Here is a 72,089-nt window from a genome sequence, read left to right on the forward strand (position 1 = left end):
TTCGTGTTAGGCTTGATTTAATGAAATTAGTGCAAGTTGTAAATCGGTAAATTGGCCGTTTAAAGGCAAATTGGATGGTTCCACCCACCCAATTGGACTCCCAGAGGGTATTAGTGACCATGGTAAACATTTTGGCAATTTTTATATCCGGGCAAAAAAAAGTTAAAAAATTCCAAAATTGAAGGCTAATATCCACACTTTTGAGAAATTTTTGAGGTTTCGGGGCCCAGTGTCGAAAATTCTTGAAATGTTAGGGGATATTTCTTGGGGTCATATAATGCCGTTTGGAACCATATATGATCATTATTTGTTATCATAAATGTTCCTGGTAGGCTTGAGTTAATGAAATCGGTGCAAGTTCTAAACCGTTAAATTGGTCGTTTAAAGGAAAATTGTATGGTTCCACCCATCCAATTGGACTCTCGGAGAGTATTAGGGACCATGGTAAACATTTCGTTAATTTTTATTTCCGGGCGAAAACAGTCAAAAAATTCCAAAATTAAAGTCTAATATCCATACATTTTTAGAAATTTTGGAGGTTTCAGGGCCCGTTGACAAAAGACTCGAGATTTTAGGGGATACATCTCGAGGTCATATAATGCCGTTTGGAACCATATATAAATCATTTTATGTTGTCATAAATGTTCATGGAAGGCTTGAATTAATGAAATCGGTGTAAGTTGTAAATCGATAAATTGGCCGTTTAAAGGCAAATTGATTGGTTCCACCCACCCAATTGGACTCCTGGAGAGTATTAGGGACCATGGTAAACATTTCGGAATTTTTTATTTTCGGGCGAAAAAAGTAAAAAAAATTCTAAAATTGAAGGCTAATATACACGCTTTTTGAGAAATTTTGAAGGTTTCAGGGCCCGGTGTCGAAAAGCCTTTAGATTATAGGGGTTACATCGCGGGGTCATATAATGCCGTTTGGAATCATATATGATCATTATATGTTGCCATAAATGTTTGTGGTATACTTGAGTTAATGAAATCGGCGCAAGTCGTTGTAAACCGGTAAATTGGCCGTTTAAAGGCAAAGTGGATGGTTCCAACCACCCAATTGGAATCACGGAGGGTATTAGAGACCATGGTAGAAATTTCGGCAATTTTTATTTCCGGGCTAAAAAAAGTCAAAAAATTCATAAATTAGTTAATTAGAACGATTAACAAAGATAAGACTTGACTAAGACATAGATCACGGTGTATAAAATGTTTCTTATTTTGGGTATACCTAAGTTATATTTGGGAGTACCTAAAACGAAGTGGTTCAATTCTTTTTTAAAAAAAATACAAAAGTTTAAGGTTATTTCAGATAATCACATTCGTTTTTAGTACTTTTGATGACTAGATTTATTGTCACTCTATCTAACCAAGGTCTTATTAACTAATCACAACTCTTATTAAAATTGAAAGACCAATTTTAGATGCTTAAAATAGTTACTCGTCCAAAACATTACCTATTACATAACGATATGATCCTGGTTTAGATTAAGAAACCCCCTTATGTTAAATTTATTTAGGGATCAAGAAAAAAAATACTTTAATATACGTAGTATGTACACAAAGAACACAACTAGGCGGTCCTACACGACTACTAGTTAGTCCCAAAATGTAACGCTACATATAAGTTTGGTTTTATTCGTAGGACAATTATCCAAATTCATACACACAAGAATCCTAACAATTTCGTCTATTAATCCTATTGTTTGCAACGGATTAACCTTGTGTAGAACAAAACTCATAACCCTTAGAGAATACGTAAATTTTGCTTTTAGGTATCCCCAATTTAATTGTTGGTGTACCCAAAATTCGAATATTATTAGTCAATTAGGATAATTGACAAAGATAAGACATGGTTAAAACATATTAGAGGTTATCAATAGGCGGGGCGAGCCAGGCCGAGAGCAAAAGAATAAGTCATTCCTGGGGCCAAGACGGAATATATGTGCCCAAACTACCCGGACCATACAGGCTTTTCGGGCGAATTTCGAGCCCGGTAAAAAAAATTAACTAAAACTGCATTGAATTGATTTCCCTAGTCCACCCAATTTTAAAAAAAATTCGGGTAGGGCCATTCCGGGCGGAAAAAAACATTCTAAAACCCGCCAAAATCGGGTTGTGCTCTACTTGATCAGGTCTAAAACATAAACTTAAATGTACATATTACGTAACACATGGTTAAAACATATACTTGAATGTACGTATCACGTAACAATAATTCTGGGTGAACTCAAAAGTTTATTTTTATTTGTTAATGTAAGACTTCTTGACTATGTTTTAGGTATGCCCAAATATAACTTAGGTATACCCAAATTGGAAATCATTTATACACCCTGATGTGTTTTTAGCACTCTTGACTAGATTTATTACAGCTATATCTAATCAAGGTCTCTTTAGCTTAATCACAGTTCTTATTAAAATAAAAAGACTTATTTTAAATGCTAAAAATAGTTGCTTGGCTAACATTATTACCTATTACATAACGATCCTTGTTTAGATTGAGATCCACTTATCTTAAATTTATTTAGGGATATGCGAAAATATATATCGTACTTATTATTGAATGTAAGTATGTAGTATGTAACAAAGAACAAAATTTGGCGGTCCCAAACAACAGCTAGTTAGTCGCAAAATAAATCGCTAAAGATTAGTTTGATTTTAATCGAATGATAGTTTTCAAAATTCATACACACAAGAATCCTATCAATTTCGATTATTAGTCTAATTATTCGCAACGGATTAATCTTGTATAGGAAAAAACTCACGACCCCTACAACAGAAATAAATTTTCTTTTAGATAACCCCAATTGGATTTTAGGCATACCCAAAATTCGAATGTAATAATTAGTAAGATAAGAATTGAATAACACATAGGGCATGTTCCGATTTATTGAATACATTTCCATTGAACTTAAAACTGAACTTAATGGAGCTGAACAAAACACGCCCATATATAGATTACGATATTAAATGTTTCCCGAATTTGGGTATACTTAAGTTATATTTGGATGTACCTAAAACGAAGTGGTTCAATTCTTTCCTTTTCTTTTTTTTTTTAATTTTTTTTTTACAAATTATAGAAATATATGAATAATTTGTATAATCACATCCATTTTAGTACTCTTGACTAGATTTAATGTCACTCTATCCCACCAAGATCTAATTTGTATAATCATGGTTCTTATTATTAAAGTAGAAACCCTAAATTAAATTTAAATACTGGAAATAGTTACTCGCTAAAAACATTACCTTACACAACGATCCTTGTATAGATTGAGATTTTAAATTGGAGTAAATATTAAAATAAAATAAAAAAATTATAGGTAAACTTAACTACTTAAAGGATAATTTGCATAGTTCAAAATTTAATTAGGCACCAATATTTTCACTATATCATATACGAAAGTGGTATAAAAAATGTTAAAAATATGAGAAAATTTACAATTGAACTGTCAAAATTAATAATTCATGTATTTATAATTCTATATATGACAAATTCAAAAATTCTATTATAAATGTCGCATACTGCTATGTACCACTAAAGCAGCATACTGCAGTATAGAGCTATCAAATCGGGTATTCAAGCCTGGTTCAGGTCGGGTCATGTCAGGTTTCAGGTCAAATTCAAGTCGGATCATGTTGATTATTTTTACTTACAAGTCGGGTTGGGTCAAGTTCAATTCGGATTATGAAAGAATTTATATTTTTTCGGTTGTAGTTTGTGTTTGATTCGAGTCAATTTTGGGTCGGGTAATGTTTTGGGTTCTGTTTGTGTCAAGTCGAGTTACAAACAAGTTTGCAGCAGGTAAATTTTGGTCAGATGAAATTCAGGTCGGGTCAGACTTGGGTCAAATTTTAGTCAGGTAGGGTAAAGTCAAGTCAGATTTAATTTCAAACTTGAGTCATGCTAAATTATTAGGTCCATACGAGTCAAAATATGAATAGGATATTTTTCGGGTCAATTTCAGATCGGGTCAATCGGGTTAGGTTTTGACGTCTCTAGGCTCGTGTGAAATATGAGTCAAGTTTGGTTGGCTAGAACACAATAACAAAACAAGAACACCTTAATCCAGATCGGGTCAAATTGAGGTTTGATAAACTAAATAACGAATGTGGATAAATTTTGATAGATTAAACCACAGTTAGATCATACTAAGTCAATTCTTGATTAATTAAATATATTATTTATTTTTTGTATTTTTTAAAACATTTTTAAACTTTAGCTAACAAATTCGCGTAAGATGTTGTATTATTTATTGAATTAATAAGACTATTCGATTGACCTTGGTTAAATATATATTAGCATAATCGGATACTATAAATGTATTCCTTTGTCATTGAAGACATATATGTAATTTTGCAACTTAACATTTGTTTACTATTAGAGCATGTTCATATTTATTAAATTTCAGGTCAGTTAAGTTCAGTTCAGCTCCAATCAGTTCAGTTCAGCTCTAATCAGTTCAGTTCAATTCAGCTCCTAATTTCCCTCTCTCATAAAATATTCATTTCAGCTCAATTCAGATCAGTTCAGTTCAGCTCCAATCAGTTCAGTTCAGCTCAGTTTAGTAAATGTGAATAAAGTGATTTCAATTTTCCCGTAAAAAAAAAGTGATTTCAATTAGTTGCCTTTTGAATTATTTCATTTATTTTTAAAATATTTCATCAATATTTTAAAATTGAAACTATAAGGCAAGCTATAACTTTATAAGCTCAAAATTACACTATTTATATACTGCAATAATTATGGAACCACTAATATATGATCAGTCATATTGAGAAAGTTGAGATACACATGGTACATTTTTAATTTACCAAATATGCAAATGTATTCAAGTGAATAAGCATATTATATTTTCGGGCTAGTAAAAATTATAAATAAGAAAATATCTTAAAAATAACTATCCAATTAGTAATTTTTGTAAGTGAAAAATTACCCAATTTTTTTTTTTTCAAACTACCCAACTTAAAAAAGGGATATTTTTTTTTGAAAGAATTAAAAAAAGGGATTCAAAATAAATGTAGAATTGGAAAAAAAAAACAACAACGGTTTTTTTTAAAAAAATAAGTGAAATAAAAAACTGATTAAAATAATATAAATAAATGATTCTATGAATATTCAAATACATTATTTATATTTGAAAAAAAAACATTTATACATGCTTGTAGGGAATAATTTCAAGCCTTAAAAATCCCACTAGCTTGAACCCCACTGTGATCATACACTAAAGTACGGTGGCGTCCAAAAGGGAAGAAGATAGAGCAAAAGAGTCGCCAACAAGTTTTTAAGGAACTTGTAAACCGTTCACGAGGTGAAGGTTACACCCCTTAACGATCCAAGAGATCGTCAACTCCATAAGGTCATGAACCAAATAAGGGTTCGGAGATGATGGTACAAATCCAACCTAAAAGAGATTGAACCTGCCCTAATAATAGGCCTCTACTTTATTCTGCTCGTATTCATGTGCGCTTTCTGATTAACATACAATCAATAGGTTTAACCCTAAACCTGTTTAATCTATGTTGGTTGAATTTAATGCACAAATAAACTATTATTGGCGATCACTTGAATTATAATCATATTAACCCTAAACACTTGGGAAATAAAATTTTCCGTCAATTTTGTGGAGGGTACCGACTTTCTCCCGAAAAAGAAATACGCGAAAAAGAAAATCAAAAGTTTGAAGATGCATGTTGAATGAGCTTAGTCAAATGTTGTTTGATACTATCTCTCAAGGTTCAAGGATTAATCCATCCTAGGCTATCTCAACTGTTGACTCCATGATGAAAGTATTTGGGTAACTTAGGCACGGAGGCTAAGCACTTCATACTTCTATGTAATGACAATTATGAGTGATGAGTAATGTGACAAGGCATGCTTCATCGTTATGTTAAGATTTCATGACAAAGGGTTCCTAAGGAAAATATATTTGGTCATGTATCTGTGCAGTGTGTGATAGTGACATTAAAGCTAGGCCGCAAGAGCTAAGTGTGTGAAAAATATATTGAAAAGAGTCAAATGGTGGTGACTCTTAGGCTAGGTAAGCTAATAATATAGGGATCAAGCCCCCAAGTCTAGCTCTAAATGAAAAGGGATGAGCATAGGGAATTCCTTGATATGATCATGGTGCAAGTGTGTGAATGTGAATATGAATGCATGTTTATTACGGCCGCACCTCGATGGGAGGTTGCCTACGTATCCGTAAGGAATCAGGCCAAACGTAGCTCTAGCCAAACCTCGCACAAGTGTGTATACCTCAAAAAGGTCTTTTTAAGGGTTGTAACGTGGTTAGGCTAAAGGTTTAAAGAAGAAGGGGATAAAGGCTCAAGACCCTAGATAAGCCCCCAAGGTATGCAACCTTGCTTTTATGCTTGAGTTTCTACTCTTTTAAGCTCTTTTTGCTTTAGCATTTATTTTATTTTTATAAGTGTGAGCAATCTCGATCATGCGGTCTATCACTCACTTGGCATTCATGTTTCTCAGGCACGGTACCGAGCACTCGATAAGAGACGCAATCTGAGACGTGTTCTTATCGAAGATATTTTCATATCAAAGACATTGGAACACTTGCCCTTTCGTACACTTTTATTTATTTTTTTTTTGCTTATTTTTGCTATTGCTTTCTTTTGAATTTTCTCAAGATTTCTTTAGAATGGCATAAGTTGCACACCATCCCATCCCTAGGTTAGATAGATGTAGGTTGAAAAAAGAAAGGTCTATCGTTAGACGAGGCTCAAAGGGTTGATGAAGAAAGGATTGCATATTCGAAAGGTGAAAGGAGATATGATGTGGCTACAAGGGGTGCCTCAAATCATTGGTATACCTTGTGCTTTATTCGACATGGATTTTTTTTTTTTTTTTTTGATGCAATGCAATGTGATGATCATATACAAGGAAATAAATGCTCATTTTTATTAAAAGAAAATAAATAAAGAATCTACAAAAATTAATCTAAGGGAAAAGAAAGGTGCCTATGCTAGACTAATTGGGGAAAGGAAAAAATGAAAAAGAAATAGAAAAAGAGGTCATGAAATCTTGTCATTGCAGCTCGCCTCTTGTCTTGTGTTGTTCGCTTCATCATCACCCAGTCTTCTTGCTAGCTAGAGGCAATGGGATCTTGTTTGCTTCACGGGGTCATCGACTTTAAGTGCGAGAAGTTTCAGTGTCTCAGTCACAGTAGCCAGTTGATTCTTAAGATTATTGACTTCTTCTTGAGTTGCCATTATCTTTTTAGCCTTCCTCTTTTGACGAATCGGTTTATCAAAAAAGCGAGACTTGAATAAAGAAGTTGTCCTTGATTAATCGCCATTCTCTCTTTGACCAAGTATTGTGGGAAAGGAATTTGGGGATACTTATCATTAATTATTTAACTCAAACTTTATTCAACATGAAATGGATGGAGGAATGAAGGAAAATTGGAATAAAATGTGAAGAAGATTTAGGTGGAGGGATGTGAAGAATTAAGAATAGAATGTACCCCCTCAACTCAAATGACGGAAAAAAACCGACTCATGCATGAACCTAAGACATGGCCATGGTGATGTGTACTCAAAGTGTGTGCTAATATTAGTGAGTGTAGATGACATGTTAAGGCTCGTGTCATGACCATGTGGCTAGACTATGTGACTAGACTCAAGCAAAGACTAAGTAAAGACTTCACGTATATGCATTAAACTGGACAGACTGTGGTATTTTAGTCATAACTTTTTATCTGCGACTCTTATTGGAATAAAACCAACGCCAAATTAAAGAAAAAACTCGGGGCTACAGATCCATAGGTTGTAAGACTCGTAATTCTTTCTAGAATTCCAGATATGACCAAAACAAGTTGACGTTTGTGCAGTATACGGGAATAAAAATCCGAGTTGACTTAAAGGAACTATGACTCGATTTTATGTTTATTAGCTCAAATTAATTAATTAATTAATTAAACAAAGTCTTTTAGTCATTAATCAGTTTATTTAGTCTTAACACAAGTCAAACAAACGGTTAGGAAAAATCACATAGAGTATGCACAACAAATAATGCACAATTAGTCAAGTAGGCACAATATGATGCAATGAGTTCGCAACCTAACCATGGCTCTAGTTCTCTAAAGTTCGGGATATGGTTTAGTCAAATAGGGTCCATGGTTAATTTTCCAGATGCACCGCGTAGAAGCCTAACCGTGAAGGGTTAACGCGTGTGGATAGAACACCGCGAGTTTTTTAGAAAAAACTCACTTCCATGGTTTGGTGAATTCAACCTCTCAGATGTACCCTTTGTTGCCAGGAGCGTTCAATCGGGTAGATAGAGCATGAATTCCCAGAGGGTTATGTCCATATGTAGAACACATATGGGTTTCAGAAAAATGAGAACAAATTCAATTAGGAAGTAGAATCGAGCAAACAATACGAAAAATCGGTCGAAATTAGAACGCATATTTTTGGCTCGGTATTGGGGGAAATTGGCGCCAGCAAACAGAGACTGGCGCCAACTTTTAACTGTAGCGCCTGGCGCCAATACTGGCGTCTGGCGCTACGACTAAAATGTTGGCGCCAAGCTCTGGCCCCTGACGCTACTTCCCACATGCCTCAGCAGCTTTCTGTGCTCAATAAAATCATTCAGTTTCGCGCGGTGTTATTTCAGTCCTAGTTGTGAAAGACATTTCTCAAATTTCCTACGTGTAAAATCCTATGTTTTTGACTCATTACGGATGGTCTTTCCAATGAGAACCTTTTTATGCATATGACAATAATGTTAATCAAAATTACGCACATGAAATACTTAGAACTTTTCGAGTCTCATCCACTCATTCTAAATCATTGCCGAAACAAATTCAGGAATTAAAATAGAAATCCTCCCCAGTGGAGTCGCCAAAAACTGTAGGGAATAATTTCAAGCCTTAAAAATCCCACTAGCTTGAACCCCACTGTGATCATACACTAAAGTACGGTGGCGTCCAAAAGGGAAGAAGATAGAGCAAAAGAGTCGCCAACAAGTTTTTAAGGAACTTGTAAACCGTTCACGAGGTGAAGGTTACACCCCTTAACGATCCAAGAGATCGTCAACTCCATAAGGTCATGAACCAAATAAGGGTTCGGAGATGATGGTACAAATCCAACCTAAAAGAGATTGAACCTGCCCTAATAATAGGCCTCTACTTTATTCTGCTCGTATTCATGTGCGCTTTCTGATTAACATACAATCAATAGGTTTAACCCTAAACCTGTTTAATCTATGTTGGTTGAATTTAATGCACAAATAAACTATTATTGGCGATCACTTGAATTATAATCATATTAACCCTAAACAAGATTATTAATTATCTTATTAAGCGTGATTGCAAGTACAAATTCCCTTTAAACATGCAATAAAGGTGATCAAGCAATAAATAATATAAAATATATATCAAGCAACATAATCAATAATCAATATCATGAATAATAATTATAATAATACTAATAACAATCATAATCATGTTAAAGCATAGCAAGATCCTAGGCATGATACTAACAAGATTAATAACAAACCCTAGCATGTCACTAAACAATAAAAATCAAGTCTTTAGCCCTAACATGATACTAACATGAATAAATATTAGGAATAGAATAAAAGGCATCATAGCAATCATATTTAATATTAAAGTTACCCTAGACATGATACTAGGAATATCATAACAACAATGTAAACATGATTTCTACATCATAAATCAATTAATCAATTAAAGTACTTACTTGGATGCCTCGTACCTCTTTCTTTCACGTCTAGGGCGAAGGCAACTTCGAATATGGCTAGGTGTTTCTAGATCTAATGAATGCGGAATTTTGTATGAAAACCAAAGTTTAGAAAAGAAAGAATGAATGAAGAGATGAATGAATTCAAAGAATTTGATGAATGATTGAGAGTTGATGAAGACTTAAGAATAGAGAGAATTGGTGAATGATAGATGTAGATGATGAAGATAGTTGATGAAGACTTAAGAATAAGGAGAATTCGTGAATGAAAACGGAGTTTTTGATACGATATTTATAGAGAAAATCATCCAAAAAAGATAATTTATCAAAACAGAGTATGAAGACCACAAATCCACCTTGGCGCCAGACCTGGCTAATTGGCGCCAGGAACTGTGGCTAGCGCCAGGCGCCAATTCTGGCGTCTGGCGCTAATCTTGATTCCAGGCGCCAAGGCCTGGGGTTGGACGCCAAACCGGATTTTAACGCGTTTTCGAAAATTTGATAATTTTACCGTACTGGAAGATAAAATAATATAATTTCGGTCGAAAATGCTATTTGATCTAATTAAAACTCTGAAGAATCCTAATTGAATTAAAAATGATAAAAACCTTCTAGAATGTTCTAGAAGACCAAAACCATTCCTAATTACATTAGGAATGATAAATCATATTAGGCCCTCCCCTAGATCATTGGGCCGTACTTAAAACTCAAACCGGGCCTAGTTTAGTAAATTGGCCATAAATTCCTCAATATTCATCGGAATTGGGCTTATAATATATCGTTGGAAAGGTCTTTGCAAGCCCCATCCAACTACACCACTATTGGACCCATATTATGGACCAACCAAACTGGATTGGCTGTTTTATTAAAAATAAAGTTTTCAAAAACAGGGAGAAGAGAAAAGAAAAGAAATAAAACTTTCCGCAACACTAGACCTTTCCACACTTTCGTTTCATTCGATTATGATTCAACGTGAAAGGTACTCATCACTGGGTTTGGTTTTGGGGAGACACAAATGGGTGTCTACAATGCTCAAAAAGTATGACATATAATTATTTATAACAGTACAAGTATATTTTTTGGTAAAAATATCCAGTTAACATAATTATAAGATTTTAACAAAATATTGTAGGTATTGATATTTTTTTGTGAAAATATCTTAAGTATAGATAAATGAAGATAAAATTTATCAAAAATAAAATAAAAAACCTAAATTATGCCTAACTTCCTTAAAAAAAATAAAATAAAATAAAAAAATCCCTTAATTCCTCAATTTACGCCTAACTAACTACAATTTTTTTTTTCCCTTTTCAACCTCATTTCCCCCTTTTTTTTTTTTTAATTTTTTTTTAATTTTTTATAGCTTTAAAGTCCTTCATCAATGGTGATTATGATTAAAAAAAACCCATCAAGTACAATTTTGGACTAATGATTATTGTAGATGAACATGATACATTGCCTAAAGAATCTTATTTAACATTAAATTTTATTTGCCTAAAATAGGTACTCGTAATCAAATGTTTCAAATTAAAAAAAAATTTTGTTTGACAAGATTCTTATTTAACAAAATAGTTGAATGTGAAATCCTATATTTAGGAATACAAAAGAATCAATATTAAAGCCTAGCTACTTGTCTACTTCACGTACAAAAAAAGAAATACGGAGTACAAAATAATCTTTTGATATCCTATTATATTTTCCTTAAATTAATTATACAAAGTCTAATAATTATCTAATAATTCAGCATTACATGTATAAGGAAATCGGGAATATCTATTTCCCTAAAAAATGCACCTAACAAAGGATTTTTGTAAAATAATAAAATATAACAATATTATTCATCTTCAACCTATAGTCATCTTAACTTCAACCTTTAGTCATAGTCATCTTCAACTTAACATTTAACAATGGCAGATTGCTATTAAAAAAAAAAAAAATCGAATGAATCATGAAATTATATCAAAATCAAGCACAATATAATTTTGACTAATTAATATTGAAATAATTAGGCCAATTGACCATATTGGTATAAAAGTTAACACCCTTATGACAGATTGGTATAAAAGTTATTGCTGGCGACATATTGGTATAAAAATTAACATGTGGTGACATATTGGTATATAAGTCAACAAATTGCGACATTTATCCCTATTTTCTCGTCGGAGGATGTACGTATGATACACGCGCTTAATTTTAGTGCTATTAACTTTTATTTGACATTTTTTTTTTTACTTTTCTCTACTTTTTATATTAATTTAAAAAAATTATGAAGTAAAAATTCAAAAAAAAAAAAAAAGTTGAAAGCCCAAAAGTGATGAGAAAGAAGCTAGGGAAAAACGAATAGGAAAGCTTGAGCAAAGGGATATAAGCTTAAATGTATTGAGGGCATTGGTCATTGAAGCATCACAAGGGTAGATTCTTCTTTTTTTTTATAAAAAAAAAAAAAAAAAAAACTCATATATATATATATTCTTATTATATTGTTGATTTACAAAATTGAGGGTATAATTAAACAAATGAAGTAATAATGAAAGTTAGCGTCTACTAGTAATTGGTTTTGAAATTAAATAACTAATATTGAGATTTTGTTTATTGTTTATTAGTTCTTTGGGGTTTTATCGTTTGATTGATTTATCAAAGTTATTGTATTGGAAGGGAAGAGGGAAAGATTATTATTTGGTGCTGAATAAGTATATTATGATAATAAATAAGATTGCAAAAGTAATTAAAACAAAATTTTGAAGTATACAACACGCTCTTTCATCCGAAGAAAAAATAGGGGTAAATGTCACAATTTGTTAATTTATATACCAATATATCGCCACAAGTTAATTTTTATACCAATATGTCGCTGGCAATAACTTATATACCAATATGTCATAAGGGTGTTAACTTATATACCAATATGGTCAATTGGCCGAAATAATTATTATTCGAATCTTTAAATAAATTACTTTAACTTGATTATTATTAGAACTTTGAAGTTTTTATTGACTAATTCATCTTACAAAATTAAGTGACGAAATCAAATTAAGTGATTTTTTGTACAATGATACAAATAATTAAATTGATTATAATCTATGAAATTATACTAAATATAAGAATTTAATTAATTTGAATCAGAATAATGAATGTGGTAGGTTGAACATGAAGGTTTTAGATGATACAGGTTGAAGATGAATATTTATTATTTGGAAGATATTATTCAATTTTATAAAAGAGAAAAAAAAAAAAAAACCAAGCGTTTGTACAAATTAATTCAACCAAACAAGACTTAATGACTTGATGATTAGACTTGATGACTGTTTTTTTGAGATGTCGAATTGAACGCCTAGGATTAGTCAATTAACAAATAAACGGTTGAGATTTAATCTCTTATTGTAGTCGACCATAGTCGTCCGTAGTCGACTACGCTAGAATTTTTATATATATTGTTACAAATTTTCTTTCATACAATTTATAACAATTCTTTATATACCATAACATAGCAACATAAAGTTACACAAAAAAAGAAAAAAAAAATGGCTTCATTTCTCCTCCAAACTGCTGCAATAACTCTTCTTCTTCACCCTGCCCTCTTTTTATAACCCAAGACTCCTCCAATAGCCGCGGCTCGCCTGTGAAGATCTCGACCCTTTTTCTAATTACGATCCTTCACACTTCATATATATCCCATTGAATTTTACTTTGATAATGTTAAATTTTGTGAATCTAAGGAGGAAGAAAAGTGAAGAAAGAGAGGGAAGCCATTAAAGTAGCTTGAGTTTTGGTCAGTAAAGAGAGATGAAGAAGAAAGAGTAAAAGAGAGGAGAGAGAAAAAGAAAGTAGTGTATTATTATTCCAAAATGAATTACAACTTAGCTTTTTATACTACTGTACTAATTATAAAGCTTAAGCTAAATGACTAATGTTCTAAAACATAACAATCTTACAACTAGTAAAGCTTAGAGCTAAACTCTATATTCCAACACCCCCCCTCAAACTGAAAATGGTTAACCATTTTTAGTTTGAAGAAGCTAACAGGAGGGGAATAAAATGCAAAGAAAGCAAGGAAGAAAGCAAAGCCATAATCAAAGATGCGATGTATACAATCCCATGTAACTGAAGCCAATCATCTTCATCAACTCATAAGCAACATTCCAAGAATATGTATTTTGCTGAAGAGATGCCAATATCGATGCCAACTGAAACTATAAATTTGCTGAAACCTCAACCTTCATATCACCACAATTGCACAAGTACCAACTCCCACAAAACACACTAATGTATTCCAAATCAGTCGTATCTGGAACTAACCAAACAACGCCATCACCACAATACACAAACACCACCATATATCACAATAGACCATCAAATTGATTTAATAGATGACCAAACCATATCAATCCTCCAAACCAGCCATAAACAACCAAACTTTCCAAATACACCAACTGTGTGACCACCAATCTCACGATACACCCATGTACCATCAACCAAACCTATCTCCACCAATATAACAACACATACACTATAGCTCCAATGTAAATGGAAAATAAGAGGAGAATGAATCTGGAAGAGAATGTGTTTGGAAACTGAAAAAGAGAAGAAAGTGATCACAAAGGATTTGAAAATTTGACCTCTTCGGGTCTTTGAAGAAATGAGCCTCAATGGGTCTCACCAAAACTGATCACAAAGGATCACAAAACTGACCTTTTGGCCACAACAAAACTGACCACTATGGGTCTTGAAAATGACCATCTATTGGGTCTGAAAAATTGATCTCAATGGATCATAAAAGAAGGCCTCTATGGGCACAACCAAATGACCAACTATGGGTCTCAAAATTCAAAGCCTATATGGGCAAATCAACAAGCCACTATGGGCAAAATCAAGCCACTGTGGGCAATCAACAATAATAGGGAATATGGAAAGGATAAAATATAGAAAATGAATGTGTTTAGAGGCTGAAAAATAGAAGGAAAATGATCATAAAGGATCTGAAAAATTATCAGAGAAAATATCAGAATAAAGAGAATCAAATCTCATAAGAGAAATAGAAATATCAGGAAGAAAAGAATTCAGGAACAAAGTTCTTAGAGAAACAAGTCAGGGAAACAATTCAGAGCAATTCAGGGAAACAATTTCAGGGAAATTTCAGGAAAACTTCAACACACCAACACCCAACAATCAACAATCAATCAAAATATCACCATCACACTACTTTGAAACAATCCCAATGTAATTAACCCATGCAACATTCAACAACCAAATATACACAAAAAACAGTAAATCACCAAGCTAGCAAGAATTGATGACATGAGAATTATACCAGATCAAGAATGTGGGAAGTGATATTGAACCAAAACACACTCAACTTCCTTCAATCACCATCGAAGAAAAGAAAGCATAGACCCCAACAACAATCGTGACAACAACTCGCAGCAAATCCATCAACGACAGCGATGAAACACCACCAACAAGATTATCGAAGAAACTAACAAAGAGAGAAAAGAACCCATAAACCGAACTTCATTGATGGCTTCAAAGAAATTCGGCGGCAAAACCCATAAACTTCAATCTGAGACAATCTTTAACTTCTAAACCCAGAACATGAAACCCAGAAATTTGAGCAAAAATTTGAGCGATCGAAATTCTTCAAACCAATCAAACTGAAGTTCGAATAACCTAAAATTGCAAACCCGTAATTCGATCGAAAAATTTCAAGAACGAAACATCCATAAAACCACCAAAAATTGATCAAATTTGCCAGAAATTGGTCGAAATTTCACAAAAACAAAAGGTCGAACAAGCATCCCTCATACAATTTGTGGCTAATTGTTCAAATTCGAACAATAAAAAGTGAAAAATTGGAAGAACCCTAGAAATTTGGGTAAAATTCAAGAAACTAACAATTGATTGAGTCTTGGTTAGAAAAACGAATTGTGAGTGAAATAGGAGAAAACCGGGCAAATTAAAAGCTCAAATTACCCAATTTCGAGCCCAATGTGAACAAAATTCGAGCGTAAAATTTTTGGAACAAAAAATGAATTGGGGATTTTTAATTGAACAAAATTTTGCGAAATATGGAGCTAGGATCGTTCCCGCTCTGATACCATGTTAAATTTTGTGAATCTAAGGAGGAAGAAAAGTGAAGAAAGAGAGGGAAGCCATTTAAGTAGCTTGAGTTTTGGTCAGTAAAGAGAGATGAAGAAGAAAGAGTAAAAGAGAGGAGAGAGAAAAAGAAAGTAGTGTATTATTATTCCAAAATGAATTACAACTTAGCTTTTTATACTACTGTACTAATTATAAAGCTTAAGCTAAATGACTAATGTTCTAAAACATAACAATCTTACAACTAGTAAAGCTTAGAGCTAAACTCTATATTCCAACAGATAAGGTCTTCACCACTTGCAACAAACCATTGAGGTGGTGGGTAGCCCCTAGCGATGCCAACGACAAATCGTACGTGATTGTCGGTACTAACGGGCCATTCAAGCCTACTTATTCATTCCATACTGAAGAAAATAAATATGCTAAGGGTATCTACTTTATTAAGTTTTGTCACACAATCGAGTCCGAAATCTTAAGGGTTTCGGCTATGGAGTGTAAGGATGTTACTCCTCTTGATGATGGAAAATTGGGAGTCACCGAGAATAGCCCTTTTCCTTTTGTGTTTAAGAAATATTCTCCAAAGAAGATTACCTCTTATGTTAATTATTAGGTTTGTCACTTTTGTATGTGTATGTGTACGTGTGGCTATAGTATATGCATGAATAAACTTCTCCTCTATTGATAAAATAAAAAAGTTAGATGTGTTTTGAGGGTATATCCCTCGGTTACTGCCTTTAAAAGTGAAATGCTTGCTAGCATATACGAGAGTAAGTTAATGAATACGAAAATCATTTGAAGATTAATACAAAACAGAAAATGAAATATAAAAAGAGGTACAATTAACATTATTCATTGAAGGATTGCACAAACTAAGGCTCTGTATGGTTTGACGTAAAGATGAGGAAATTAAGTAAAATGGGGTAAGGATCGAGGAAAAAATTAGATTTTATTTTCTACCATTGAAAACATTTTTTTTATACCTCTAATCAAACATAAGAAAACGAGAAAAAAATATTTTCCATAAAACATTGTACATCAAACCAAACATAACCTCAAGATAATTCAAGGTTGACAATAAAGAAGTGTGATAGGATGACTACCTCCATCTTCTTCATCATCAATTCCACCAGAGATAAAGTAATGATCTCAATAAATGAGATATGTGAACTAGACTAAATTAATCTAAGCTACTATGCCTAAAGACTAAAGGTAAAGTTAAGAGCTTTGAAATTAAAAAAGAGTAATTGTTATTTTATTTGGGTTAGATGTCCTTTCTTCTTGATCTTTGAGTGCTATTTATAGAAATTCTGGATGGGTATGATCTTCAATTCACATTTTCCGCGTTCTATAATGTGATTGTATGGTGGTGGACCTCTTAATTAAGGCTCCCACGAGTTAAACCCTTAAAAGCTTTATGAAAAAATATAGTATTGTACAAACAATAGGAAATTTTGTATTATACCCATCCCTCAAAACACCATATTTAGATTTAACCACTCATCTTTTTATTTGTTTTATTTAACCACCCACAAAAAAGGATTATGACATCTCTTAACAGTTTTGTTAACTTCTATTTTTCGAAAACAAAATCATCAAAATTTGCGAAAAATCTTGATTTATGAAGGTTTTGGTTAACCTGCAAGGTTTGATTTGAGGTAAAAGGAAAAAAAAAAATAAAAAATACTCCCTCCGTCACATATTACTCGCAACAAAGGAATATTTTATGTCTCACAAATAATACCCCTTTGTTGCGAGTAATTCGTAACGGAGGAAGTAAAAAAAAAATTGAGAAATTTTTAGTACGGCAAAACCAGACATTTTAATTTTAATTTGACCCTAAATCGTACCTTAGTTTGATCTGGAACTTTCTTAGGGTATGCAAGTGCCAAAGTTACAAGTGCAATGTAATAATCAAGCGACTGTTTTGGTGCTAACCAACTTTGATGTTTGTGATGGAGAATGTGTGGCAAGTGGAGATCAATCATGTGTATTGAGAAGGAAATTAAATCAAACAGCAAAATGGCTTATAAATCAAGGAATAGCCATAAACAATAAAATTGAGTTGATTTAATTCCCTCGGGCTCTTAGTTGTATTTTATATGTTGTTTTCTTTCCAGAGTTCTCCTTCACTCTTTTATAATAATAAGAATATTTCATATTCATTTGCATATAAAGTTGTTTTAATTATTAATAAATTATGAAATTTTTTTGGAAATAAATTACATGCAAATATATATTTTTATAATAAAAATCTAACACAACTTTTAGTTTTCTAAAACAATTTTTGTCTGGAATTCGGGAGTTATATCAATTTAACGTTCATAGGCCCTAAATATTTGCATTAGGGCATTGCCAATAATGCCACATCAAAGAAAATATATGACACCACAAAAATGTTTTTAGTTCTCTTTTGATCATATCCACTTCTTTACGTTTTTTCATATTTACATTTTGTAGTTGACGAGCTTAACCGAATATATTTTCCTAAGTTCTACAAAGTACTTATTTTCCATCTCATTAGTTTTCCCTAAATTTCATTTTTTTTTTTTTGAACTTTTTCAATCTATGTCAACTTTTAATTCATTTTTAATCATCTATAACGTATTATTAATAGTGGTGGATCGGGGATACATGTACCCCCATTCCATCCAATATATGTATATATATTCAAAGAGACCAATAGAGACCAATAGAGACCGCCTATTTCATCCAATTGGTCTCTTAGGTACCGCTAAACAAAACCAAGTCACCAGACCAGTTTTCCTTTTTATTTTCGTATTATAATCAACAGACTGATCATATAAACTTGGTCTCTTAGAAAATATTCAACTAATTTCAGTGTTTTCCTACACTTAAATCAGTTATTTTCGGCCAAATAGACCGGTTCTTAAAAAACAGGTCTCTTAGATAACTCCTCTTTTTTTTCTTACACAATTATATTTGGTTCATAATTTTACCTAGTCACCGAGTCCTAAGGGCTATGTATAAACATTAAAAACATTCTTGAAAATTATATAAAATTAGGATTTCATGACAAAAATACACGTAGATCCCTGTAATTAGTGTGTTTTTGTCATGATTCTTTAAATTATTTAAACAATATTCAAGAGTGTTTTTAACGTTAAGCCCTAAGGGTTATGTGTAGCGTTTTCCATAAAGGTTAAGGATATGTGGCTATTGTCCATTGAATTTCACAAAATGATTTAAAAATAAGGACATACAAAGTTTACAAACTTTGAAATAGATCGAGTATCTAATAATTATTGTACCTTAGTTGTAAAGTCAATCCAAAATGATAAAAAAAAATATATATATATTCTTGTTATAAAAAAAAAAAGTTACTAGTATTTAGATGATAAAGTTACTCTCTTTAAAGAAAAAATTGTTGATTAATTACTACCTAAAAAAGGCGGGCACCCTTTCAAAAAAAAAAAAAAAAAAAAAAGGCCGACACCTTGTCAATTACTACGCCAAAAAAAAAGTTATTAAAAACTACCCTAGCTAAAAAGTGATTAATTTGTACAATTATTATCTCCATTCTCCAGCCAATTTTCCAGTGAATGAGCCCAATTATGAATTTCTTATCACCTTTAATTTAATTTATATTATAGCAGGGAAACCAATTATAAGTGATCGATTAGGTTCAAAATGACAAAATTTACATTTTTCAGCTTATAAGTGACATCATTAATTACATTTATTGGGTAATAAGATGATTAATAGTTCACAAAGATGAAATCCGAATGAGATAAACAAAAGTTAACATAATAATTGAGGTCATAATTAAGCTAATTCGCTAGAAAAAGATTGGAGTAATAAACATACGCTTAATCAAATTTAAGGGTAATAATTAATAACACGTGTTATTTTAAGTAACATTTTTTAAAATGATAATAATCAAGTCACTTTTTTGTATAATAATTGCCAAATTTTACAACTCAAAAAAAAAAAAAAAAGAATGACTGAAAAATAATAAATCATGTCAACAAAGATAAATACTCCGTTTAATTAGTACTCCCTTCGTCCTCTTTTGATAGTTCCTTTTGGCATTTTCACGGGAATTAATAAACACAAATAAGAATAGTTAAAGTACATTGAAAAAGTAAATTGACATTGAGTATGTAAAAAAGTTGAGAGATAAAGTAATAAAAGTACACGGGAAAACTAAATGTATATGGGAAAGTTAAATTTGCACAAATATTGTTGCAAATTGGAGGGAATTTCGGTAAAAATTTAATACTTTGTATTAATGGTTGTTGGAAAAAGCAAATGAGGTGAACATTTTGGGACTAAAATTTGTCCATAAGGAACTATCAAAAGGGGGCGGAGGGAGGGGGCGGAGGGAGTAAATAGGAGTATCATTCTATCATACCTTACTTGTTTATTGATTGATAGTGATCAGAACTGTAGCCGACAAGTTTAAAGCAGAATATGCTATATGCACCTCCAAATTTTTTCACATGTTAAATACCTAGATTAATAGAATGATACTTGGCGATTGTCTATTGAATACAACAATAAAATTTAATATGCGGGTCCTGATGAAAACTATAGATAAAGTAACATAATTAATAATTCAAACGAGTCATTCTCTTTTTAAGTAGAATGTAAGAATCAACAAATGTATATGACTATCAATGAGAAATACCTTTTTTATGTTTGAAAATATAGCTTAATATTTGGTAGACATGGTTTGCACATTACAAGAATCATATTTATTTTTGATTCATGTCATACCTCATACTCCGTACTATCTTTACACAATATTGTTGGACTCCATATAATACTGACTTTACATTGACAATCTTATCAACAAATAATTAATACTCAAGCACATCATGTAAGAGTGCATCTTGATGTTTCTCTCTTATAATGGTATATTGGTACAATTTTGTGTATTATTATGCATGTATAATGTATCATTAAGTATAAATTGTCTTAATATCCCGTAATAGATATTTATATACTATTATGCATTTATAATGTACCATTAAAGTATAAGTTATCTGTCTTTTTTAATTATATTCCCATTATTCACAAAAATGTTCGTTCTAGTTGTTGCTGAAGCATATAGGCGTTATGCGCAAATACTGCGTTTATTTGTAACTACTGTAAGTAGTAAAAAAAAAAAAATTGTATAATCATCACAATTTTCTATAAATAGCATCCTTCTGTTTCAGTTCCTCATCAACCCACAAAACACAACAAAAGAAAACAATATAACCCTAGCAAAAGTGATACACTAAAATAGAGAAATGGCTTCATTTCTCCTCCCAGTTGCTGCAGTTACTCTTCTTCTCTTGGTTCTGTCCCCCGTTTCTAGTGTTGCCGCCCCTGTCCTAGACACAGACGGCGACCTAGTCATAAACGGGGGAAACTACCACATCATCCCACACTTATTAGGCACTGGTGGCCTAGCCTTGACAGAAGGCAACACGTCGTCACCATGCCCTCTTTTTATCACCCAAGAACTCTACACTAAGGGCTTACCTATATCAATGTCTTCCCCTTTGAGAATTAGGTTTCTTATGACCTCTATGCCAATTGAATTCTACTTTAATCGTGTGTACGCTACTTGCAACAAAGAGTTACGGTGGTGGGTAGCCGAGGAAGACGAAAACAATAATTCGTACGTTATTGTTGGTGCTGATGGTGAATTTAAGGACACTTATGCATTCAAAATTGAAGAAGCTAAAACTGGTAAGAATGTGTATAATATAAAGTTTTGTCACACAATTGAGTCCAAATTATTTAGAGTGTCGGAAATGGAGTGTAACGATGTTACATTTGTCAACGGCCTTTTGGCAGTCGCCCCTAATTCTCCTTATCCTGTCACTTTCGTCAAAGCTTTTCCAAAATTAGCTTCTTATGTTTAATTAAGTTTATTTGGCACTTGTGTATGTATTATGTAACTGTGCAAGTGTACGTCGTATAATGTGGCTATATATATACTTCGTATGTATTATATAGTCCACGGATGAATAAATTCCTCCTCTAGTTTATGAAATTATTCATGAACGGAGCTGAGTTATGTTTTATTACTCTCTTTTATTTCGTATCTATTTATATTCTGTCAATTAATATAATTTTTGGGTTGGGAGACGAGGATCCAAATCTAAACCCAAATTTTAATACGATAGCCTATACGATATGTACATCCTATAAAAGTTAAATCCCATCAAAACCCAAATCTGATGTTGTGTTCAACAAGCTTCAAGTATAAAATGGGTGGTCGTATTCTAAAGAGGCCGACAAGTTTTGACTAGTTTGGTACAAAGTACAAGTTAAGAGTTATTAATTTAACAATTTTCTGGGGTAACAATAACATCGATCAACTTGCGTGCAAAGGGTACCTAGTACCAAAACCATTCGTAAATTAAGCAAGCATGCTGGCACAGAACGTTGCTCGTTGCATATTTACATAAGAGATGAGCATGCTCCACAGTTGTACATAACTACATTTTTAAATGAAAATTATAAGTGTAATAGCAAAATGTTGTTGAGCAGTATAAAATTCCAAGTATGGAAGAATCACCAATGAATTCTTCCTAAATTACATGTATGATTGTTGCATAATCAATTGTAAACATAATTTTTCAACATTGTTAGCAAATGTTCATATAAAAAATAATTAATTTTAATTAGTAATTACAATTATTAAGAGGCAAACAGTACATTAGGTTGAAATACAAATACCCAATAATATATTCTTGTCGAATTATTAAATGTTGAACTATATCCTACCAAATAACACATGTAAGAGTTCTACATTGAGGAAAGAAGAGATAGTTAAACTCTTTATAAGGCTAATTAATGAGCTAGTCTTCCTATTGCCATATGATTTTGAGATGGAACATCCTTGGTTGTATAAAAGTGGAATCTCTCTTGATTTGCAGGTGCGGCCCATACCTATATTTGACATAGTATCAGAGCCAAGTTCCGGCATGGGATCGCTAATGGCTTAAGTATATTGCCAAGGCCCAAGGTTTGAGACCTTTAATGTCATTAAGTATTTTAGGCTAAATTGAATTGGATAAAAAAAAAAAAAAAAAAAATGGATCAAGTGATCCTTGAGTTAAAGGGGCCTTACATGTGAGGGGAAGTGTTGAATTATCCTACCAAATAATACATGTAGGTGTCCCATATTGAGAAAAGAAGAGAGAGTTAAACACTTTATAAGTCTAAGGAGCTACTCCTGCTATTCTCATATAGTTTTGAGATAGAACTTCCTCGGTTGTATAAAAGTAGACTCTCTCTCTTGATTTGCGAGTGCGGCCCAGACCCATATTTGACATTTAAAGCATCTATTATTGTTCCCAATAAACCAATATCGCTACGAATAATGAAAGGGAAGGGGAAGTTTAATTAGATATTTTGCTTGGGATATGAACCAAATAAGTTTCATTAAACCATATTCCTACATTTAATAAAATAAAAAATTTAAGACTATTTTCTTAAGAAATTATTGACTTGATTCCTATTAAATTCTCAATGATTTAGTCCAGTTCAGTCCAATTTAATTCCATTCAATCTAATAGAGTCTCATTTTCCTTATAGATTGTACTTCGGAAATTACACTTGTATCCTCTCTATCACATGCCCAAAACTCCCAATTGGTATTATGTTGAGCTCAAAATTAAGAGGCACTTGTAGAAAATGCCCTGGCTTTTAGCCTCTTCTATAAATAACTCTTCCCCTGTTTCACAATCCCTAGTTCCTTACCCTCCAACTTTTCTCATCAAACTTCAAAAATAAAAACGCACAAATGGCTAATCTTATCATCCAATTTTCAGCAACAATCTTCCTCATCTCTTTCCTTTCCATCGGAGCTGCAAAGACAGCCGCCAAGGACCTCGTCCTAGACGTCGAAGGGAACCCACTCGAAGTAGGCTCGTCCTACTATGTCCGCACGGTACTTTCACAACTCGGTATTGGGGGTGGCATAGTCGCGGCATCCAAACCAAACCAACCTGAATGCCCTCAATACGTAGCCCAATTAGCCGTAGGCTGGTACGGCGAATCCCCAATTACATTCCTACCATCAGACCCATCACAAAAACACATCCACATTTCCTCTGACCTTAACATAATGTTCAACACCTCATCCAGCGTCTGCTCGCAAGGGGCATGGCAACTTACCCCCGACGCCAACTCCGGTAGTCTTCACTTGTCTACCGGAGGTGGTATTGGAAACCCGAGCCCTAAGACCGCAGCCAATTGGTTCAAGATAGAAAACAGTATTGCTAGTTCGGGCTTTTACCAACTCGAATATTGTCCGTCTAGTAGTACGATCGATGGGTTTGAAGCTAAGAGAGATATTGTATGCGGCGCTATTGATGCTACTGACGCCACAGATGACAACAGGATGTTGTGGTTAGGTCTAGTTTCAGAAAATCCAAATTTCTTCCACGTTCTAAGTTTCATTAAAGCTTAAGTGTCGCGTGGTCTTTCTTGCTCCAATCTACATTGCTACGAATGTAATCAATCATATAAATTATAAGAAGGTTGTATGATGAAAAATAATGTATGATGTCTTATTAATAACAAGAATTTATCTTGGAAATTTCTCTTCATTTGAGCACCTAATCATCCAAACAAAAATTACAAATGATTTTAAAAATTACCAAATGAGATTAACTTTCAAAAATTCAACAGCTATGATATGATTAAAAGTTAGAATGATTGCAAGTTTTGTGTATTACTTTTTGTTTAGATAAGGTACTAACGGGAAAATATCTTATGTGAAAATCTTTTGGCCTCATAAATTTTGAACTTGTATTTGAAGTTCTAAATTCTGAAGACCACCAGTTAAACCACTATGTGGACAATGTGGTCCATGTCCCAAGCAAATGCTATCTTGTTATTTAATCCAAAATATAATCGGTGACAATTATGGTACGAGTAAATGTTTTTTCAAAGATTATTACATAATGATCCTCAACGGCGAGAAAAAAATTATAATGTAATTTTTATTTATTTATTTATATATTTTGAATAAATGACGCAAAACTGTATGAAGTGAAAAAAAAAAAAAATGTTAAGTAAAATTAAAGTCTCTAATAAACTATTTTACTTGTGCACTTTTGATCTCTTAACTCTTAAATGTCACTTTTGATCCTTCAACAGCCAATGTAGGTGTTTTCTGACCAAATAGTTTAGAAACTAATCATAATCAGCAAGAGTTTAGGGATCTTACTTTGGTATGTGTCATTTGTTTTCCGTCGGCATTAATTAAATTATTAATATTCAATGCTGAGTTGGCAAAAGTAGTGACAAAAAATAGTTTATGGACTAAATTTGACACTTTGAGCAATAAATTACCACATATTTAGAACACATTTTAAGCTCCACTTTAATTTCCTATGTGAAATGTTCACTTGGCGGGATAATTATGATAAAAAAAACTTCTTTATACATAATTCTTAATCTATGCACCTGGGTAGTGGCGTATTCAGAATTTACAAACAAGGTGTGCACAATTATTTACTTAATAGACAATAATCCTAACCTGTTTGCATAAACGATCTAAACATGTAGTAGTCAGCAAAAATAATAGTTGGGAAAATTGTTTAACAATGGATTCGAACTATAGACTAAAGTGACAATTCAAGGAAGCAAAGCTTAATAGACACTTGGATAACCAGCTAGCTACACTTAATCGTTTGCCATAAAGCTGCTATAAATTTTATTTTAATGCACATGTAGGTTATGCACATACATACCCTTGGTGTTAACTGCATCCCTGCACCCGAGTGCACCATGTAACGGTATATATATATATAAAAATAAAAATAATAATAATAATAAAAAAAAAACAGAAACAAAGTTGTTATATATTGTAAGGAAAATAATATATATTGAAAAAAATAAAAAATTAGAATGACTAATTTTCAAAAAATTACAACGAATTCCTAAAATGAGAAAAATAAATTTTAATTAATTTTAGCATTTAAAAATAATTTAAAAATCATTAAACACAACAGTACAATTTTAAAATTTTTGGTAGTAGAATTTTCAAATGTTGAGGTCCGAAGAAATGTGAGGTGGTTTACATATCTTTTTCTATATATAAGTTCTAGAGCTCTTGCTTACATCATATTCCAAACTTTAGAAATAAAGAACGAACAAACCCTAAAAAGATGGCTAATTTTTATCTCCAACTTTACACCACAATCCTCCTTATGTTCTCTATTTCCATCGTTACTTCAACCACAACCGCCAACGACGTAGACTCCCTTGTCCTAGATGTCGAAGGGAACCCACTCGAAGTAGGTTCATTTTACTACGTCCGTACTCCCCAGTCAACATTTAGATGGGGAGGTGGCATAGTCGCGGCATCCAAACCAAACCAACCCGAATGCCCTCAATACGTAGCCCAATTAGGCGAAGGCTGGTACCGCGAATCCCCAATAAAGTTCCTCCCATCAGACCCATCACATAAACATGTCCACATTTCCTCAGACGTCAACGTAGTCTTCAACAACTCATTTAGTGCCTGCTCGCAAGGGGCATGGCAACTTACCCCCGATGCCAACTCCGGTGATCTCTTCTTGTCTACCGGAGGTGGTATTGGAAACCCGAGCCCTCAGACCGCCGCCAATTGGTTCAAGATAGAGAAAAGAAGAGGTGATCCGGGGTTTTACCAACTCGAGTACTGTCCATCAAGTAATACAATCGATGCGTTTGCAACCAAGAAAGATATAATATGCGGGGCTATCGATGGTAGTATTGATAATCTCACAGATGACCACCGTATGATTTGGTTAAGTCTATTTCCAATAAGGCCAGATGATTATTTCATTACTGGCCTAATGTTTTTTTTCATTAAAGCTTAATTGCCGCGCGCGGCGTCTTCCTCGCTCCAAAGTTACGCATGTACTCATCATTATATATAATGTTCTTGATTAAGAAGGTTTTATGAAGAACAATAATGTACGACGTGTTATCGTTATAAATATCTTAATAGCTCCAAGGTACTTTATAAATAAGCTAATTCAAGGTGTTTGGTGGGAAACTTATTCAAAGAGCTTATTCCACTTAATAAGCTCTTTTTCAAAACGCTTATTTTATGAGTTTTTTTAATTAGCTTATTCAATTCTTATAGCAAAATGACACTTATACCCTCATTTAATTAAAAATCCTATATGAACTACTTATCCCACAATTAGCTTATTGGTCATTTTACATAACCAATCAGTTTTAAATAATCAGCTATTTACCAAACATTTTTTTACAATAAGTAAACATCTAAATTACCATTTTGACCCACCTCGGTTAGGATCGGGTAAAGATCAATCGATTTAGCGTTGTGTTTTGGTTGGGTCAACTTCATTCATATTTGCTTCTGATAAATTCGTATCGAGCTCAAACTTATATTAGCTAGATTGGATTAATTTTGGGTCAAATGACTTTGGGTGGGATTTTATTTTTTATTTTTTGGTGTTTAGAGAGCCACAAGGGCGGGGGTGAGAATCGATCCCAAAATCTCTTGGGATTGATTACGGTTGGAATGATTTTGATTCAGTTTAGTTTGATTATGATACAACTGAGTCATTATTAAGTCAATTCCGACCCAATTCAAAACTTTATTGAGTTTGTCTAAATTTGGGTCAACATGACCAAATTATATATTTCAATAAGGGCAGTATTAAATCAGGGTAATTATTGAGTTAATACCTTATTATTGGGTCACTATTAGGTCTTTTATGTATTATCTTTCATATTGTGTCATTAATATTTCTTAGTTTTGTTAGTAAATTAGGTCTGTCATGTATAAGTTTTATCTTTTAAGTCACAATTTGTCAATACCTTACCATATCTATATAAATTAGACAATAAGAAATGAACTAATTATAGATAAATAGAGGATGGCCACATGTTGTTGTGTCATATTTAAGTAAAAAAAGTTCTTAGCAATTAATTAAATAAATAATTACATGAATCAAAGTAATTATGTTTAAGTTAAAAAAAAAGTTAGGTTAATATAAGATTGCTTTAAAATTATGTTGGTTTAGTGAGGTAAAAATCATGGTTAGGTCAAGATAGATTAGGTTGAATTAGATATTTATCGGGTCAATTTTGGTTAAGTTAAGTTGAAGTTAGTTAAATTAGTGTCAGTTTGAGTTCTTTTTGGGTTAAACGGTGTCAGGTTGATTTCTGATCAGGTTAAATCGATGTTGGTTAACTCCAGATCGGGTCAAATTCATATTCAGATTAAGTTTAGATCGATTACATATATATTGGGTTTAGAATTTGTATCTCACAAGTCAAATCAAGCTGGTTATAATTTGAATGGATGATTATTTTTCGAGAAGGGTCAATTTTGACACCTCTAATTATTAGTAAAGCTGAGCTAAGTAGAGCACGGGTTAATTAATTGCCTCAATTTTCCATTATTGCAATATGTGATTGATGTTTATTTTTTTCATCCTTTTTACTAGCATTGTGTTACGTTAGTAGTTTTGTTTCTAAGATAGGTTTTCGAAAAAAAAAAAAAAAAAAAAGTTCTCTAACAACAGCAACATTTATGCATATGGTCAACCAGATCGAATTTTTTTGTAACAACATACTTAATACAGAAGAAATACTGCAATTATTATAACGAGTTGAAAGGATATGAGAAGGGGTTATTGACGTCTTGATGATTAATCTTTAAATATCTAGCGAATTGTTTATAATTGTGACAGTAAAAGAAGGGAGAGTGATTAATTCAAAATTTGGAGGGCCACTTAACTCAAAATCACAAATTTAGAATGCAATCCCACATGACTTGTAAGGTAACTTTGTACATGTACTATAAACTCATCTTTGACTTGGCTTATGCTTAATCCAATGTGTTAACAGGTCAAGTTAACCAAAAGGTTCAGCTAACGATTGATGCTCAAAAATATGTTTTATACTCTATTACAATGAAAATCTATCTAGTTTGTGCGAGGTGAATACCAATCTTATTGAGTTTTGACATGTCGCTACTTGGCCTCTAGCTAGCTTTAGCAACAAGCCAATCACTGTGCTACCCCTATAAAAAAGAAAATAAAAAAAATTTCTTAAAAAACTTTATAAACTTTACCGTCTTTACACAATTGTGGTCAAAAAATCTTTCTGAGTACATAGGTAAATTTACATATCCACGCGCATTTTTGTTATTGCAAATGTATTAAAATGAAAACTTATTTCATCCTATCACTGTACATGTCGCTACCTTGCCTTCAGCTAGCATTAGCAACAAGCAAACATTCTTATCTACTGAGTCATCACTAGCGGACCTATGTTGTAACCCGACGAGCACGTGTTACCCCTGTAAATTTTTTATAAAAAGAAAAAAAAAAAAAAAACTGTTTATAAAAAATCTCTTGTATGTGAAATACTCCGTACTGTATATGGTTTAAGCATCACACAATTGTGGTCCAAAAATCCACGTTTTTGTTATTGCAAATGTAGTACACAATGAAAACTAAGTTTCATCCTATAACTTGTACATGTCACTACACGGCTTAGCATTAGCAAAAAGCCAACATTCTTATTTACTTGGTTGTGACCACTGGCGGACCTACGTTGTAACCCGAAGGGCACGTAATACCCCCATAAATTTTATTTTTATAAAAATTAAAAATCTATTTACAAAAACTCTATTGTGAATATGGTTTTAACATTAAACAATTGTGATCCAAAAATCTTTCCGAGTCATCCTATCGTTGTACATGGCCACTAGCTAGCATAAGCAACAAGCCAACATTCTTGTCTTCTTCGGTGACCAGTGGCCTACTTTAATTGTAACCCAAGGGGTATGTGCTAACCCCATAAGTTTTCTGAAATTTTTTTAAAAATTCGTTTACAAAAAATATCTCGATTCGTTTACAAAAAAATATCTCGTGAAATACTCCATATTGTATATGATTTAAATGTTACACAATTTCTATACAAGTGTGTTGCGGGAGCAAAGTGGGTACTCAAGCTAGATTAGTTATTGGGTCTGGACTATTTTACAGATTAAGATTAAAACTAGTTTTTTTTATTCAATTTGGTTCGTCAAATTAGGATTATTGAGAGTTTTAGATTATATATGATTTGTTAGTTATAGTTTTATGATGAGATATTTTAGATCTTATTGTGATCTTTGTTTCACAACTACGATAGAATAATTAGTTTTTATCTTTCAGAACTCTAGTTAGTGTGGGATGTATGTCCTATAAGTATATTTCTTTCATTCATTAATATTAAGGGGCTGCCTGGAATGGGTGTAATGGGAGGGGAAAAATTACATGAGTAATAATTCTGGATTTTTTTTAAAGTTTGGATCTAGGGTAATTAATCAGTGGGGTAATCTATTTCCCTAAAAATGGGGTTAATAATTACCCACCTCCCCCCTAGCATAACAATTTCCCCCGAACAATTCCTCTTCTATACTGCATCTTCTTTTCCCCTGCTATGTACTCTCTCCTTCACCTTCTTATCCCTCCACCCAATTGAAGCTGTTGCCGCCATTATAGCCGCCTGGTGGAAGCTGCTAGCCGCCATAGCTCATCAATTCCGGCGAATTGCGAACAAGTATCTTGAATCGGACCCACTGGTTGAAGAGATAGTTGAACAAATGGTTAGGGCTTTTGATCCTTCAAGTGAGATGATGTTCGTGGTGGTCTCAAGTTTATCAACGGCATGGTGGTTGCCGCCGATTGCCATGAATTGGTGGTCTTTACCCTAGGATTGTTGCCAAACCTCAGAAAATGAATTATTACTCTCTAAATCAATGCTCAAGTAGAATCTACCCCGTTAGATATTACCCCCTTCTTATTTCTGGAATTCCAGGCATGCCCTAAGAAAGAGTTTTTATAATTGTTTCAATTGATTTAATTGTTGATTTAATTGTGAGCTTGCGATTACTATAGTTTTTGCAATTAAACTAACACTTCTGATCGGAATTTCAAAATTGAACCCTCAAGTCTTGTGATCGATGTGAGTCTATCGCAAACCCTATAATCCACCACGTGAATCCATATCAAAGTGAAGCTGATTTAGTGGTAAAAAAGCAAGTCAATCCAATCCAAATTAAAGGTTAGGTCATTGGGAGTGAGGATAAAGGGTATAGGAATCTCCTCCCTAACGTATGTACCTCTGATAGAATTTGATATTTAATCCCACAATCTGATAACATTTTTAGTCAAATCTTCTTAGAATAATATTAAACATATTATTATAATATAACCTTCCTATTTGAGCACAATAAATAACAGCAACAACAGCAGCAACAACAATAATAATAAAGATTCATGTCATATTATAGAAAATGTGTAAAAATTATAACCAAAGATTATATAATTCCATATATTGCTAACATAATTTTTTAAATTAAATAATCTTCAAATACATATAAATTCAATACATAAAAATGACAATTTTAATTTGTCTGCAAAATTTACTATTATCGATCACATTATAGAAAGATTAAATCAAATATGATGATTAAATAATAAATATCATTTTTAACAAAGTATATTACATGTTGGATCTTATAGTGAAAACATACACTAAAAAGAACATTGTAAAAGATGTATATGAAACTTTGTATTTTTATATTTATTTGACCATATAATTTGTATTTTTTATTTATAAACAATATTGAATCATTCAAAATTTTAAAATTAACTTATGTAACTATCAAGATAATTTAATGGAAAATTAGAATTTTAAAACCACAAAAAAAAAAAAAAAAAAAAAAAAAAAAAAAAACGAAAAAAATGGATTTTAACACTACAAAAGAAAAAAAAAACCTTTTATTTTAACACCACTTAAATTTTAAAAAATTGGCTTTTAGTGAGATCCACATTGCTTACGTGTCAGTATATTATTGGAAGAAAATAATAAAAAAAAAATTAAAAAAAAACCCTAAATTAACCTAGCCACCACATCCCCATCGCCGGCTGGGTGGCACCGATCACTTCCCCACCCAAACAGCCCTACTCCCTACCAAAGCCACCAGATTCTCTGCCCCCTCCTTTACCCCCTCCCTAAAACCAGCAATTTTGCCCCAACGGCCATAAAAAATGGGTGGCTGATTTTCGAACCACCCAAAACCGCCACCAAAAACATATTGCAAGGGTCAAAAACGACTAGTGTATGGTCGAGATAGACCACTAAGGGTCGTTTCAACCGTTTGTCGTAAGTGGTGGTCGATTTTGGGTGGTTTGAAAAACGACCGCCCATTTTAAGTGTCGTTGGGAGGTTTTGTCGGTTTTGGGGAGAGGGAGAGGGAAAGGGAGGAGACGGAGTTTGCGACGGCCGGGCTGGAAACGATGGTGTTTGGGTGGGGTAATGGCCAACGCCGCCCTGTTGGCGGTGGGGATGGGGTTGGCTCGGTAGTTTAGGGGTTTTTTTTAATTTTATTTTTTTTTTCAAAACTAATAATATGACGACACGTTGCACAATGGACCTCACTTAAAGGATTTTTGTACGGCAAACGTTAAGTGGTGGTAAACTCAAATTTTTGAAAAATTTTGTGGTGTTAAAATTATTATTATTTTTATTTAGAAAATCCATTTTTTCGTTTTTTGTGGTGTTAAAAATCAAATTTTCCTAATTTAATTTATTTAGCACTTTATTAATAAAATTTAAAGAAGTGTATTTTTTCTATCAGGGTTTGTCATACAAAATTGAGTACAAATCGACAAAATTTATTTTAAACCTTTTATTGTTGTATAAAGTTTATAATATATTTACCGATTTTGTACTCAAACTTTTATGCATATTTTACATAAATAAAGCTTAATGTTATATTTTTTTTTTATTTTAGGATTAAGATAACAATAAATAAAAATTCAGTAATAATCGTGCATGGTGCGGGTCCTAAGCTAATTATTGACATAAAGTGATAACAATCCGGGCAAAAGCTGGTATAGTGATCATATATTTAGAACAGAGGGAGTAACTAACATTTAAAATTTTCTAGTTTTATTCGTTGGAGCTTGGAGCCTCTTATAAATATCATTTTACAAGCTCCTACTTTTCCAAAATACTTCAAACAACTTAGCAACCAAAGCTCTAAAAATCTTAAGAAAATGACTACCTTTCTCCAACCAGCAATTGCAATAACCGCTCTTCTTTTGCTCCAACTCTTTCCTCCTCCAACCATGGCCGCCTGGTTTGCTTATATCACGGACGAGGATGGTGAACCAATGCTAAATGGCGGAACATATTACATCATCGCCGCCAATGGTGGAGGCCTCGCCGTGGCACAAAAACCACAAACCTCAGCGTGCCCTCTCTTTATAGCCCAAGAAAAAGATGGTTCATCTAATGGCCACCCTTTCAAAATCACTTCTCCAATAAGCTCAAAGTACCTTCCGTTTGGTCCAACTGAATTCTATGTTGTCGACGACACTACCACCTGCACGAAGCCACTAGCGTGGCGATTAACCACGGATAATGCAACCGGCCAAATCTATGTGGCTGCGGGTACTACTGAGTCGCTCGGGCCTAGTCCATTCAGTATAACATTACCATTCAGCGATGTCCAACCAAATGAATATGAGATATTCCATTGTGACAACGTCATATGCAAACTTGCTGGAATCTTTGAGAATGGACTTTTGGGCATGAATACTGATTTTAATCTTAAATTTACCTTTCGTTTCAGAAAAGCTTTTACACAAACTTCACAGATTATGTAATGTTTGGTTTAATATGGCCAATGTTTGATGTTCCATGCTATGTATGTAATGTGCACAAATTCTTCCGTGGATTAATAATAAAACTCAAGTGTTGCTCTTATTACATTCTTGTGTTAAATCATTTTTATATATTGTGTGTAACACACCAATGCTCAAAAAATATAATCCCTTTGTTTGATTATGTTACTCGCTTGTGCATTAAAATTGTCACAGATGCACCCTTTTGACCATTAGTTTAATATTTTCAAAATTACAACCTTTTTAGCCAAATTTATCAATTGTTTTACATTAAATAGGCAAGTTGCATCAAATTTTTTAAAAATTTGTTGTCTTTTACAACATTTTTTTAAAAGGTGTTATATGAAAAAAAAAAAAAAAACAAGTTAAAAGGTTATTTTTTGCAAAATTTCTTTTTTATAATTATTTTCAAAAAAATAATTTTTTAAAAAAATTATATTTCTTTATTTTTTTTTAGACAACTCATATCTTAAGTTTGAGAAGCAAATATAAATAAATAAATAAAAAAATAAAAAATATAAGCAGGTCATTGGGAATTAAGTATAGTGATTGATAGTCATTTTAAGGATGACTGCTATGAACAATAAAGTACACAAAACATGTTTGAATAACAGTTAGCATTTTAATTAGCATTTTAATTTTCATTAATTTTAATAAACAAGGGATAGCTTGATAATTTAATTCTCGTGTTTATGATATTGAACCCCCATGATTTTATACTTTAGTTACCAGTAATATATAGTTGTCAATGAAATTTTTATTGTACATCTGGGTGCACCATACCCGGAAAGAACATTTGCATATTTTAAATATATGTGCAAAAAAAGAAAAAAATCATAGACATTTATAAAAAACGCGAGCATAATATGTTATTTGAGTTTGATCAATTTGTTTTTTGAGTTTGAACTATATGTTTCTTTACATTATACGATATTTCCTTTAATGTACGTACATAACAAAAAAATGTTAAATTTAACCACCTGAGTATCCACGATAAAGAATAGGTTCTTTAATGTATTATCATGTTGTTTCTATAAAGACTTTATATTATTTGAAATGTCATGTTTTTTGTCAAACACAAATATATTTTTTTGTCAAACACAGATATGTTCTTTTTCAAATAATAGTTTTTATTTTTATATATATATTCTAGTAATCTAATATATTCTTTCCGTCTTTTTTAGTTTTACCGAGTGCACCAAATGCATGGTGCACCCGGGTGCACAGATAAAACACTAGTTAGTTTACTTAGCATTTTTTATAAATAAGCTCTAGAGTACTAGTGTTTTTCTTCACAAACTTCTGAAGTAAAAAACGAACAAAACCCAAAAAATGGCTAATCTTTATCCCAAACTTTCAACCACAATCCTCCTAATTTTCTCTCTTTCCATCGTTACATCAACCACAGCCGCCAACGACGTAGACTCCCTTGTTCTAGATGTGGAAGGGAACCCACTCGAAGTAGGCTCATTTTATTACGTCCGCACAGAACTTTCAAAAGTCAGAATAGGGGGTGGCATAGTCGCGGCATCCAAACCAAACCAACCCGAATGCCCTCAATACGTAGCCCAATTAGCCGAAGGCTGGTACGGCGAATCCCCAATTACATTCCTACCATCAGACCCATCACAAAAACACATCCACATGTCCTCTGACCTTAACATAATTTTCAATACCTCCTCTAGCGTCTGCTCGCAAGGGGCATGGCAACTTACCCCCGACGCCAACTCCGGTGAAATCCACTTGTCTACCGGAGGTGGTATTGGAAACCCGAGCCCTCAGACCGCAGCTAATTGGTTCAAGATAGAGAAAAGTATTGCTAGTTCGGAGTTTTACCAGCTCGAATATTGTCCGTCTAGTAGTACAATCAATGGGTTTGCAGCTAAGAAAGATATCGTATGTGGCGTTATTGACGCTACTTCGGGCACAGATGACTACCGTTTGTTGTGGTTAGGTCTAGTTCCAAGAAGGGCAGACTTCTTCCACATTCTAAGTTTCATTAAAGTTTAAGTGTTGCTACGCATGTACTTAAGCATATAGATTGTTAAGAAGGTTGTATGAAGAACAATAATGTATGATGTTGATCTTATCAATAAAAGAATTTCATCTTGGAAATTTCTCTTCATTTGATTACTTAATTATGAATGTATTTTTGCAGTATTAGAGAAGCTTTATAATGAGAGGACATTGATATAAGAAAAATTAATGATATCATTTCATAGTATTTTATTAAAAAATAAAGTATAACACTTTAAAAAAAAATAGTCACATTGAGAAAATATGTCACTTTCAAGTATAAAAGGAGTTAAATAGATTAGTGCAAATAAAATATTGGCTAAAAATTGATATGAATTATACTTGGTACACATAAATTTAACAATGTTATTCAACATAAAATGATATAAATTAGACGTCGTACACATAACATTTATTGGCCTCATATATTTTTGAGCTTTTATTGTGGATATGTAGTGGTCCAAAGACAACAATTAGATGTCAATTCAAGTATATGCGTTAGACTGGGTGATATTGGATCAGGTCGAGTCATATTTATTTCAAATTAAGTCATGCTAAATTATTGTATTCATATGAGTAGAAATTTAAAACATGATTTTTTTTCGAGTCGATCAGAATAGATCAGGTCACACGAGTTAGATTTTGTTACCTCTAATTCAAACACCATATCTCTAGTTAATTTAATAATGGTATTTTAATATATGGGGAATTATTGTATGTCCACAAGTTCTCCAAAATATCACGGGCCACAATTAGGGTACATGAATGATAAAAATAATGATAGTCCAATAGGTGGAAATTATTGACCGCATCTATTTCCTTGTAAACTTGACCTCTCGAAATTGTACTTTGCATATATATAATACACTAAATAATCAATGTTGTCTAATAGAATTAGCTATCTTGAGTTAAATCATCTATATAGAGCATTGTAAGTAGCACATCAAATTATATATTGTTTGACCATGAATAATTTACATGGAATTTTTAAGAGTATATATGAAATGTCCAACAACTTATATTTAATTTTAAAATTATATTAAAAAAAAATTATATAAAATATCAAATAACTTATATTCATTTTACCTCACATAATGTCTTCTCATTAAATGGAGAGATTGATTAATCAAAAATTTGGCGAGTTAGCTTAATATCACAACATTAGAATGCAATATCACATAACTTAAAAGTTTGAAAAGGGTATTTCTGATTTTTCATTCATTTAGTTAGGGGCATGTCGGTAAACTCACGTCAATTTCGAAGGTACATAGATAAATATAGATCCACGTTTTTGTTATTGCAAGTGTAGTACAATGAAAGCTATCAGTACATGTCGCTACTTGGACTCTAGCTAGCATTAGCAACAAGCCAACAACAATCTTATCTACTTGGGTGACTATGCAATATTTAAAGAATAATATAACCAAGAAATATATTGATAATAAGTGAAGGATATAAATCCATTTTTTTTTTCAAAGAATTAATAAATATACAATAATGGGTGCATGTATGATGTATGTAAAGGTACATGTACGAAATGAACAAAATATCCAAACCCCTTATACTCTTTTTTTTTTTTTGGAAACCCTTTTTTAACCATACTTCATATCATACTATAAACCATTTTCTTCCAGTCTTGTACAAAATAATAAAATTCAGATGTAAGTCAGTTCAAATGTTTATTTCGGGCATGTACCAGCAAATAAAATTAAATTATTAAATTCGAATAGAAATAAAAAAGAAAATTTATCTGTCTAATTTGACTTTTGTATCAGCAAATGAAATATGATACAAAACGTCCTCATATCAATGCAATATCATCTTCATCATCATTTCAATCTACTACATCTGTTTTAAATTATTTACAACGATTAGATATTTTTTACTCACACTTTATATCAAATTGTTGCTTAAAATGGAGGTAGTATATATACTAACTTTAAAAATACTACAATGCTGGTTAGAATGTCTAATCTTATATAATCACGTATAATCTTATTGAATTGGAATATTTAGTACAAAGGAAAAAATATATAATATGTGATATTATAAAAGAAGACATTTTAGTGAATCTATTGAGGGTATACATGACTATACTATAAAATTTTAATATATATTTAAAAATATTTACATTTTAAAAAGGAAAAATGTAAACTAATAATCCCACCTTTAGTCGGTTTTCCCCAAACAATCCCACCTTTTGAAATTCCAGAAATAATCCCACCTTTTGCCCCTATCTTCCATTAACAATCCCTGACCGGTTTGATTGATTTGGTAACTGATTTTCTTAAGTTATAAGACACATGTACCAGAAATTTGTCCATTATTTTTTTTATCTTTCTTATACAATTTTTTGCACTTTTTATCTTTCACATATAATATTCCTTTAGTCCGATTCATCCTCCATTTTCCTTAATCCTCGATTTTTTTGAGAAATAGGATGAAAATAAAAGACAGAGGGAGTAATAATTATAACAATTGCAAAAATAAAGCGTCACCATTAAAAAAAGGGGGTGAATGAAATTTTTATTTTACATATACTTCTTTTTTGTTTTTTTTCTATTGATATGCACCTCTTGCTTTTAAAGAAAATTTACAAACATTACACATACTTTTTGTCACTTGTTGAGTTTATTTAGCTCATGTTGCTAATACCTCTATTTCATATATTTGAAACAAATGGTTTTTTTTTTCTTCTCTTTTTTAAGTTGTCATTTCTTTTTATATCTCTCATCATCACATACATTCTTATCTTTTTTTCCCTCAATTTTACATTCATAAACAAGTTTTGCCTAAGAGTGAACATCAAATTTTTGTTGCACATAATATAAAAGTGAGGTAATTTTTTTCTCTATTCCCTTTTTTTCCCTATGAAAAAAATTGTGCTCAAACCCCATAATTAATGCAATATTACAAAAATGGGTAGAGTATATTATTCCAATTAATTAGAATGATATGAATCTACGTACTTACATAAATTAGCGTCACAAACATTCTCTACAATAAAAGACAAATATTACTTTTTATTTTGATATAAGCTTAAACAGTAAAATAGCATATGGGTCTGACATGTGCTTAAGGTTGGTGTAGGCGGTGAGGTGATCCGTTGGTGGTACCATCATAAGCACCAACCAAGACATTCTTAACCTTCGTCGGCTGTGCCTCCTCGATTATTTCCCTTGTGAACGCAGAGGTTTGTTCATCAAGTTGAGCAGTCGGAGGCTCGGAGCTGCCAGTCTAGAGGCTGGACATTATGTGCCGCATGTCCTCCAAAGAGGGCCGACTGGCGTTCCAACTTTTCCAAGTGTCGCGCCACGATGGATAGATTTAAATAGGTTTCATAAGATAAAAATATTAGTTTAGCACTAGTAGAAAAATGCTCATTTGCGTCGCCTTATTTGCGTCACTCATAGAAACAAATGACGCAAATAAGATATTTTGACAACCTTATAAGTAATTTGCGTTGGGCATTTGTTATACAGCGACGCAAATGTCAAACATATTTCAACTTATTTATATTTACGTCGCTTTTATAATTAGGAGCGACGCTTATAACAATGTTATTTGCGTCACTCGTTTATTGACAAGTGACGCAAATAACCTTTGTGAGTCAATTGCGTCATTTCTTTCTTTACTGAGTGACGCAAATGACCATTACGACTTATATTAATTCTCGCTGCCTTCTGCTGTTCGAACTTCAATACTCCAAACCCTAGAAAATTTAACCCCAAAATTCCCAGAAATTCAACATCAAAACCCCAAAAAATTGATCGGTAAAACCCCTGAATTCCCCATTGCTGCTTTGCTGCTGTTCAACCCCCTAAACATCAGCGAATTAAGAGTAATACCTCGAGAAATTCGTCTTCATAACCTACCAATTTGACCACTAATAAAAAATCCCAGCAAATGTGAGGCAAAACCCCGTATATTCGAGCAAATCCGAGCAAAAATCCCCTACTTTCTTGCAAAAAATCTACCCAAAATCCCCACGAAATTCAATTGCAAAAAATCAAGCAAATTACCTTAATTAAATTTGAGCAAAATAACAATTGAAAGTTAGGGTTTGTACTCAATAATATGGAATTTTGGCTCTATTGTTGCTGAAGTTGCATATGCAAAATCGATTTCAAGCAAGGTAAGACCTCTTCATCTCTTTTCTTTTTTATCATGCACTTCAATCTACATAGATATTTGGATTCAATTGTAAATTAACTTAGTTTCATCTACCTATTTTGTTGTTGTTTTTTGCACGAATTCTAGTTTTACAAGCATGTTTATAAATAACAGCTTTTTGGGGTTCATATTCGAATTTAGGGTTCATATTCGAATTTAGGGTTCGTCAAATATAGGATTTATACTCGATTCTAAGGAATTTTGGTTCTGTTTTAGTGAATCTATGTAGTTGATTTCACTATTTTGGTTCTGTTTTGGTGAATTTATGTAGTTGATTTGGTGAATTTTGATTTTACTATTTTATTGATTTTTCTCCAATCTGACTGTATTTTCTTTTATGTTTTGCTGCTCATTTTACAGTTTTTTAAATCTGACTGTTTTTTTTTTATTATTATTATTTTTTTTTTAATTTTTATGTTTTGCTGCTCATTCTGGTTGATTTTTCCCCTGCTACTACTAAGAGAAGCTCTTTCCCATTTTTTTTTAGCTCAAAAATGTTCCATGATATACTTGGCCGTGAAAAGATAAACTATGACATAGTGTTTGTATTGAAATAATTTTACCAGGCCGTTTTGTTAAAAATAAACGACCACTCCTAGCCTTGCCTTACACCCCTCAAGAATATGAGCATCTGAGTTTACTTTAACACACCCAAGGCACGGTTTCTTCCAGCTTGTAGCAGCATCATTTTGTCTCAGAACAGAGGGGGGCAGCAGAACCTTTTTAGCATAGCAATTGTAATCATGAACTATCCTTGCAAACCCCGCAGCCAGCAGCACACTATTCGGATAATAAAGAAGACTCATGTACAGTTAATAAGGTTTAAATGCTGTTTGTTTGCTCTAATATTCTGGATATTTTTACTATTTTAGTCTGAGACTTTGAGTCTTCCTTAATTTAACTCTGAGTATTGCTTTGTTCACAGTAGTAGTGTAGAACATAGAGGGGTTAACTATTCCCTTTTTTTTAAGCACTGGTCATGAGAGAAACATCCTATTGTAATCACGAGGTTTGCTGTAGTAATTTAATTTGTCTTTCTCTGAGATTTTAACGTCTCAATAATTAAGAAGAGCTAAAATTGCAAATTTGGAGTTGTGAACTGTAAATGTTTTGTGCTAGAGGAGATTTTCTTTCTAATATTTCTTTTTCCTATTGCACCATAAATATCTTGTATGTTAATTTGATATTCCTAAATATCTGACTTGTGTAATTGAGCAGGGTAATGGATGAACTACCAGAAGCAAGGATTGCTTTTATTGGTGATGGTCCTTATAGGTAAATCTCATTGATATCTTCTTTGTGCCTTTGTAGTAGATAAGGTCATGCATTAGTTCATGATTACAATGGCTATGTCACTCTTGGTTTTTGTATTAAGAAAATCCTGATCGAATCGTATAAATGCCATTCTTGGTTTTTGTATTAAGAGGTTTTGCAAATAATTGGCATCAATCCTTTATTCCTCTGCTAGTATACTTAATTAGAGGAACAACTATTAGTATTTTCTTGGAAAGGTAATGTAGTTGTTAAAATAATTGTAGAATATTATTTTGTTGCTTTGATGCTTCATTCTCAACTCTGATTGTTTATTGATTAATTGTATTTGATATCAGGAACTGGTGACTTTATTTAAACTGTTTGCAAGAGAAAAAGGAAGTGGACTTCCATTATGGACTTGTTCGATCGTGTTAGGGAAAATGAAGATTTTGTCCCTAAATTGAATTACGCTGGCTTCAAATTCCATATTATTTATTGGATTATTTTGTTATAGTTCTTAGGCTTGAAATGAACGCATTTGATTTACCAACATTTTGGTTGGTTTGGTGCTTGTGTTATACTTATTAATGATGAAGAGGTCAATATTGTTTTGTTGTAAACTTAGCGCATGTTGGACTCTTGTTTTGGATTATAGGCTTGAAATGAAATTTGGTTAATTGGTGTTGGGATGATGAGTATAATTTCTATGATATTGAGATGTAAATTATTGGACAGGTTGTTAATATAATGCCGTCATTCCCAAATTTATGGGTAGGCCAAATTACAAAGGAGACTATGCCGAAATTTACATTTGCATTATTCAATAATATTGCATTTTAATTTCAATTATATTAGCGTTAGCATATTACTTTATACCTAGGAAAACAGGTACTACAAACATATACAAGGCAATTATTATATTATAATTAAAAAAAAAAAAATTCACCTCATTTGCGTCACTCATTAAACAAACAAGTGACGCAAATAACAAAAAATGCATATATTGGAAGAGTCATTTGCGTCGCTTGTTTATGAAGGAGCGACGCAAATAACAAAAAAAGTTTAGCAAAAGAGTCATTTGCGTCGCTTGTTTATAAAGGGGCGACGCAAATGACTTAAAATAAGTTTATCAGAAAAGTCATTTGCATCGCTCTTTTATAAAGGAGTGACGCAAATGACTTAAAATAAGTTTATCAGAAAAGTCATTTGCGTCGCTCTTTTATAAAGGAGTGACGCAAATGACTTAAAATAAGTTTATCAGAAAAGTCATTTGCGTCGCTCTTTTATAAAGGAGTGACGCAAATGTCAAAAAATAAGTTTTTTAAAAAAGTCATTTGCGTCGCTTTTTTATAAAGGAGCGACGCAAATGACAAAAAATAAGTTTATAAAAAAAGTCATTTGCGTCGCTTGTTTATAAAGGAGCGACGCAAATGACTCTTATTTGCGTCGCCCCTAGGAGCGACGCAAATGACTTAAAAGTCGTTTGCGTCACGAGCAGTTGCGTCGCTCATAGAAGCGACGCAAATACACTATAAATGAGCGACGCAAATGAGGCTTTTTCTACTAGTGTAGAATTCTATTTGAATAGAATTTTTAGGCTAAAATTGTTAGTTTAGAGTTCTGCAAGTCTTGCGTGCGGCTGGCCACACCATGTGGCTGCTTAAAGTAACCCTTAAAACACTAACCAAGTAATTTCAGTAACACTGACGGAGTAACCTCTATAACCCTAATGAAATAATCCCATTTTTAAAAATTTGTGTTTAGAGTTTTATATTCGATAAAATACCAATAATTCAAATGTAAAGATTAAATTATAATTTTATTCAAAGAAAAATTATTAGATTATAATTCTAAAAAATTATCATATAAATTTATTTTTTATATCATAATATTTTTTTGGGGCGAAGGAAGTAGTTCAAAGCGTAAAAGCCCAAAGTTTGGGTTCGGGTCAACCCAATGGACATTGAACATTTATTTTATTTAATTTATTTTTTGCTAAATTTTTTTTTTTTAATGTATTAAATCGAACTTTTCTACCAACATTATTATTAGTTATTACATGCCTACTAGATAGCAAATCGTCACAAAAGCACATCAATTCCTAACTAATTTTGTATCAATGATATATTTTAAAATTCTACATATAGATTAAAAATTTATATTAAAATTCAAATAAAAAAAAACCAGGAATCGCACGGGATATAAAACTAGTTATTAATAAAGATGAGCTATGCAGAGGTATTTAATTTCCAACCCGTTAGACAACAAAACATTGTGATTAGCATGCTTGAATGAGGCTTAATTAATTGCCTCAACTTTCCACTATTGTAAAACATTATTGATGTATATTTTTTCCTCCTTTTTCTGTTTCTAGCATTGTGTTAAGTTAGTAGTTTTGTTCCGAAGATGGGTTTTCTTAAAAAAAAAAAAAAAATAACTTCTCTTAATATGATAGACATTTGCTCTAATATAATTCACGCAACAATGGGCATGGTTTACGGTCAACTAGAATTTGTACTCCGTAATAGCAACAACATATAGTTAATAAGGAAGAAATTCTACAATTATAATAATGACTTAGAAGTATCTAAGGGGTTATTGACGTCTTATTGGTAAAGTGATGTTAAAAAATTCTAGCGAATTGTTAATATATGTCATAGTAAGAGAAGAGAGAGTGATTAATTCAAAATTTGGTGGGTTACTCAACTCAAAATCACAATTTTAGAATGCAATATCACCTTTGACTTGGCTTATGCTTGATTTGTGCGAGGAATACCGATCAAATTATTGTCCTTACCACAATTGTAGTTTAAAAATATTTTGACTTTTTTTTTGGTGGAAAAGGGCAGAAATTAGATAAAAAATCTTTCGACTACGTAGGTAAATTATTAAAGTTTTTAATATTGCAAATGCAGTTCAATGAAAACTAAGTTAAGCCTATCACTGTACATGACGCTACTTGGCCTCTAGCTAGCATGGGCAACAAGCCAACATTCTTATCTTCTTGGGTGACCACTGGCGAATGACCTACGTTGTAACCCAAGGGGCACGTGCTACCCCTGTAAATTTTTTATAAAAAGAAATTATAAAATAAAAATCTATTTACAAAAAATCTCTTGTACGTGAAATACTCCGTACTGCATATGGTTTAAGCATCACACAATTTTAGTCCAAAAATTCTTTGATTATATAGGTAAATATATGTATCCACGTTTTTGTTATTGCAAATGCTGTACAATGAAAACTAAGTTTCATCCTATTACTGTACATGTCACTACATGGCTTAGCATTAGCAAAAAGCCAACATTCTTATTTACTTGGGTGTGACCAGTGGCGGACCTACGTTGTAACCCGAAGGGCATGTGATACCCCTATAAATTTTGTTTTTATAAAAATTAAAAGTCTATTTACAAAAAATCTCGTGAATATAATTTTAACATTAAACAATTGTGGTCCAAAAATGTTTTGGAGTCATTGATAATATACGTTTTAGTTATTGCTAATCCTATCACTTTACACGGCCACTAGCTAGCATAAGCAACAAGGCAATATTTTTATCTACTTGAGTGACCACTGGCTGTCGACTTTAATTGTAACCCGAGGGGCAAGTGCTAACCCTATAATTTTTATTAAAAAAAATACAAGATTTAAAATCGGTTTACATAAAATATCTCGTGAAATACTCCATATTGTATATGGTATTACACAATTTGTATACAAGTGAAGTTGATTTAGTGGTAACAAAGCATGTCAATCCAATCCAAGTTAACGGATTAGGTCATTGAGAGTGAGGATAAAGGGTATAGGAATCTCTTCCCTAACGTGCCTCTGTTGGAATTTGATCTTTAATCCCATAATCTCATAGCCATCATAAGATGTAAATTTTCAAACTAAACCAAAGCTTGCTTGATAAGATTAAAGGAGTATTGAATAATAAAATTATTAACGAGAGTGAGTAACTAACATTTTAAAATTTTCTAGTTTTACATTCGTTGGAGCCTTTTATAAATATCATTCTACGAGCTCTTACATTTCCAAAATACTTCAAACAACTTAGCAACCAAAGCTCAAAAAATCTCAAGAAAATGAGTACCTTCCTCCAACCAGCAATTGCAATAACCGCTCTTCTTTTGCTCCAACTCATTCCTCTCCCAACTATGGCCGCCTCGTATGCTTATATCACGGACGAGGATGGTGAACTAGTGCTAAACGGCGGAACCTATTACATCATCCCACAGAGAACCGCCAATGGTGGAGGCCTCACCGTGGCACAAAAACAACAAACCTCGGCGTGCCCTCTCTTTATAGCCCAAGAGAAAGATGGTTCATCTAATGGCCACCCTTTCAAAATCACTTCTCCAATAAGCTCAAAGTACCTTCCGTTTGGTCCAACTGAATTCTACATCGTCGACGACACTACCACCTGCACGAAACCACTAGCGTGGCGATTTACTAGGGATAATGCAACCGGCCACATCTATGTGGCTGCAGGTACTACTCAGTCGCTCGGGCCTAGTCCATTCGGTATTCTATCACCATTTAGTGATGCCCAACCAGATGAATATGAGATATTCTATTGTGACAACGTCCTATGCGAAGGTTCTGGATTCTATGAGAATGGACTTTTGGGCTTGAATAATGATCATGTTCGGTTTCGTTTCAGAAAAGCTTTTACCCAAACTTCTCAGATTATGTAATGATTAATGTAATATGGACAATGTTTGATGTTCTATATATGCTATGTAATGTGAATAAATTCCTCCTTGGATTAATAATAAAACCTTTGTTTGATTATGTTTCTCGCTTTTGCAATATAAATTGTCACAAATACACTCTTTTGACCATTAGTTTATGTTTTCAATTATTTTTGTTAAGTTTGTAAACACTGTTTTTTGGTTATTGCAAATTTTATTCATGAATGAAAAATATTATATATCATCTACAAAAGACATTCAAATTTAACAAATATACTAGAAGGACAGTTTTTAAATGGCTACAATAAAATTGTGGCCATTGTAACTGAATGAATCACAACCCTTCAATTAATAAAATTCATCGTATCCATCCATTTAATTAACTTTAAAATACACCTTATCAACTACCAAAAAAAAAAAAAAACTTTTAATTTGGTCGAATACTAGAGCATTTGGTCGAAGGATATGGAATTCATAATTTATCTTACTTGATTTTTCATTTTTTTTATCTTTAATGTTAATTGTTGGTTTCTTGAAAAGAGACAAATTTCATAACTTTTCATCTTCTTCTTTTTTCCTCCCCTTTTCTGGTTTTCCTTAATGGAGGATGATTTATTTTTTTGATAAATTTGATGAAAAAATTATAGACCTTGTTATATATAATGCAGTAGATGGTTTATTGTTAATAAACTATAATTAAATGTTGATTTTTAATGGGGATGTGACAGTCATTTGAACTTAGAAATTGCAAGATCGAATATGCATCAATGGCATAGTTCGGAATTTTTGTTTTAGTAACTGTTTTTTTTTTCCCTACTTATCATAATCAAGATTTTTTTTTATTTTTTTCATTTCTTATTAAAAATTAAGTCAAATGGATGAATGGACAAGATTGAACATTAAAAAATATTGGGCCAAGATTAAAACTAATTACAATAGCTACAATTTTATTGTAACCATTGAATAGTCTTCCTATTATAATACTTTAAATCAAATAAAGATCTTGCTCTCCCACTTATATCACTCAAAGATACATCCTTGATAGGAAGCACTATTTAATGATTCTTTGTAGTTGCTGTACGGGATATACCGGTAGCATCAATCATAAGCCGGTAAAAGAGTGTTGTGCAGTTTAAGCCCTCGTTAATCATTGAATAAACCATGTCCTTACCGGCATCAGTCTCTGCCACGTGGAGAGCTGCTTCTTGGAACGTGGCATGTCCCTCTGGCACGTGGAGAGTTGCTTGGTGCCGCGTAGGCACCTGCTATTTACAAGGTCGGTGTGCCACCTATCTGTATAGGTGACACCTGCTTGGTTGTGTTTCTATAAATACCCAAGCAAATCCCCATTTCAAAGGTGGAATCTCTCTCTCTCTCTCTAAAACACTTTCTCTCTCTTCTTTCACTTTCTTCTCATAAAGGTACTGACTTTAGCATCGGAGTGGTTATTCCCGGATAACCCCCGGGCTAGCTAATCTGTATTGGCTATGTAGGTGAGCAATTGGACGGTAAACCATTACCAGCCCTCGGACATTAACGGAAGCAGAATTCAGCAGGAACAATTGGCGCTAGAAGGAGGGGATAGTAATAACTTCTATCGTCCAACAGGACCTCTCACAGTCATGGAAGGAAGTAAGGAAACTACAGTACCAGTACCGGAAGTTGAAAACCGGCAATATGATAACAGTATCTTTAATGCTAACGCGAATAAAACTGTAAACAGCCTACCAGAAATCGTGGTCGAGGATGAAACTCATCTCCTTCACGGCAACACAACGAACATGCCCATAACGCCTGACCGCAATAGAGCAGTAACCCCAGATCCCTTGGAAGGGTTTACCCCGGAGGAGCTAGAGATAACGGCTAAGGTCATGCGGGCTATGTCTAAGAAAAGAAAGGAAGCCGAGTTAACGGCAGGGGAGGTATTGGGTGATGTACCGACAAAGCCGCTAATAGTGAACCTGGAGAGTCAGTTCAATCAGGCGGGACAGCAACAACCGTCAAGGAGCCGGGGTCGAGAGACCATACCGGCTGAGCGCCAAATCACACGAGCCGTTCAAGTGGGGGATTCAGGTTCTTATCGGCATGAGGTTTCCAGTGGGTTGGAAAGGCGGACAGCCAGGGCGATCATCAGGCCCAGGATATCTCCGTTCACACAAGAGGTACTTGACCAACAAATGGAGAAAATAAAGATGCCGTCCTGTACTTATGACGGTAAGGGAGACCCTAAGCGGTATATAGCTGCTTTTGAGAGTCACATGTTGCTATATACCGACACCGATGCTGTGTGGTGTAAAGTTTTCCCTACGACTCTTACCGGGGCAGCTTCGGATTGGTTCTCCAATTTAGAGCTGGGGTCAATTGACTGCTTTGAGACCCTGGTGGAGTTGTTCATGGGTCAGTACATAAGTAATAGTGCAAGACAAAGGACATCTGGCGAGCTCATGGCTATTCAGCAACGAAAGGAAGAATCGCTCAGAGATTTCATTAGGCGCTTCAATAATGAGGCTAATACCATACCAAAGTTACAACAAGAAATTGCCGTGATGGCATTGATGAATGGGCTGGGTGACAACGATTTCAAAAAATATATGTCGAGGAAGTCTTTCCCAAACTTAGGGGTAGCATTTGCCAAGGCTCACGAATACATAAAAAGTGAGGAACTGCTGAAAACGAGCCGTCAGATATCGTCAGCAGAACCCTCCAGAAGGCAAAATGATAATAGCCCAAAAGCCCAGATGGGTGGGGTAAGCAGGTTACAGCCACAAGGCCAACAGAGATCTGGAAGGCCGGCAAGGGGATTGGGCCGTTATAGCAGCTACACGCAGTTAAATACCCCGAGAGCGGCAATTTATTCAATAAACCAGAATAAAGAAGATTGGAGTCGGCCGGCGCCGATGATAACGAAGGGCAGGGACGTGAAGAAATACTGCATGTTTCATAGAGATGTCGGTCATTACACCGAAGAATGTGTTCAATTAAAAGAGAACATTGAATATCTCATAAGGAAAGGGCGATTGTCTCAGTATCGTACTCAAGCAGGTCCCAGCCGGCAGCAAAATGCACAGCCCAGGCAAACCGAGTACCGAAAGCAGGGAGATTCATCAATGCAAGATGACGCCTACAGACAGAATCATGCGGAAACATCCAAACAGGGAGGTAATCCGACAGGGCGCAAAATAACAATCGATGTTATTATGGGAGAACCAGTATACGGCGATTTCGTAAGCGGGGCGAAGAAAAGTTTGTCGGAATACCGGCACCTAGTGAACGCATTAAGCGTAGAGGAACGACCCCGACCTTCTCCTATGCTTTCGATATCCTTTTCGGAGGAAGATGCTAAGGGAATAGTCTTCCCTCATGACGATCCGTTGGTACTGGTATTGACGGTTAATGGAGCAGATATCAAGCGAGCACTCGTTGATGGCGAAAGCTCCGCCAATATCTTATTTGCTAGAGCTTTTGATGCCATGAGAATTGGCCGAAAATACTTAACGCCAGTGTCCTATCCCGTGATAGGTTTCAACGGATCAACGGTAAGACCTGAAGGTAGTATAGTTCTTCAGGTTCGAATGGGAGAAGGTCCGGCAGTAAGAGACGTTATGGAGGAGTTTTTGGTGATTGATGAGCCATCCGCCTACAACGCTATTGTCGGTAGGCCTTTAATTCATGACATGCAAGCTGTAGTCTCGACATACCACTTAACGATGGTATACATGTCCAACGCTGGAACGACAGAACGCGTACGGGGGAGTCAAACTATGGCAAGAGAATGTTATGTTTCAGCACTAAAGCAGTCAAGCCGACAGCCTACTTGCGAACAGACACCATCCAAGCGAGAGCGAGTTCCCTCTACGCATGACTTGGCCATGGAAAATTTCGATACTCGGCCGGTAACCGCGCCGTGTCCTTCCCCAGGAGGCGAGACCGTAGAGATCGAATTGCAGCCCGGGGTTCCTGGGCGGGTAGTGCGTGTTGGATCCGATATGGATGTCGACACGCGCTGCCATTTGGTGGAATTGTTACGAGAAAGTGCTGATGTGTTTGCTTTCTCGGCAGACGAGATGCCAGGGATACATCCCGACATTATAGTACATAAGCTGAATGTCGACAGGAGAGCAAGACCTATTCGACAGAAGAAAAGGAAATTCTCGACAGAGAAAATCGAGGCTATTCAGTCGGAGGTAAATAAATTGCTAGCGACAAGGTTTATTGCCCTGCACATATCCCGAATGGTTAGAAAATGTGGTTATGGTTAAGAAGCCATCAGGGAAATGGAGAATATGCGTGGATTTTACGGACTTGAACAGAGCCTGCCCGAAAGATTGCTATCCCTTGCCGAGGATAGACAGATTGGTAGATTCCACTTCCGGTCACGCACTGTTGAGTTTCATGGACGCTTTCTCCGGGTATCATCAGGTCAGCTTATATGAGCCAGATCGAACCAAGGCGGCGTTCATTACCGATTCCGGGGTTTTCTGTTACCGGGCTATGTCGTTTGGGTTAAGAAATGCAGGGGCTACGTATCAGAAGCTGGTCGACAAGGTATTCGCGAACTAGAAAGGAAGGAATGTAGAAGTGTATGTGGATGATTCAATTGTGAAGAGTCGTTTGGCTACAGATCACGTTGCCGATTTGAGAGAAACTTTTGAAACTCTTCGGCGTTACCGGATGAAGTTGAATCCAGAGAAGTGTGTGTTCGGCGTTCGGTCAGGAAAGTTTCTCGGGTTCATGGTGAGCGAAAGAGGGATAGACGCTAACCCCGATAAGATCGAGGCAATTCTTAGTTTACCAGAACCAAGGTGCATAAAAGATGTGCAAAAGCTCACTGGTCGAATGGCTGCGTTGACGAGATTCATCAGCAAGACAGCTGACAAAGCCTTACCGTTCTTCGTGATCTTGCGCCAGAACAAGCTGTTCGTATGGGGGAAGGAGCAATCCAAGGCGTTCCAGGCTGTGAAAAATCATTTGAGGTCCTTACCCACTGTCGCAAGACCGGAACAGGGAGAAATATTACAGCTTTATATCTCCGCATCAGCAAAGACGGTACCAGCGGTGCTCCTAGTAGAACGACAAAAATCCCAAATGCCGATTTACTTTGTGAGCCACGTTTTAAATGCTGCCGAGAGACGGTACCCGTTAGTAGAGAAGATCGCGTACGCAGTAGTTGTGGCCGCACGAAAGTTGCGTCCTTACTTTGATGCACATGCAATTGATATTTTAACGAATAAGCCGTTAGAGAAGTCTTTGCAGAAGATGGAAACGTCTGGCCGTTTGCTTAAATGGGCGATTGAATTGTCTGAATACGTTATTACGTATAAACCAAGGGTATCAATCAAAGCCCAAGCCTTGTCTGACTTCATTGTAGAAACGTCTTATTATGAAGAGGAGGATGGTACCGGCACATGGAAGGTCTCAGTTGACTGTTCGTCTGCTTCAACCGGCTCATGGGCTGGAGTAATTATGATCTTTCCCCAGGGAGATGTGTTCGAATATGCTGTCAAGTTCAAGTTCAAAGCTTCGAATAATGAGGCAGAATATGAAGCAGCCTTGGCAGGGATACAGCTATGCATATCCTCGGAAGCAAAACGTATTGAGATGACAACTGACTCGCAACTGGTAGCAAATCAGTTCAATGGCACTTACGAAACTCGAGAGCCGAGCATGACGGCATATCTGGCAAAACTCAAGAGTGTTACATCTAATCTAGAGTATTTCGACGTAAAATTGGTTCCTCAAGCGATGAACACGCAGACAGACACATTGGCTAAACTTGCAAGTTCCAGCTTTAACGATTTAGAGAGGACAGTGATGGTAGAAATTTTGAAAGAAAGGAGTATTGATGAGCAGCCTCCTAAGGATGTATATTGTACAAGTGAAGGTCGAGAATGGTATGACGAAATCTTAGCTTACAAAGTACATAACGTCCTTCCTGCCGATAAGATGGAGGCAAGAAAGATCAAGAAAGACAGCGTCTGGTTTATTATGTTTCGGGGCACGTTGTATAAACGGGGGTTTTCGCTACCGTTGCGAAGGTGTATAACAGCGTATGAATCGGCAAGGCTGATTGAAGAAATACATGAGGGTGATTGCGGTAATCATGCGGGGGGTCGGTCGATGTCCTTGGAGGCAATGAAACGGGGCTACTATTGGCCGACAATGAATGCAGACACCATGGAGTACGTTAAAAAATGTGATAAATGCCAGAAATATGGACCGGTGATTAATCAACCTCCAAATGATTTAACACCCATTCTTAACCCAATTCCGTTTGCTCAGTGGGGAATGGACATTATCGGGTCGTTCACATCGGCAACAGGTGGGCGTAAGTTTTTTATTGTAGGGATAGACTACTTCACCAAGTGGATAGAAGCGGAACCGGTAGCAAAGATTACAGCGAATGAAGTAAAAAAAATTCATCTGGAAGAGCATCTTTACACGGTTCGGATTGCCGACTGCAATGGTGTTTGATCACGGCTCACAATTTGACTGTAGCCCGGTAAAGAACTTTCTAAGCATATACAAAGTGAAGTTTGCGTATGCGGCGGTATGTCACCCGCAGTCAAACGGCCAAGCTGAGGCCGCTAACAAGCAGATACTGGGGGCAGTTAAGAAAAAAGTAGAAGACGCCAAAGGCTTGTGGGCGGATCTGATACCTGAGATTTTGTGGGCGAACCGTACGACAACAAGAGAAACTACAAGGGAATCACCTTTTAACCTTGCTTTCGGCTCAGAAGCAGTGGTTCCGGCGGAAGTGGGACTACCTACTTTCCGGGTACAACACTTCTGCGAAAGTCAAAATGATTTGTTGCTTTGACAACAATTGGATTTTCTACCGGAAGTGAGGCTGACGGCCGCCATAAAATCTGCTGCATACAAAAACCGGATGAGCCATGCTTATAATCGGCGCGTCAATTATCGGCCCATGGAAGATGGTGATTTATTTTTGCGTAGAACGGCCGCAACCGGCAAAGGGAACGCAGAGGGTAAATTTACTGCAACCTGGGAGGGGCCTTACCAAATATATGAAACACTTCGACAAGGGTCTTATCGGCTAATGACCCTAGAAGGAATACCCCTGAAGAATGTTTGGAACGCTAGTGTGTTAAAGAAGTATTTCATGTAAAGTTTAATGTGTTCTATTTTGTGTAGTATAAATTTAGATGACATGTTGTCATACGTATGTTTATGGTATTTACTAGCATTGTAAACTGTTTTAGCACCCATGAAATACAATCACTCTACCTACTTTCGATACGATTTGATCACAACCTAGCTAGCTGACTCGATCGTTCAAGTGAGGAAAAAAGAATGAAATGGAATAATAATGGACCTCAAGGGGAGTTGAAAGTGCGGTCTGATCCACTGCCTTTGCTCGGCCTGTAAAGGTTGGATATGTAATCTCGGTATGTTTCACATCCGATAATTAATAACAGGCATTACATAGTTTTCCCAAATTTTATTTACGAATAAATTTTGCCGAAAAACTCGGGGAGTATTATTGGTAAGGTATAACTTGAAAATACCGAAAACAGGGTTGAATGTATTGGTAAGGTGTAACTTGAAAATACCGAAAACAGGGTTGAATGCAGGCATTATTTAGTTTTAAAAAATTTTATTTACTAATAAAATACCAAAAAACGTAAATTTGTGTTAAAAGCCGAGAAATCGTATTAAAAACCGAAAGAATGACTAAAAAACGATTCAAGATATACAAGCATCAAGTGTTAGATAAAAAGTAAATAACGACCATAGTATACACAAGAAACGCACGATAGCAGGAATTATGGTAAAGAAACAAATAAACTAATTACTCAGAGATAATTGTTTTGAGTACAGACAGACAAACATAATGTATCCAACATTAAAGGAAAAAAGTTATACGATACAGAAAAATATAATTGTTTTGAGTACAGAAAACAGTTACAGAATAGATGGCCAAAAACCCAATGATGACTGCCCTCCTTATCAATTCTTGTTGGCCTCCCTTGTTGTTTCAGCCGCCTTAACGGGCTCTTTGACAGCTTCATTGTTGGAGGGACCGACAGACCCATCTTTACCAGCATGAGTGGTAACATGACTACTAATAAGGGCGTCATCGAACTCCACTTCTGGAAGTTCACGTGGGTCTAAGTTTGTTATCACATAATGCGGTGGGAGCTCGTCAAAATATTCACTCTCGTAGCTGGTAGGAGAGTGGTTCATTTCTTCATTAAAGGCCTTCTCGACGGCCTGCCATTTCGTCGAGTCCCACCCCTCAACTTTGCACACACAGCGATGCGCGGAGACCCAACCGACAGTGTACCGGTCGACCAGCAAGTTGGCATAAAGGTCGGTCTGCAGGAACCGGTTAACGGCTCGGCGCCTGATTCCCGGCTTATCACGCTCCATTTCCTCAACTCTGCCGGCCAGCTTCGCCTTAGCCTCCCTCTCGTCCTTTAGACTCTGCTCGAGGCTGGATACCTTCTTTTGCTACTGCTCCTGGTCCGTCAGCTTCTTGTTCAGATTAGACACTTGCTTTTGCAAGGTCCTCATGTCGGACTTAACCTTATCGCGCTCCTTGATGACGAGCTTACAAGCGTCATCAGCCTTCTTCAGCTTTGTCTCGGCTTTATCAGCGGCGCGCTGATAATGCTGGTACATGTGTACCACCTCAACAGCAGAGCTGACGGTCTAGTGATAATATCAATTTTGCCGTTAGTATTAAAAAATAATAATAATAAATAATAATATAATAATAATAATGGTAATAAACAATAAAAATAAATACATATCTACAAAAGTAATATTACAGGTAAGAATGTTGTCTTACCCGAAGCATGTTGTTCATCAGCTGACCGCAAGGAGCAGCAACACGATTGGCAGGCCTGTCGGCTGGCGTCGCCAAGTCCTTGAGCACCCTCCACCCCATGCTCCCGCCAGTGCTAGGGTCGTCACAGAGAATAGGCTCCCCGCGATTGACGTTGATCCTTGGATGCCATGGGTCACCGGCAGCACCAAAAGGTACAGCCAACTCGTCAGCAACTTCTTCCGGGATTCTGACATGCGGAATCTCGATGAAGTCACCGACAAGAGCAGGGATGAAAGCATTTTTGCTGGGGCCGCCAGAGCGCGTCGAGAGGAACGTTGGAGTCTCCTTGCTCGGAGGCTTGTCGATGTTGGCCAGCTGGTCGGTTCTGGCCCCGCTACTGCCGGCCCCAGGAACAGTCGGGTCCCTTAAGGTGAATGTCAGCTTTTTTGGCGGATTGGGATCGGTCTCGTCCTCCAAATTTACGACCCCTTCCGGCCAGGTCTCTTGTGCCTCCTTATGGAGGGGTGCCGCATCGCCATCTTTCTTTTTCTGCTTTTTCTGTTGCTCTCGGTCGGAGGACTCAGACGTCCTCTTAGACGCATTCCCTCCACCCCTTTTCACAGCTAGGGTACGGGGTTTGGTAACGCGTTCAGTAGGAGCCATATCTTGTTGTCTCGTTCTTTTTATTTTCGAGGCTCTGGTGGCGAAAACGAGAAGGGTGTCGTACGACTTCTTTGGCCGATCTAGGCACTGTTGCTTTACTCTCCCGTCAGGATGCAACCCTAGTCGGCTGTAGTCGAGTTTGTCAATACCTGGCAGTAGAAACACCCGATAATAAACATCAAAAACGGACATCATAAAGGTAAACATAAGCGTTAAATAAAAAAGAAAAAAGAAAACAGGTATAAGTAAAATATACGCATGCAGGTAAGAGAATAAGCAGGCAAAGCACTTGTCAAAATTATTTCCAAATGCAAGTACAGTAAAGATAAATATAAATAAATGTATATAATTTATAAACATTTCCATACCAAATGCATCGGTATGGCAGAGACCGACATGAGATAGAGGGGCGTTGCCCAGTATATAATTATAATGGGGCAGCCACACCCCCGGAACAACTTTATTCTTTCTTACTAGCACTAACATATGTACAGTTAAACCACTTAAAAGCTTTTTTCTCCAGCTTTCCTAATGCTCTCGACCGTATGGTCTCGAACATACTGTGAGGGTGGTGAAATGTCCTACGGACGGTAAAATCTTCGGGAACACTCATAAAATAAAATTCTGTCTTCCGGTTCTTGCAACTGGTCAACTTTGGCCACATAGTGCATTTCCCGGGAGCAGTAAACAGAGACCACCATCCAGGTGACAGGCTATCTCTCTTTATCCAGTGCAACCTCCGAAATAGGTTCAAGGTAAGGGGAAAGTCCATAAATATCATGACCCAGACAAGAGAGACTATATTTCGGATGGTTGGAGGCGTTAACTGAGCAATGGATACATTCCAAGCCCTGAATATTTTTTCAATGTAGTGATGAAGTGGAAACCGTAAACCAAATTCAAAATGTTTGGCATAAATAACAATGTGGCCGGGAGGGCAGTCCAAGGCCGTTTGACCTTCACTTGGTAATCTGAGTTCATAGCCGTCAGGTAGACGGTAGAAGCGTTTACCATGCTGGCAGTAGTCTTTCTCGGTGGCTGTCTGCAACCATACCGGATCCACAACACATTCATTTATCTCGTAACTGTTAGGGATTTCTTGGGGTTCCAGGTATTTTGGATCATCCTGATCTGAATCATATTCCTCGTCGAGACGCTCTTCTTCTGCGATCTGAGCAGCAAGATTGAAGTCTGCTCGAATTTCCTCGTCGGTCTCGTCGTCTTCTTCCTCATTATCTTCCCCTTCCCCAAGCGTTTCCGATCCCTCTGCATCGTCTTCATTACCGATGCTTTCACCCCTACTTTCTTGCCGTTCTAGGCTATCATTTATGTCCACTTTAATGATTCCGAACTAGGAACTTAAATAATTTATGAATTTAGTTCACCTGTGGGGTTTCATTCACCAGGTTATTTAAATAAATTAACCTGACGAGCCCATCAATCCATAATTATTTTGGACATTTTATTTAATCTTGAAACCATGATTAAATAAGATTGAAACTTTGTTTCAATTGATAAACATAATTCTGCAAATGAATGTATTACACATGTAACTTGTTTTTCCCCGAAAACAAATACAACTTCTAATTACATCATTTGCCTCAATCCAATTTCATTAGCATGTTTCTCATGCTTTGGAAATGGAAGGGGTTTAGAAAGTAGAGTTCATGAGACATTCTCATAAACATGAATTTTGCAATTTCTAAATTTTATAATCATTTTCATCTCCATACACTAAGAATTTTCCTTCGTCCTTTCACAAGGAACTTAGAAATTTCTAATTTGTATTCCAACGTAACATTGGATTTCAATTGAAATCTATCATCACTTGTTCCTAAAACATGTGAATCAAATAGACGAGTATAGTCCATGACATGCATGATGCATCCTTTGCAAACTGCATAAGGATCATCACTCAAGACCTTAATTTCATCAACCTTTCTCAAAGTATTGAATCATTAAGCAACGTGTCATGTTACATGGGATTGAAACTCTTTTCAATATAATGTTGAACCTTATAAGAATCTTATCAATATAAGTTTCTTAACCAAACTCAAACATCCTTCGAGACCTATCTCTATAGATCTTGAATCCCAAATGCACTCATCTTCTTCTTCAAGATTTTCATACAAAATGCATTAGCCATCACTTGACCCTTCAAGAAATGAATAATTGCTCTCTGTACTAGACCAAGAAGACTTCATAGCTCCCACTAAACATCTTATACACACAAGACCTTTTCTTCATTTTATGAGAACACCAAACGATTTGATTTACTCACAAAATTAAGAATATTAACTCCCAGATGCTAACTTCAATCCATTAAAGGATTTTTTATGCATCTTTAGGATTATTGGATTTTCAAACTTTTGATTGTATCATATACAAATCTTATTTCATGAACAATTTCAAGAAGGCATTTTGAAATCCATCTACCAAATCTTATAAGGTAGAAATCACTAAAATATCTTTAATAGATCTTTGCAACGTGGCTAATGTAAAGGTTTCATCGTAATCATAGTCATACTATGAATTTGTTGAATCCATTAACAAGTCTTTGCTTTGCTAGAAAACATTTTTTCTTTCTTGTCTGCTTTGCTTACAATGAGTCTTACTCAATTATGCAAATTATTCAAGTTTCATACACTTGCTTACAGACTTAGAATCTATTTCAGATTTCCTGGTTTTTAAACCACTTGGAGTCATAACTTGTCAAATCATATTTATTACTTGCATAATCATCATGTTCCAAAATGAATATTTTAGAACTCTTAATCAATATGAAATCATATTTCTTTGATTAAGTTTTACATATGCTAGTCATCGTTGTGGGTTTGATGCAACAATTGAAACTCATACAACAACTTTTGTTTAGTTTTCAATGAGAAACGACAATAGAGGATGTGCACTTGGAATGTACTACCTTCGACACATGGTTATTATTCCCATTACACTTAATGAGACCACGCGTTGTCATTTGTAACATGAGGTGAATCATGCTCATATTGTTGCTTTGATTCAATTACTTCTCAAATTTCTTCAAGATTTTCGAATTCATTTTTTTTGAACTTTTCAAGGCTCTCAAACTTTTCGAGATTCTTACACTCCCACTTGCCTTTTTGAGGAAGCACATTTAGCATAGGGTGAACCAACCATGGTTTAAGCCATGTTTGTTTGTTGCTTTTTCTCGAACTCTTTCGAGATTTATACTACTCCCACTTGACCTTTTGGAACAATTTCCATAAGGGCACCTACTTGAGCAACAAACATTTTGTGCTAAGTATGATTTGTGTAGTAGTACCCTGTGCTCTGTATAGGAATTGATCGTGCATTAAACAATTTAATACAACTTTTATTCCTTGCTTTGTAGAAAGACTTAATAAGAACTTTTCTTATCCATATCACATATGAAGCCTTTGCTACATTTGATTTGACTTATGTAGTTTGTTTAGTTTTGTAGCTTATCTTAAAAGTATATCCCTTGAACAATGGTTGGAAGATGTGTAATTTACATCCATTATCAAAATATATCTTATATAGATTGATAGCTCCCTTCATAAACTCTTCACAAGGTTTTCTTTCGGAGTTTGTCGTAAAACGATTTCACAACTCTTGGATGTTCATTAAGGTCTTGGCTTAAATTCTCATTATTACGATCATATCACAATACTTTGAATGTGTTGCCAAGTATATGTCTTGACTTAAATTTTCACAATTACAATCACATTGTAATGTAATCATTATCTTGTCAAGTGGATACTAAACTTCATACTGAACATTTTGAACTTTTCAAAATTTTCACTCTTATGCTTCAACTAGGCACATGTGATCATATCACAAATGAAGTTTCATTGTCCATATCTAGGCTTTTGAACCTTTGGGTTTCTTACATCGATATGTATTCGACCTCGAGTTCACATCATCATTTCTCTAAATGGTGACTTAGTCAAAATTTCAAATTAGAATGATAATTACATATATCAATGGATTCATAATCCAAAGATATTTAAAGTCCATCCCTTTGGATCTTCCGCATGCAATGTTCATTTTCATTCGAATTTTTTGACATTTTAGAGACAATTTATATATAGAAATGGTTTAATTATTTCTATCATATAGAACTTTAAACCTGTTTAGCAATTTCAAAACACATTATGACTCAATGAAGCATATAATAACATTTATTCCATATTTTTGTATCTTCAATGCTTAGTCATTACTAACATTGAATGGTGCTTTGATAATGGCAAGAATGAATAACATTTATTTATTTCTAGCCAATAACAAGGTAAGGTGAAATATAGGTTCTACTTGTAAAGTTGAAACTTTTGCTTCCAGACTTGTAGATTCTTCTAGTGAAGTAGCAACATTTGCTTCTAAACTTGTAGATTTATTTCTCCCTTAGCCATACTTCTTCATTTAGTTCAACCTCATTCTCAATGAGAGAGAACTAAACAAGACATCATATGTCCAAAAAGTAGCAATGTGCTAAATCAATTTCTATAATATACTTCTTAAATTGGAACATTTTCCATTCTTTTACCTTCCAACTATATGAGGTAGTTTCTAATCAATTGGAATTGGTCCATTTAATTTGAAACATTTGTTGTTCATAACAACTTTTAGCATGTAAGTAGTTCTAGGTTTGAGAAATAGCAACTTGTTTGCATTTCTTGGCCTATAACTTCTTAATGCAATCCTCATATATTATTCCTAAACCTTTCCCATTTGAGCCACTTAGAACACTTCTCTTAGGTTAAAAATGATGCTTTGCTTAACTACTTTAAGCTCTTTTCATGATTTTGCTAAGTCTATTCAATCATTATTTATAATAGAGTTTAATCAACAATTTAACTCTTATATAAAGTGGATGAAGAATAGCGTCATTTGATCAACTTTTGATCATAGAGATTTCCAATCACTTTCTTATATTCAATCATATTGAAGATAAGAGATGTTATTGGACTTTTATACTTGTCTTTTAGAGGGTTTGTACCTCCCATCTCATTATATCCCTTGAAACACTTTTCAAAATGAAGATGTGTTGGCATTTTACTCAAACATTTTGAATAAAACCAACCTTAGACATGTGACATGGATTTCTAAAACTTGCCTTTTAGAACCATCTTAGCAAAATTGGAATATAGTTTTATGGATTATCTTTTAACATTTTGAGAACGTTTCTCAACTTTATTTTTAATCGAGGAGATTATAATAATAAAATTAGAACGACATGTTACTTGTAAGTAAACGCAAAATTCAATTATGTTTAATAAAAATTTAAAGTGCCATAAGCGAATTAAATTGGCAACTTTAAAACATTTATTCAATTTTAATTGATCCCTATTGAATAAAATGATTCCAAGATCCTTTATTTGTGCAATAATTGACCGGACTTTAGCCCTACCATCAACCATTACATTTTCAAGGTGAGTAAACTCTTTACTGATTACAACTCTTTGTAATTCTTGGTTGAATAATTAACCATCACATGTTTAATTATTACCCTTAGCTTCAAGGTTCTAAACTCTTTAGGTAACCTTGTTGAGTATAACCAATCAAAAGTGTAAAATTTGTTTTACCCCCACTCCCCTAAGATATAATATGACACCCAGCTTTAGCATGACCCATCATAAATATCTAAGGTTTCATAGGGTTTTTGATTGGAAAAGCTACCTCAATATTACTGGGACCTAGATTTATTATGTTGTGATTAAATAGTGAACTCTAGCGCATCATCACAAAACATCAATAAAATCTAACATGCATAATAAACTAAATGCATAAACAAGACATAGCATGGCCCCTAATCCTAAGAAAACTAATAAAGCAAAAGCTCCCACTTGAACCTTCATGGATCTTATCCACCTTGCTCCTTTGGGCCTTTACTTCACGGGCTTCTTGGATTAACTGCAACCTGTAATACTATTCTATTCTATCTACTTAAATAAAATAAAATAAATTACAAAAATACTTTACCGGTACGTAGACCGAACTAAGATTACAAAAATACATCACAATGCGCAGATCGTATTTAGCAATCTACTGGGCCATACTAGTCATTATATAGCAGTAAATAATATCATAAATTATAAAGTGCCACATAATAAATCACTCATCATGCTTTCCTAAACTACAACATCGAATGATCATAATTAAGGAAACATGTCACCAAAATATCTCATATTTTAATTAATGCAATTAGATAATATCATATATTATTCATGACAATCAATAAAATATCATATATTTTAAATTAGTCATGAGATAGAATCAAATCTTATTTTAATATTAAAAGATAAATCATATTTATCCTCAAAGATTATCCTAACAATGTTAGGAAATTCTATCCTAATTACTAGCCAATCACAAAATTTTAAATCAATTATATCCAAAAATAATTATGGGATAATCACATTATTTAAAACAATCTTTATCTTTTTGGAATATGCTCAGAATATTCTAACAAATCCTATCCAAAATTAACAACTTTAATTAAGGATAATTATCAAAAACAACTTTTGAAATTTGATATTATCTCAAAATAAAATCAGATTTTATCTTGAAAATATATTTAAACAAAATAATTTTAATAAAAACTTTTTTTTTATTTTTTTTTTTAATATTGTTGCTGCCACGTCAGCCAGGGAGTAATCCCCAACCAACGAAGAAGCTGCTTCTCGCAAACCCGCAACCGCAGCCAGGAGCAAACCCCAGCCACGACACTACCGCATTCCCAACCACAGCCAGGAATACACCACGGCGCAACCAGCAACCTGACTGGAACTGTTCCAGCAAGACGCCGGCGCTACAACCTGAGGATTGTCCGTGCGTCGCAGCTAGGCCGGAGCCCAGCCACCTGCGCCTGTTGGCAGCAGCAAGTCGCCGGCAGCAGCTAGCGGTAGTGCAACTGTTGCACTTCCTGCTGCCGCTCGTAGCTGTGACTCGTCGCCGCCACCTGTCCTCCAGCCTGCGCCCTCCTTCCCTTCTCTTCGACCACCTGGGCAGCCGCCGTGGGCACCTGACGGTGGTTCGACCACCCAGCCACGGCTGCCCCCTCCCAACAACAAAACTTTTCCCTTTTTTTTTTTTTTTTTTTTTGTTTTTGAGAGTTTAATTTAATTAAACAACTTTTGCAAAATTAAATTAAATTAGGTCTATTGAATTAAAACATAACATTTATGCATAATTCAATTTTGAAATCAAATTCACAATTCAATTTCAAATCTAGGGTTCTTCACAAAATTAATTCAATTTTAATCTAACTCTTAAATTAAAATATTGATTATACAAAAATCATATTTTATGTATCAAATCAATCTAATTAAAATTATGAAGCATAAATTATTCGAAAATCATCAAAATTAAGCACAAAAATCAAAATTTAGGGCTTTATTCAGATTTTGCTAGAACAGTTGAGCAATTAAATCATATTTAATCATATCCCAAAAATTAAATCTCCATTTAATATAAAGATTGAACCATAATTAATTATTCTCCCTCCTAATTGAATTAAAATTGTGGACTATCAAAGAATTATAGTCAATATGTGTAAATGCAATAGGCTATCTGATACCACTGTAGGGAATTATAGGTACTACGCAGCGGAAAAACATGAATCATATTCATACAGTACCTAATCCCAAGATCTAATGCATAACACATAAAGAACATATAATCGTACCTTTGAAGCGTGATTCCACGTGCGATCGAGCAAGAACATTGGGAGATAAAGAACCTCAAGCGTGATTCCTCTACTTGGTCCACGGGCACAGATTAAGACCTCCACTAATGCTAGTTAGTTGCAATTGAACCCTTTAATTGACCTTCTATGGAGAAGTGCGAGCAACGAACCACCACGAACCACCACACGCGCCACCAAGGTGGCCGGCCGTACGGACGAGGGGAGGAGAGAGAAAGTCGTGAGTTAGAGAGAGGAATTAGGGTCTTTGGGATTGGTTGCCTTGATGTCAAAATACACTGTGTGTGAATTATGACTGCTTACAAGCAACCCTAGGCATGGATCTTATTTATAGATCTCATCTCTAAATAAGAGCCCATGTCAAAAGCCCAAAACCTAATTCTCATCTAACTATGCTAGCCCAATCCATTTCATGATTAGTTAGTTGCTCATGAGGCCCATTAATGGGCCTCTTACTTGCTTAACCCAATACCCTTGTTGTGTGACCTCATAGGATCCATTCTAGTAGGCTTTGGACTATTTGACTATCCTAAAGATCATTGATCATAGTCTAGCAACAGATAATGACGACCCAAAAGAACGAACTTATTATCTCCATAATAGTGATCCTTGATATATCTAGTAATTGCACTTATCGAAGACACAATTCCTTCAAGTAGGTGCAGCGGAATCTAAAGATGAGGGGTTTGATATATTGTCAGTACTACTATGTGAATGAGTTGAAGGAGAAGGTGGAGGGGTTATGCGTGGGGATTGTGTTTGAGTAGACGAAGAGTATGAGGGTGTATTAGGTGGGACATGTGTTTGAGGTGTAGCTGGCATAGAATTAGCAATAATAGGTATAGAAATTGGACACCACTCATCTAGTAACTCTTGAGTGGGTGGCGTGGGTTTTGAGAGGGTAGAATAAGGATTTTTAGTTTCAACAAAATGAACATGCCTAGATGTGTAAATTTTGTTTGACTTTGGATCAAGACAGTAGTATGCACTTTGAGTAGAGGAATATCCCACAAAAACACATGGAGTTGATTTTGGTTCAAGTTTATGGTTAGCATAAGGTTTTAACCATGGATAGCATAAACAACCAAAGCTTCTTAATTTTTCATAGTTTGGTAGTTTCCCAAATAAATTTAGGTATGGAGAATCATTTTTCAACGTTGGGGTTGGAAGACGATTTATGAGATATACTGTCGTTGAACAAGCATTTGTCCAATACTCTAATGGCATAGAGGCATGGGTTAAAAGGGAGAGTGCGGTTTCAACAATATGTTTATGACGTCGTTCCGATAAACCATTATGTTGAGGGGTGTGGGGAGGTGTTGTGAGACGAGAAATTCCATCAATAGCTAGATAGTCTCGTAAGGCCTCATATTCCCCACCATTGTCAGAATATAAAGTAATAAGAGGAAGTTGAAAATATTTCTCAACAAGGGCTTTAAAGCGGATAAATATGGTTTTAGTATCCGACTTTTGTTTCAATGGATAAAACCATATGTATTTGGAATAATGATCCACAAATATTAAGTAATATTTATAACCATCATGAGAGTATATTGGAGAGGTCCACAGATCGGTATAAATATATTGAAGTGGAGCAGTAGAGGTGATAGAAGAAGTGTGAAATGGTAACTGATGACTTTTATTGCAAGAACATGAGTTGCAATCAAGGGTAGAAATACTAGGAACATTTAACTTATTTGAAGATATAAGTTGTCGGAATACTTTGAATGATGGGTGTCCTAGACAATGATGCCAATCTAAGGAGGTTGCTTTTGTGCTTGAGAACACTTGTGGGTAAGATGATTTGAACTCATAGACACCCGATTTAATTGGACCTTGTAAAAGAGATGCACCTGTGTTTATATCCTTCACCTTGAAACATGTAGGTAAGAATTCTATCGAGGCATTGTTATCAATACATAACTGAGAGATGGATATGATATTACGAGCTATTGAGGGAACATAAAGAATGTTAGAGAGTTTAATAGTAGAGGAGTAATGAGAGAGAGTAGTAGAACCAGTATGAGAAATGTGTAGCCCTGTACCATCGCCGATAATTAGATCGTCTGGACTATCATATGGAGTATGGAGACTCAATTTGTTGAGATCGTTTGTGACGTGATGTGATGCACCACTATCAAGAAGCCAAGTTGAAGAGGTGAATGAAGATGTCATTTTTTTAATTTTTTTTTTAAAGAAAAAGAAATTAGGAATTTAGGATCAAGAATCTGATACCATATTAGGAATAGAGAAGAAGTGATAATATTTTATTGACATATGTGACCAATATATATACTATTACAATGCTAGTGATTAGCAACTAAGAAAGGTAATAAAAGATTACAAGGCTAGGAATAGGGAGGAAATTAAGAGAGAATAATGTGGAAATTATATACCGCAATAATCATGGATAGAATCAAGGAGCTAGTTAGTAGGAGATCATAGTCCATCCTTATCATTAAGTGTACAGGTTTTTAGGCATGTTCTTGAGACAAGAACATGTTCCAGAGTTGGAACAAAGGGAAGTCCTTGATCTGTACATGAAATGCACTGCAGACTAATCGAAGGAAGAAAGAGAAGTTCTAGTCAAGTGTTCCTTTAGGAGTCTATATACAAGATCCTATGAGAATCACTAGAAGTTCCATTAATGGAACAAATCAATATGCGGAGTAGCATGGAGCATGAAGACAGAGGATATGAGTTTATTTTCTAGGATTCATGTACGTATGTAGAAACTTGAAAGGTATTGGAACTCATGTACTAAAAGGAACATAACTTGGTTTAAAGAAAAATAAATAACGTCCAGTTTAATGAATGAAATATTTATTTAGTTATTTTTCTTTAAAAATATTAAGTTTTTAAAAGTAATAAAATTAGTATCTTTATTGGGTTGCTTCTTTATTGGGCTGGTGTTGCATGTATCCTAGCTACATAAGGATACATATAAGACCAATTTGGGGGAGGGGGGGGGGGAGTGATAGAGTATAAAACGTATTCCTGGACCTTAACTATCAACTACCAATTTATATTTTGTTTTGTTCATTACCATATCATTTTTTTGGTTTTTGTGGTTGAAACTTGAAAGAGTGGGGCAATCACCTACAGAGTAAAACAAAGCAAACAACAACGTTAAATAGTGAAGAATAAACTTTATTTGACTTGGAAGTTCATAGTGAAGAATAAACTTTAACATTAAAAAAAATATTACGTATAAACCAATCTAAATTATTGAATCCTATTTTAGTTTAAATAATTACTCTGTTTATTTGTAAAACTTATAATTTATTTTGGGCGTTGAAAAAATATCTACTCATAATGAATATATGTCATTTTTAACCTTAATTATTTTTGTTCCTGATTTACCTATATTGAATATATTCAAAGCTTATAAATTGAAGGTTTATTGGTTATTAAAATGTACTGTAAAAAAAAATTCTGATTAGTTAAATTAATTAATTGTGGATTGATAACATGGTTGATAACTCTAAGTAAGGAAATTCCTCATGTGAATTATGCAATTATGACTTATACTTTTTCGAAAAATAATCAAAAAATTTTAATAAGACAAAATTAATTATGAGCTATTTCTGTATTTAAAAGTTAGATTCCAAATATTCTTTTTTTTTTTCTTATTTTACGTGATTGATTCCATATGGTTGGGTTTGTGTTTGTGTCATGTTAAATGGGTTGAAGAACCTTTGACCAACCTAATCCGTTTAATAAACGGTTTAAAAACCCTTGACCCAAATCTAACCTGCTTATTAAATGAGTTACTCGGGTAACCTTTTACCTACATAGTATGTAATAAACTAATAAATAATCAATTACAAAATTAAGAAAACATACATCATTATCATTATTGATATATAAGAAATTAAAGCTAGTAGTTTTTGTTTCAGATTAGCTCCGTAAGTCAACCCGTATGTGAGATCTGTGAAGACCATACCCTATCGTCTAGCCAATACCTGCACAACCAATACAAAGTTAGCTAACCTTGGGATTTGTATGGTAATAACCACTTCGATGATAAAATCAGTGACGTATTAAAGAAGAAGAATGATAAAAAGTGAAGAGAGAGAGAAAAAGTATTTTTGTTACTTCCTCCGTGTTTTTTTAGATGTTACAGTTTGACTTTTTTTTTTTACTATTCACATAATAGTTTTTTGATCTGACTTGATTACTTTACTAATCTAAAAAAAACAAATGTTATTGTATAATATATTGTTGGATTCATCATAATGTATACTTTCATAATATCAAAATTTTTTATGATTTTACTAACATTTAATTAGATGAATTAGTGGTCAAATTCGTGTCTCAACATGCGTGTTTGGTCAAACTGTAACACCCAAAAAAACAGTTGGAGAGTACCTTTCAAATTAACAAATGAGTAAATCATAGGCTAATTATCAGCCATTTGTGTGTATGCCATGCAATTCGTTGGTTGTCACGTGGTTGGTAGTAAGCGGACTTAACATTTGCCGATATGAGGTCTAAGCTGTTATGTTTAATCAGTGTCCTAGGGTTGACCCAACCCGGTCCATATGGCATGATATCGGCACTGATATCATGCCATACAGTTTTAGCTACACAATTATACATATTAATTATCCTAAATATCGCCAAAACATTACCAAAATGTACAAATGGCACCAAGTCAATTTATAAAATTACAAGAAAAAGAAGGGCATGTTCATATTTACTTATTTTCAGTTCAGTTCAGTTCAGTTCAGCTCCAATCAGTTCAGTTCAGTTCAGTTTAGCTCCAATCAGTTTAGTTCATTTCAGTTCAGTTCAGCTCTTAATTTCCCTCTCTCATAAAATATTCATTTCAGCTTAGTTCAGTTCAGTTCAGTTCAGTTCAGCTCCAATCAGTTCAGTTCAGTTCAGTTCAGTTCAGTTCAGCTCCAATCAGTTCAGTTCAGTTCAGCTCAGTTCAGTAAATATGAACAGGCCCGAAAACAGTTTTTTTAACTACATAATTAACAGGCTAAGTGTACCGATTTTGGTTTGAGGAGTTGTTGTTCAACCCATTTACAGAATCAGGTTATGTGTGTCGGTTTCTAGTTGAATATTTCAACCCAAATTTTACTCGTTTATTTCGTGGCGGGTTTAAGTTTACCCAATTATATAATTGGGTTGAGAGTTCTTGACACAAACCCGCTTATTTCAGGTCAAGTTCGTGTCGTGTATCATATGAAAATGGAGGGAGTACAGTTTATTAGAATAAGGTAATAATATAAGTGATCAATACAATATGTATCACTGATGAAATTAATTTTATATATTATTTTTTTGTATTGATAAAATATGGTTAAATTTAGCTAAGATGGTGAATAGTTTTAATTTTATAATTTAATTAGCCATACTAGGATCAAATCTTTCCCCTCCATGTATTTATTTTATCTTCATATTTTTTATTAACTACTTATTTTACGATCGAATTTTTAAATCAATCTATCTATCTATACTATATACTAAAATAATCACCAAAGGGGACTTGACACAATTTTGTAAAAAATTTTCCCTCCAATATGCTATTTATTTAATTTCTTAAAAATATTCTATTAATAAATTCTTTTAATAAATTTTATTTATACATATAATATGCAACACATAAGAATTTAAATGATATGCATTAATTTATATCTAGACTAATCTTAAGACTAATTTATAAATAATAAATATTCATCTAATTTGAATCATCGTGTGCGATGTGATCTTTAAGACTCTATTAATATCAACTCAACCAATTCAATCAAATTTACTCATATATATACAATACATACCTTGCGGTCTATTTGAATGGATGATTATTATTCGGGTTGGTTGGATCAATTTTTACTCTTGTAATATAAGTAAAGCTGAGCTCAATAGAGCTTTCTAATTTGCAGCTGGGTAGACAACAAAACAGTGTAGTGATTAGCATGCTTGAATGAGGGTTAATTAATCGCCTCAATCTTCCATTATAGCAACATGCATGTTATTGATGATGCATGACGTCTTACCTTAAAATGTCTTATTCGGCTAATGTTTAATTGAAACGCCTTTAACCAAAAAAAGAGTGGGTTACTCAACTCAATATCACAATTTTAGAATGCAATCTCACCTTTGAAATGGCTTATGCTGATCCAATGAAAATCTATCTAGTTTGTGCAAGGAATACCGATCAAATTTATTGTCCTTAGTTCCTTACCACAATTGTGGTTTAAAAATCTTTCGAGTACGTACGTAAATTATCCTCGTTTTTGTTATTGCAAACTTTGCTACTTGGCCTCTAGCTAGCATGGGCAACTAGCCAACATTCAAATCTACTAGGGTGACCACTGGCGAACAACCCACGTTGTAACCTGAGGGGCACGCCACACGCACGTGCTACCCATGTAATTTTATTTTATTTTATAATTTTTTTAAAAAAATTCTTGTACTTCCATAGTCCATACTATATACCACCTCCGTTAACTATTATTTGCAACAAAGAAATATTTTATATATCACAAATAATACCCCTTTGTTGCAAATAACAGTTAACGGAGGTAGTATATGGTTTAAGCATTACACAATTATGGTCCAAAAATTCTTTTGAGTAAATAAGTAAATATATACTTTCTCCGTTTTGGTAATATTGTAACAATTAGGCTTTTATTATTCAGCATGCTTGTTTGACCATATATTATGATTTATACGTAAAATAAAATATATTCATGTAGGGTACAGTCTTATTAGATTCTTCTCGTGAAATACTTTCATAATATCAACTTTTTATAAATTTTACTCTTATATAATTATAAATATTTAACATATAAAATGTGCTTTAAGATGCATAATTTCATCATTTTTACAATATTTATGGAATAGAGAAAGTATATATCACCGTTTTTGTTATTGCAAATGTAGAACAACTAATGAAACTAAGTTTCATCATCACTGTACATGTCGCTACGTGACCTCTAGCTAGCACTGGAGGACCTACGTTGTAACCTAAGGGGCATGTGCTAACCCCTTAAATTTTTTTATTTACAAAAAAAATTAAAAATCTCTTATGAAATTACTCCGTACTTATATTATATGGTTTACACATTACACAATTTGAAAAGATTACCAATATTTCGGATTTGAGTACTTTAATATAATCTTCTTTGTTTTGGGTGTTTTTTGGATTCCCTGGGATACTGGTCACGCTTTTCTGGCAACGAGACGATCCAACCTGCAAAACAACGAATATTCCGGTAAACAGAATATTTGCCTCCGACGATCAAGTTAGTGATCAGAACGGAAAAGGCTAGAGAGAGAAAGTAGAGAGAAGTTGGAGTTATTTAATGCTCTGTTGTTTGTAAATGTCTTAATCCCCCCTCCCATCATAAATGATTGGGGTATTTATAGGGGTGGGACTCGTGCCCCTTTCTAGGGTTTGTACCCTAGATTTACGTGACGTGATTGGCTGTACAATCAGTGAATGCCACGTGTTACTTTAGGGGCGCCGTTTTGCGGCTTTCATTGATATCTCTCGGGACTTGGGCCCTGACTTTGTTAGGGCTTTCTGGCGTGCTAATTAGAAAGGGAACACATGCCCTAAACACGTGGCATCTTCTCGTGACGACACGTGTCACCCTCTGACTGGGCCACGTGTCGCTACGAGATTGGCCTGAAACCTTGAGTGCTCTGAATTGCGTGGCATCTTCCCGTAGTGACACGTGTCACCCTATAACTGGGCCACGTGTCACTATAGGATTGGTCCACGTATACGAGGTATTTTTACCCTTAACATTTGCCCCTCAGAGGGGGTGGCTCGTACGCTTACAGGCCGACTCCTCTGACCTCAAATAGCCTTGGTGCGTACAAATGTATTAGGGTTTTGTCAGATTTTTGTCCGCCTTACACTTTAGAGTGGACGCCTATCTATACGAACGGCGCGAACAAAGGTAGGCCGTCTCGCTTTTGGGAGATGCGGCCGTCTTGCCATTGCGGAGGGAGCTTTAGCTCCGCCAACTTATTTTTGGACGTACCCGCTTTTGGGGATATGCAGCCGTCTTGCCATTGCAGAGGGAGCTTTAGCTCCGTCAACTTATTTTTGGACGTGCCGTTTATTAGGTCGTCTTCTTTTCCGCCTATTTTAACGGTGTTGCTCTTTGTCTCCCCAAATTCTAGGTTAAATTTTCAAATTATAACCGTTCAATTTTGATAGGCGGGAAAGATGAATTTACCGTCTTACCCCATAAATTTTGCCTATATATACAAGGGGTTTGACTTCATTTTTGCACTTTGGAACTTTACATTTTCTAGAGAAAAGTCAGAGCTTCTAGAGAGAGAAAGTGTGCTTTTCTTTGAATCTTCGAGAGCTCCGCCGTGCTTTTAAGTTTTCCGGGCACATTTGTTGAGTTTTCCGGTCAACCTTCAAGACTTCCAAGTTTTCAACACGTACAGAGGTAGGCCGCCTGTTTTCTTTTCCTTGCATTTTTATTTCTTTATTCTTCATTTAAAATCTAGCTCAACACTCAGCTTCGTCCGTTTCTCCTCATGAGGTCGGCCGTTCGCTTGGGACTGAGGAGTTTAGAGTGGACGGAGACGAGTTGTCTCCTTCATGGAGTGGGTCCATTTCTAGTGCGTACCAACTCACATCCACCCATTCTTCTCTGTTCCTGCAGTCGAACATGGCACGGACGATGCAGACGCACGATCGTCATGCGGCCAGAAATCCAGACAGAAGTCTGGTGAACCCTAGGCCTCCATATGACCCTAATAACTTAGAGACCCCTTCTTCCACTCCTACGACCGCTTTCACGGGCACTCACTGCTCGACCGTGGAAGTAACTTCCTCGTTCGAGGAGCGCCAAAGGACTCAAGGCGCTTCTACTACGGGGAGAACGTTCGGGCGAACTCCGGGGTTGAGGTTTCCCCAATATGCCAGCTCGATCATGGATGGGGCCGAGTTGCTACTTTGTGAAGGACCTCCTTCCTCTTCTCGGGCGGACGCTGATACGTCCGTCCCCACCCCCTCAGAGCTCTATCTCCGATATGGCAGGTCGGACATATTAAGAACGGGGGTCTCAATTAATGAACCGTCCGACCTGCCCCCTCGCAGAGCACCTCCTACTGGGAGTCAGGCGGCCGGTGCCAAAGATAAAGGCAAAAGGCCCCTAGAAGATATTATCTCTCCCTAAGGCGACCATAGCTCTAGGAGCCGCAGCTCAGCGGAGGCAGCCGATCTGGACAGAGTGTTGTCTTCCGAGTTTGGGAGCGCTCCTCAATTAGAGGAGGATGAGGTTGAGAATGCGGCCGAGGGTGAAGCGGCGGTCGCTGAGGGCG

The 72,089-nt window shown here is 34.7% G+C and overlaps 6 protein-coding genes and 1 long non-coding RNA gene across 7 annotated transcripts; all 7 read left to right on the plus strand.

The window, feature by feature from the left end:
* The first annotated feature begins 21,064 nt into the window (after window positions 1-21,064).
* LOC145563913 (factor Xa inhibitor BuXI-like) lies at window positions 21,065-21,685 on the plus strand. The gene has a single exon (XM_081624308.1). The coding sequence runs from the start codon at window positions 21,065-21,067 to the stop codon at window positions 21,683-21,685; it is 621 nt and encodes a 206-aa protein (XP_081480434.1).
* Window positions 21,686-23,493: 1,808 nt separating this feature from the next.
* On the plus strand, window positions 23,494-24,382 carry LOC145624626 (miraculin-like). The gene has a single exon (XM_081677739.1). The coding sequence runs from the start codon at window positions 23,575-23,577 to the stop codon at window positions 24,241-24,243; it is 669 nt and encodes a 222-aa protein (XP_081533865.1). The 5' UTR covers window positions 23,494-23,574; the 3' UTR covers window positions 24,244-24,382.
* Window positions 24,383-25,897: 1,515 nt separating this feature from the next.
* LOC145624720 (miraculin-like) lies at window positions 25,898-26,802 on the plus strand. Its single transcript, XM_081677834.1, has one exon. The coding sequence runs from the start codon at window positions 25,949-25,951 to the stop codon at window positions 26,642-26,644; it is 696 nt and encodes a 231-aa protein (XP_081533960.1). The 5' UTR covers window positions 25,898-25,948; the 3' UTR covers window positions 26,645-26,802.
* Window positions 26,803-32,860: 6,058 nt separating this feature from the next.
* Window positions 32,861-33,472, plus strand: LOC145563925 (trypsin inhibitor 1B-like). The gene has a single exon (XM_081624315.1). The coding sequence runs from the start codon at window positions 32,861-32,863 to the stop codon at window positions 33,470-33,472; it is 612 nt and encodes a 203-aa protein (XP_081480441.1).
* Window positions 33,473-34,755: 1,283 nt separating this feature from the next.
* LOC145624784 (miraculin-like) lies at window positions 34,756-35,615 on the plus strand. The gene has a single exon (XM_081677889.1). It carries the CDS (start codon window positions 34,823-34,825, stop codon window positions 35,498-35,500), a length of 678 nt encoding a protein of 225 aa, XP_081534015.1. The 5' UTR covers window positions 34,756-34,822; the 3' UTR covers window positions 35,501-35,615.
* A 3,539-nt stretch (window positions 35,616-39,154) lies between these two features.
* LOC145624846 (uncharacterized) lies at window positions 39,155-41,625 on the plus strand. The gene is made up of 2 exons (XR_014110480.1): window positions 39,155-39,641; window positions 41,290-41,625. It is a non-coding gene; the product is annotated as an uncharacterized LOC145624846 (long non-coding RNA).
* Window positions 41,626-45,090: 3,465 nt separating this feature from the next.
* Window positions 45,091-45,630, plus strand: LOC145563935 (kunitz-type trypsin inhibitor alpha chain-like). Its single transcript, XM_081624323.1, has one exon. The coding sequence runs from the start codon at window positions 45,091-45,093 to the stop codon at window positions 45,628-45,630; it is 540 nt and encodes a 179-aa protein (XP_081480449.1).
* Window positions 45,631-72,089: the final 26,459 nt, after the last annotated feature.

The sequence above is a fragment of the Chenopodium album genome, chromosome 1 (genome assembly GCF_948465745.1).
Source record: "Chenopodium album chromosome 1, dcCheAlbu1.1, whole genome shotgun sequence".
Classification (NCBI taxonomy): Eukaryota; Viridiplantae; Streptophyta; class Magnoliopsida; order Caryophyllales; family Amaranthaceae; genus Chenopodium; species Chenopodium album.

Coding starts and splice junctions, on each gene's coding strand:
- LOC145563913 (XM_081624308.1), top strand. CDS start 21,065: ATGGCTTCATTTCTCCTCCCAGTTGCTGCAGTTACTCTTCTTCTCTTG.
- LOC145624626 (XM_081677739.1), top strand. CDS start 23,575: ATGGCTAATCTTATCATCCAATTTTCAGCAACAATCTTCCTCATCTCT.
- LOC145624720 (XM_081677834.1), top strand. CDS start 25,949: ATGGCTAATTTTTATCTCCAACTTTACACCACAATCCTCCTTATGTTC.
- LOC145563925 (XM_081624315.1), top strand. CDS start 32,861: ATGACTACCTTTCTCCAACCAGCAATTGCAATAACCGCTCTTCTTTTG.
- LOC145624784 (XM_081677889.1), top strand. CDS start 34,823: ATGGCTAATCTTTATCCCAAACTTTCAACCACAATCCTCCTAATTTTC.
- LOC145563935 (XM_081624323.1), top strand. CDS start 45,091: ATGGCCGCCTCGTATGCTTATATCACGGACGAGGATGGTGAACTAGTG.